Below are 72,089 nucleotides of genomic sequence, written 5' to 3' on the forward strand. Positions count from 1 at the left end.
TCTCCCTTGGCTGCGGCTCCACAAACCCATGTTGGATTGGCATACTGGCAACGTCTTGCGCTGGGGAGAGTCCTGTCGGGCTCGGTGTCTGCTGTCAGTGCGTCCCGTAGGTAATCCCTCTCCTTCCCCTGTTCCCGCCGGGTTGCCGTTGGCTTAGGCCGGTTTCACATTAGCGCATTTTATGCGCGCGCACGGCCGGGGGTAGCTCAGCCCCCGAGCCGGCTCTCTGCCCGGCGTGCCCGCCCCTTGCCTGTAGCGCCGCCTCCTAGCGGACAGCGGCGCCTGCGATCGGCGCACCCTATCTTTAGCATAGGGTGCGCCGATCGTGCGCAGGTCGTGCGCTAGTTGCGCTTTGACCTGCGCTGCGCACTTATGACGGTGCGCCGTGCGCGCCAAAATCCGAAAAGTTTGATTTTGGCGCGCACGGCGCACCGTCAAAAGTGCGCAGCGCAGGTCAAAGCGCAACTAGCGCACGGCCTGCGCACGATCGGCGCACCCTATGCTAAAGATAGGGTGCGCCGATCGCAGGCGCCGCTGTCCGCTAGGAGGCGGCGCTACAAGGAAGGGGCGGGCACGCCGGGCAGAGAGCCGGATCGGGGGCGGAGCTACCCCCGGCCGTGCGCGCGCTGAAAATGCGCTAGTGTGAAACCGGCCTTACACTGTTTTTTCGGATGACTTCGACAAGAGAGAAGCTGAGACTCTTCCTCCGCACCGTCCCTACGATTGTCCCATCGAGCTCGTTCCAGGAACTACTCCGCCTCATGGTAGAATTTATCCCCTCTCATCAGCAGAGATTCAAGCCATGTCTGAATACATTCAAGACAATTTAGCCAGAGGTTTTATTCGGAAGTCTTCGTCTCCTGCTGGAGCAGGCTTCTTTTTTGTGAAAAAGAAGGATGGGGCTCTACGTCCGTGCATCGACTACCGTGGCTTGAATCGCATCACGATCAAGAACAAATATCCCCTGCCGCTCATCTCTGAACTCTTTGATCACCTGAGGGGAGCACGAGTGTTCACCAAGCTCGATTTACGTGGAGCCTACAACCTCGTTCGCATACGCTCAGGGGAGGAGTGGAAAACCGCGTTCAATACGCGAGACGGGCACTATGAATATTTGGTTATGCCGTTTGGTCTCTGCAACGCCCCTTCAGTGTTCCAGGAACTTGTTAACGAAATCTTTCGAGATCTTCTCTGCTCTTGTTTTGTGGTCAACCTGGACGATATCTTGGTCTACTCCCCCGATCTTGCCACACATCGTCGAGATGTTCTCCAAGTTCTCCAACGTCTCAGAGAAAACCACCTTTTTGCTAAGTTGGAGAAGTGCATTTTTGAGCAGACTTCTTTGCCTTTTCTTGGATACATCGTCTCAAGCTCGGGGTTAGAGATGGACCCTGAGAAAGTCTCCGCAGTTCTCAATTGGCCACGTCCTCTTGGTGTAAAGGCCATTCAACGTTTTTTGGGGTTTGCCAATTATTATAGGCAATTTATTCCCCACTTCTCGTCTCTGACTAAACCTATTACCGCGCTTGTCCGCAAAGGAGTCAATCCCAACCTCTGGCCTCCTGATGCGCAAGATGCTTTTGAAGCTTTGAAGCAAGAATTTGCGAAGTCGCCAGTACTCCATCGCCCGGATACCAACAGGCCATTTATTCTCGAAGTCGACGCATCCTCAGTGGGAGCTGGAGCTGTTCTGATGCAAAAGTCTTCTTCCGGCCGAACTCTCACCTGCGGGTTCTTTTCGAAAGCTTTCTCCGCTCCCGAACGAAACTATGCTATTGGAGATAGAGAACTGTTGGCCATAAAGTTGGCTCTCGAGGAATGGTGTCATCTGCTCGAAGGAGCCATCTATCCGTTCACCATCTTTACGGATTACAAGAATTTGGCTTACCTTCAGTCCGCTCAAAGGCTTAATCCTCGGCAAGCCAGATGGTCACTGTTCTTCGAACGTTTTGACTTCGAACTCCACTTCCGGCCAGGGGACAAGAACATCAAGGCCGATGCCCTATCGCGCTCATTCTTATCAGTGGATAAGGAGGAGGGTCCTGCACATCTCATCGACCCTGCCAAAATCCTTACTGTGGCTCCACTGAACGTGGTGTCCCCACCGTCCGGTAAAACCCTTGTTCGAAGTAAAGACAGACTGACGGTTCTGCATTGGAGCCATTCGTCTAAATTCTCTGGGCATGCAGGAGTTAAAAAGACTCTCGTTTCCCGTCATTATTGGTGGCCTTCTCTTTGCAAGGACATCTTGGACTTCATCGCCTTTTGTCCTTCCTGCGCCCGAAATAAAGTCCCTCGACATCCTCCTTCGGGTCTCTTGCATCCATTACCGGTGCCTGCCAAACCTTGGACCCATGTTGCTATGGATTTTGTCACCGATTTGCCTCCATCTTCCAGATGTACGGTGATATTAGTGGTCGTGGATAGGTTTTCCAAGATGGCCCACTTTATAGCTCTGCCAAGCCTGCCCACTGCTCCCGAGTTGGCGAAGATCTTCGTACTCCACGTTTTCTGCCTCCATGGCTTTCCTCAGCATATCGTCTCGGATCGGGGAGTGCAATTTACCTCTCGTTTTTGGCGAGCACTCTGCGGATTGTTAAAGATAAATCTGGATTTTTCCTCCGCCTATCACCCCCAGTCTAATGGTCAAGTGGAGCGAGTCAACCAGGCTCTCACGGCATACCTTCAGCATTTCACCAATGCTCACCAAGACGACTGGGTCTCTCTGCTTCCTTGGGCTGAATTCGCCTATAACAACCATTCCGGCGAGGCCTGTTCCAAGTCTCCTTTTTTTGTGGTTTTTGGCCAACATCCCGGCATTCCTCTCCCTGTTTCCCCTACCTTGGGTGTGCCGGCAGCGGACTCCTTGTCCACAGACTTTTCCCAGATTTGGAGGGAGACTAAAGTTGCTCTCGAAAAAAACAGCCTCCGGATGAAGAGGTATGCCGACAAAAAACGGTTAGACGCTCCTCCGTATAAACCTGGAGATAGGGTCTGGTTATCCTCTCGGCATATCAGGTTAAAGATTCCTTCCTATAAGTTAGGTCCACGATACATTGGTCCCTTTGAGATCCTGAGTCGTATCAACGACGTAGCCTATAAGTTAAAATTGCCCCCCTCTCTGAAAATTCCCAATACCTTTCATGTATCCCTCCTCAAGCCGGCAATATTCAATCATTTTCACTCGGCGTCAGCTCAGACTTCCCAACCCTGTAGTTCAAATAACATTTTTGAGGTGCAGGACATTTTGGCCATGAAAACAGTCAAAGGAAAAACTTTGTTTTTGGTTGATTGGAAGGGTTTCGGCCCGGAGGAGAGATCTTGGGAACCCCGGGAGAATATTAATGCTCCTCTTATTATGAAACGATTTCTCTTCAACATTAGGAGGGAGGGGAGTAAGAGGGGGGATACTGTTATGGTCCCGGCTGCTGCGCACTCCTCTGTCATGGTCCCGGCTGCTGCGCGCTCCTCCCGGCGCATCCCCGCACCCCGGCTTCGGGCACATGCGCACTGTGGAGACCCCTGCGCTCTGCCTCCTGGGAGTGATGACGCGGTGGCGCCGCCCCCAACATGGCGGCGTCCACCAGCTATTTAGGCTTGGTGTATAGTCAGGTAAGGTGCCTGACTGTCGACTGCAGCGTTCACTGTGTCCCAGGCCTTACTTCTTGTCTGCGTCTCCAGCGCTCTTTCTGTGTCTGCCGCTGTCTCACCTGTCTGCTTTGTTGCTATTGTCTCCTGTGTCTGCCGCTATCGCTTCTGCCTTCCCTTTGTTGTCTCCGGTGTCCCCCTCTGATCGCTTGCCTTCCGCTGTGTCTCCCTGTCTGTGCCTTATCCATTGTCTCTCTCTATTGCAGCCTCCCTTCTGTGCCATCCTCTGAGTCTGCCTCGCAGCCCCTCCTCCACTGTTTCAGCTCCATCTCTGCATTTTCCCTGATTATCTGTGTATCCTCTCCAGGCTTACCCCAGTCGCCCCTTTGGTTCCGGCCGTTACGGTTCTACCCTCCGTGGGCCTGCCCCTAACTCTCCCTGTATAGGGGGTGGCCTCACCTGGGTCGCTCGTCCTCGGGGGCTCTGCAACCGTGACCCAGAGGGTCCACTTCCGGGTTTTTTCTCATTGCCCCTGTAACAGCAACCATAACAGACATGACTAATATTGTGCAATGTGCGCTTGTTCATTGGCAGATGCAGCTTCGTGTCCAGTGTGAGAGGAGACGGCGACTTGTCTGGCGTTAACGCCTCTGCTGCCATATTGGGCACAGCCTGTGACGAGGAGCGTCTCTTCCTATGTATCCGGCCACAAGCTGCACACCGGAGGCTGCTTCTTCTAACTGGGGAAGTTCATGAAGCAGAAGCCTCTGTGTTACTCATGTGAAGTAACTTGTCTGACAGGTCATGGGTCCAGGTCAGCAGGTGACTGCAGACTATTAGCTGGTTTCGACGTTAGGTACAGGTGAGTCAGGACTAGATGTTGGGTGGAAGCCTTCCAGTATTTGTAAGGCCTCGTGCCCATGCTGAGTATTTGGTGAGTTTTTACCTCAGTATTTGTAAGACCACATGGACACGCTGAGTATTTGGTGTTTTTTACCTCAGTATTTGTGAGGCCTCGTGCACACGTGTATTTTCTGAGTTTATTACCTCCGTATTTAGCCCGTTCCCTCTCCTTGACGCACAGTATGCGTCATGAAAACTAGTGACTTCCTGACCCCGTCACATGACCGGGGGCCCACAGAGTCTGAACAGCCTGGGGCCCTGGCTACCCTTATTCCACCCCTGCATGTAAGTGGTAAATTTAGGTCGATAATTTTTGCATTTATTTGTGAAAAAACAGAAATTTGGCGAAAATGTTTAAAATGTCGCAATTTTCAAATTTTTTATTCTGTTAAACCAGAGAGTTATGTGGCACAAAATAGTTAACAAATAACATTTCCTTCATGTCTACTTTAGGCCTGTTTCACACATCCGTTCTACTGCTCAGTCGAAATCCGCTAAAATGGCAGAAAACGGATCCGCAGGCGGATTGAAAAAAACGTGTGGCACCGGACCGTTGTTTTGACGGATCCGTGTAAGTGAGAATTTTCCTCCAAAAAATTCAGATACAAACCAGACAGGCCTAAATGCATCTGCACTAATACAGGGTGCAGCGGACCCAGTAAAATGGCAGCTGCACAGGTGCATAAATACCAATTGAAACAGCCAGCCTACAATCATCAGGGATTGGCCGTGTGGTACACCAGTGCAGAAGAAATAATCCGCATGTGGCAGTGTTCACACAGGGAATGCAGGGCTTCTGGTTCACAGCCTCTTAGTAACACCATGTAGGGGGGCTGCCCAGTGCCAACTAGAATGCATCCCGTGTGAACAGAGGCCACAAGTTTGCAGAACCATTTGGGCCCAACTGCACCCTGAAAGAAATATAAAAAGTGCACAAAAAACATATCAATATATGTAAGGTATTGGTTGATATTAAGGCCTTAATACGGAAGCTGGCAAACTGCGTCAAAGTTCCTTACACTTGCCAGTCCTACTCTAACATGAAAACCTCAAAAAGAGGAAAAAATCCTCCAAAAAATACACTGGTGTACCACATGGCCAATCTCTGATTGTAGGCTGGCTGTTTCATTTGGTATTTATGCACCTGTGCAGCTGCCATTTTACTTGGGTCCGCTGCACCCTGTATTAGTGCAGATGCATTTAGGCCTGTCTGGTTAGAATTTTAAAGGAACCGTGTCTGGAATAAGGGGAGAGAGAGAGAGAGAGAGAGAGAGATGGATGTGTGAAACAGGCCTTACATCAGCACAATTTTGTAAACAAATTTTTTTTGTTAGGAAGTTATAAGGGTTAAAAGTTGACCAGCGACTTCTCATTTTTACAACAAAATTTACAAAACCATTTTTTAGGGACCACCTCACATTTGAAGTCACTTTGAGGGGTCTATATAGCAGAAAATACCCAAAAGTGACATCATTTTAAAAACTGCTCCCCTCAAGCTACTCAAAACTACCTTCAAGAAGATTATTAACCCTTCAAGTGCTTCACAGGAACTAAAGCAACGTGGAAGGAAAGAATGGACATTTTAATCTTTCCAACAAAAATTTTCTTTAAGCATCAATTTTTTCATTTTCAAATGGGTAACAGGATAAAATGGATCCTAGACCCTCCAAGGAACTTATCTAGATGCATAGTGAGCACTTTGAACCCCCAGCTGCTCCACAAATTGATCCGTAAAAAAAAAAGTAATTTTTTTTCACAAAAATTTTCTTTTAGCCTCAGTTATTTCATTTTCACATGGGCAACAGGATAAAATGGATTTTAAAATTTGTTGGGCAATTTCTCCTGAGTGCACCAATACCTCATATGTGGTCATAAACTACTGTTTGGGTGCACGGCAGGGCCCGGAAGGTTAGAAGCGCCATTTGACTTTTTGAATGGAAAATTAGCTCCAATCATTAGCGGACACCATGTCGCGTTTGGAGAGCCCCTGTGTGCCTAAACATTGGAGCTCCCCCACAAGTGATGCCATTTTGGAAACTACACCCCCGAAGGAACTTATCTAGGTGTGTGGTGAGCACTTTGAACCTCAAAGTGCTTCACAGAAGTTTATAATGCAGAGCAGTGAAAATAAAAAATCATTTTATTTCCTCAAAAATGATTTTTTTAGCCCGCTATTTTTTATTTTCACAAGGTTAACTGGAGAAATTGGACCACAAAAGATGTTGTGCAATTTGTCCTGAGAACACCGATACCCTATATGTGGGGGGGACCACTGTTTGGGCGCATGGGAGAGCTCAGAAGGGAAGGAGTGCCATTTTGGAATGCAGACTTTGATGGAATGTTCTGCGGGTGTCATGTTGCGATTGCAGATCCCTGATGTGTCTAAACAGTAGAAACCCCCCACAAGTGACCCCATTTTGGAAACTACACCCCCGAAGGAACTTATCTAGATGTGTGGTGAGCACTTTGAACCCCCAAGTGCTTCACAGAAGTTTAGAACGCAGAGCCGCGAAAATAAAAAATCATTTTTTTTCCTCAAAAAATGATTTTTAGCCCACAATTTTTATTTTCACAAGGGTAACAGGATAAATTGGACCCTAAAAGTTGTTTTCCAGTTTGTCCCGAGTATGCTGGTACCCCATATGTGGGGGGGACCACTGTTTGGGCACACGTCAGGGCTTGGAAGGGAAGAAATGATGTTTTGAAATGCCGACTTGATGGAATGGTCTGCAGGCATCATGTTACATTTGCAGAGCCGCTGATGTGCCCAAACAGTGGAATTCTGCCACAACTGACCCCATTTTGGAAACTAGACTGCCCAAGGAGCTTATCTAGATGTGTGGTGAGCACTTTGAACCCCCAAGTGCTTCACAGAAGTTTATAACGCAGAGACACGAAAATAAAATTTTTTCAGCCCCCAATTTTTTATTTTCTCTAGGGTAACAGGGGAAAATTAGACCCCCAAAGTTGTTGTGCAATTTTTCCTGAGTACGCTGATACCCCATATGTGGGGGTAAACCACTGTTTGGGCACACGTCAGGGCTCGCAATGGAGGGAACACTGTTTGACTTTTTGAACGCAAAATTGGCTGCAATAAATGGTGGCGCCATATCACATTTGGAGACCCTGTGATGTGCCTAAACAGTGGAAACACCTCAATTCTAACTCCAACCCTAACCCCAACACACCCCTAACCCTAATCCCAACCCTAAGAATAACCCTAACCACAACCCTAACCCCAACACACCCCTATCCCCAACACACCCCTAACCCTAATCCCAATTCTAACCCTAATCCCAACCCACCCCTAACCCTAATTCCAACCCTAACCCTAATTCCAACCCCAATTCCAACCCTAACCCTAATTCCAACCCTAACCCTATTTCTAACCCTAGCCCTAATTCCAACCCTAACCCTAATTCTAACCCTGTGGGAAAAATAAAAATATTTTCTTTATTTTATTATTTGTCCCTACCTATGGGGGTGATAAACGGGGGGTTTATTTTTTTTTTATTTTGATCACTGTGAGAGTTTATCACAGTGATCAAAATAAATGAATGAATCTGCAGCCGGCAGATTCCAGTGGGCACACTGCACATGCGCCCGCCATTTTCCAAGATGGCGGCGCCCATGATCTGAGACGGCGGGACACCGGGACAGCCAGAGAGACATCGGAGGCACTGTGGAGGGTGAGGGGGGAGCGGAAGGCGGGGGGGAGCAGATTATGACGGCGGCTGCCGATCGGCGCTGTCAGTCGTGGGGGGGTCTGATTGGTGTCTCCAGCCATGTCCGATGCTATTGCAGCATCGGCCATGGCTGGATTGTAATATTTCACCAAATTTCATTGGTGAAATATTACAATCGCTTTGATTGGCTATTTCACTTTTAACAGCCAATCAGAGCAATCATAGGCATGTGGGGGCTAAGGGGGGGCGATCAATTCATGACGCCACATAGGCATCATGGGTCGTATTGGCACGACTTTTCATGACGCCTATGTGGCGTCAAAGGTCGGGAAGGGGTTAAAGTGTGTCGGCTACAGTGGACTGTTCTGAAATCAGCGACATTTAAGTGGTAAAAATATATTTTTTCATTCCGGTCATTCCACTTTGCATTCATCACTTAATATCACCTGAATGGTTAATAAACTACCTGACAGCAGTTTTCAATGTCGAGGGATGCTGTTTTTAAAATGGTATCACTTTTGGAGGTTTTCCAATATCTAGGACCTCAAAAATCACCTCAAACCTGAATAGGTCCTTCAAAAAATAAGTTTTGTAAATTTCATTGAAAACATGAAAAATTACTGCTACATTTTTAACCCCTTAATGACAGTCAATATATCTTTTAACTGACCTGAGATATAAGAGACTAGCATCCCCATACAAGTAACAATCCAGCAGCTGTCGGCTGTACACTATAGCTGACAACTTGCTGCATCAGCCACGATTAGTGTTGTCACCGTCCATATCTGTTTAACCCCTTAGATGCTGCTGCCAATACTGACTACTTCATATAAATGTTTAAAAGAGTGTGGCTTCTCCCTCTTTGTCCCTATTGGCACCCTGAGATCATGATTGTGTGATCCTGATGTTTGCCATGGCAATTCACTAGCAAATAGCGGCCTTAGAGTCTGACGGCTATAGTAACATGTTCAAAAGTCAGTGAAAGTCAACTTTTTCATTCCTAGCATGCCACTTTGCATTAATTCCTGAAAAGCATCTGAAGGGTTAATAAACTGTCTGATAGCAGTTTTCAGTATGTCACAAGGTGTTTTTAAAATGGTATAACTTTGGGGGGTTTCCCAATATATAGGACCCCTAAAGTCACTTCAAACCTGGATAGGTCCCTAAAAAAATAATTTTGTAAATTTCCTTGAAAAAATGAAAAATTGCGGCTACATTTTTAAACCTCCTAAAATGCTAACAAAATAAAGTACAATTTTACAAATGGTGCTGATGTACAGCAGACAAGTGGGAATTAATATTTATTAATTTTTTGCTGTGGTATGACAGTCTGAATTAAAGGGATAATCATTCAAACTTTGAAAATTGCTATCTTTTTACATTTTTGTCAAATTTCTGATATTTTTTATAAATAAACACAAAACTTATCAACCTAAATTTACCATTATCATAAAGTATAATGTGTTACGAAAAAACAATCTCAAAATCACTGGAATTTGTTGAAGCGTTCCAGAGTTATTACCACATAAATTGACAATGGTCAGATTTTTGGCTCTGTCACTAAGGGGTTAAACCTCCTAAAAGGCTAACAAAATAAAATAACATTTTACAAATGGCGTTGATGTAAAGCCGACATGTGGGAAATGTTATTTATGAATGTTTTGGATAGTATGATTATCTGGATTAAAGGGATAATCATTCAAAGTTTGAAAAAAGCATTTTTTTTACTTTTTTGTCAAATTTCTGATATTTTTTATAATTAAACAAAGCATATAGAAATAAATGTATCATTAACATAAAGTACAGCATGTCACGTAAAAACAGTCTCAAAATCATTGGCCTCTGTTGAAGCATTCCAGAGTTATTACCACATAAAGGGACACTGGTCAGATTTTAAAAATTTGGCCCTGTCACTAAGGGGTTAAAATCATTTTTCAAGCTGGCGTTATAAAGTAGTCTAATTTACTGAGATAATGACTTTTGGGTTTTCATTGGCACCAAATAATAAAATAATAGTAAGGTGCGTTCACAGCCCGGGGTCGACCGTGCAGAGGTGGTAAACTTCTGCTTAGTAATGGCGGATGTATATAGCGGTATACAATAGGTCACACGCGGGTTAACGTCACCCAGTGTGAACAGGAGCGGACTCTGTTACGTCACGTAGCCGCAGTACCGCGGAACATAAATGCCGGAGCCTGTTAAGACACACAGCACTTGCAAGAGAGCGCTCAGTTTATGGTCACAGAACTCAGCCCCAAGGACAAGAGGTCTGAGTCCCTCTAGACCTACTGAGCGTGCGGTGTCGCACCTGCGGACGCCTCTAATGAACACTAACCACCGAGGAGTGCAGGCTATGTGCACTGTGGCGTATAGACAAAGCCACCGGTGGATGCTGATGCCAGTCTCTGACTCTGCCTCTACCTGGACCTCAGCCTGGGCGCTAGCAGGCTAGGCTACATAACACATGCGTACCAAGGTTAGGTTTTCATAATGAGTCATTCACCAGAGACATTCATAATTGCATACAACACTCACTCCACATGGTCTATCTTCGTGGTTGTAGAGGAATGGGAGACCGCAGAGGACATGGATTGAGATTCCCCCTGTGCAGTGGGAGAACCTTAGCGCCTAACACCAACATTAACAGAAATAAACACTTGAAATAGATCACTCTGTTTGTAATGACTCCATATGAGTTTCACGTTATGCGTTTAAGAACTGAAATAAATTAATTTTTTGATGATATTCTAATTTTGTGAAAAGCACCTGTACTTTGCCGTCCACTCACAATCCTGGTAGCTCTTCTCTGAGCTTCAGGCAGGGATAGAAGGAGAACTCCAGTAAAAAAGTCTAATTCTTCAAAAGAACTCCCAGTACACTGGATTAGACATACTTTTTTTTAGAAACACAATATACAGTTGTGTCAAAAAATGTTTGCCCCTTCCTGATTTCCTATTCTTTTGCATGATTGTCACACTTGTTTCAGATCACCAAACAAATGTAAATATTAGACAGAGATAACACAAGTAATCACAAAATGCAGTTTTTAAATGAAGGATTTTATTATTAAGTGAGAAGGAAATCAAAACCTGCAGGGCCCTGTGTGAAAAAGTGATTGCCCCCTAAATATAATAACTGGTTGGGTCACCCTTAGCAGCAACAACTGCAATCAAGCGTTTGCGATAACTGGCAACTAGTCTTTTACAATGCTCTGGAGGAATTTTTGACTACTCATTTTTGCAGAATTGTTGTAATTCAGCCACATTGGAGGGTTTCCGAGCATGAGCTGTATTTTTAAGGTCATGCCACAGCATCTCAATCGGGTTAAGGTCAGGACTTTGACTAGGCCACTCCAAAATCTTAATTTTGAATTTCATAAGCCATTCAGAGGTGGACTTGCTGGTGGGTTTTGGATCATCGTGCTGCTGCATAATCCAAGTGTGCTTCAGCTTGAGGTCACGACCAGATGGCTGGACATTCTCCTTCAGGATTTTTTGGTAGACAGCAGAATTCATGGTTCAATTTACCACAGAAAGTCTTCCAGGTCCTGAAGCAGCAAAACATCCTCAGACCATCACATTACCACCATCATATTTTACTGTTGGTAAGATGATCCTTTACTTAAATGCTGTGTTACTTCTACGCCAGATGTAATGAGACATAGATTTTCACAAAAAGTTCAACTTTTGTCTCGTCAGTCCACAGAATATTCTCCCAAAAGTCTTGATGATCATCAAGATGATGTGTTTTGGTAAAACTGAGACAAGCCTTAATGTTCTTACTGCTCAGCAGTGGTTTTCATGTTGGAACTCTGCAATGCAGGCCATTTTTGCTCAGTCTGTTTATAAGGCTTCTTTTACACTTGCCGTGTTTTTTGAGGCCCATTTTTGTGGGCCTTTTTTGCGGGCTGTATTGCTGTAATTTTCACAATATTCCGCAAAAACGGGCCGCAAAAATCTTCTCGGATTGCTATTTTTCTGGTTTGGAATAGCTTTTGAAAAGTAGGGAAAAAAAGGAAGTTGTAAATAAAATTTAAAAAAACAACAGGAAATTGTCAAGGAATAGTGATGAGCGAACGTGCTCGCCATTACTCAGTACTCGCCCGAGTATCACTGTACTCGGCGAGCACCAAGCATTTCTGGGATTACTCGGCGGGACTAGAGTCACCACCCAGCATTTTTGGTGAACTTTAGAGACCCAATCACGCTGCAGGGATTGTCTGCCAGGCTATGAAATGCCGCAGCCATCTTAATTGTGGTCGTGCAGTGATTGGCTGGCCGCACAGCATCATCAGGGGTATAAGAGACTGGACACCGCCCTGCTCGTCATATTCAGAGAGTAGAGTAAAGCGAGGAGTACGGAATAAGGAAGTAACATGAAGATAAGGAATATTAAAGAAGTAATGTGAGGAATAAGGAATAAAAAGGTAGTAATGAGAGCGGCTGCCTTGATAGGGTCAGAATTCAAGGGAAACCTTCAAGAAAAACCTGAAGACTCACCTGTTCCGACAAGCCTACAGCCTGCAATGATCCTCAGTCTACTGAACCACAGCACGACCTGCTCTACCCTCTCCTACTGTATCCTCACCCATCACTGTAGACTGTGAGCCCTCGCGGGCAGTGTCCCCTCTCCTTATGTACTTGTGTGTCCCTTGTCTTACACATGTTTACTATACTTGTCTATATTTCCCCTTTTCACATGTAAAGCGCCATGGAATAAATGGCGCTATACAAATGCATAATAATAATTTTTTTGATTTGAGGTCATGATTGTCATAACAATTGATTTGATAGACCCTAGGTTATGGTAACTAGCAGATACCTGGCATTATACTGTATGGTTGGTCTTGGGACCCATAGCATTTAACTATTTATTAAAATGACCCATTGTCTTTGTTTTGTTATCAATGTCTGGTTGTTCAGACTTTTTAATTGTTTTTAACCACAAAGTGTCTGTTTGTTGTGTCCATTAATAAAATTGATACTTTTTTCATATCTTTGTGGTGATCCCTATTTGTGTGCATATACTTTTCCCTTTTTATGTGCACAAATGCATAATAATAATAATAATAATAATAATAATAATAATAATAATAATTGGGGATTTCTTAGTGTGGGTCTACCATCCTAAATACTCACATCCAGCTAAACCAACAGTCCTTCTGAGGATATAGGTATATAGGTTCCAGTGTTAGCAGGCATGGTAGTATACGTCGCTGTATGCACATAAGTGCAAGGCCTGCAGTTACTGTATGTGTGTATATAGAGCATTGCATACATCAAGAGGGTCCAATCCCTTCCTGTGTTCTGGTACTGCTGCTGCTACCTGTGGGATATATTAGCCATATATAGCTAGCCCCAGGTGTAATTGGAATACAGGCCACACTTTTTTTGATGTGGTATCTTCGTGCCAGCTCATATCTGTGCGTGCTCAAAGTTTTGGCCAGTTTGCGTTTTTTTTCTCTTTTTTGCCTGGCTGTCAGTTTTTATTAAATACAGCAGTATTTAGGCAAAAAAAACAAAACATACAGGCCACGCATTTTTTGGTGTGGTATCTCCGTGCTAGCTCATATCTGTGTATATTCTAAAAGTTTGGCCAGTTTATGTTTTTTTCTTATTTTGGCCTGGCTGTCAGTTTTGGTTACATACAGCAGTATTTCACCCCCCAAAAAAATACAGGCCACACATTTGTTGTTGTGTTTTCTCCATGGCAGCTCATATCATTATGTGCTCAAAGTTTTGCCAGTTTACGGCGATTTTCTTTTTTGGGCCTATCTGTGACTGTCGTTATATCCAGCAGTCTTTTGTATCCAAAAAATAAAAAAAATTAATACAGTCTGTTATCTCAGGCTGAGACCTGGTTTTTATGTAGTAAAAATCTTTGCTTCGCAGGCATACTTTGCATAGCTCTGTCTGCTAGCCTTGTTCTACTCATTATTTTGTTTTAAAAAATAACACAGAACCTTCTAAAAAATTAACACAGTCTGTTATCTCAGGCTGAGACAGGTGTATCTGTGGTGGAAAAATCTTCGCTTTGCAGGCATACTTAGCACATCTAACTTTTCTCCAAATAAATCCATTTGTATTGAGCTTTTGAAATATTTCAGTAGTCCATTTAAAATGGGCAAGGGACGGGAAAGTGGACATGATGATGATGGTGCATGCAGAGGACGAGGTCGTGGCCATGCTGAAAGTGGGTCACAGCAAAGATCCACATCTTTGCGCTCGACCTTCCTGTCCCAGTTTCTAGAGACCGCACCACACCACTATTGAAGCCAGAGCAGTGTGAGACGGTTGTTGGTTGGATAGCGGATAATGCTTCCAGTCACTTTGCCACCACTACCACCATGTCTTCCACACTGTCTGAGTAGCCGTGAATGTGGACCGGATATTACTCACCCTGCTCCTCCTTCCTCTCACCATGCCAAGTGCCCTGAGACAACTGATCCCACACTCGGACACTCCAAAGAGCTGTTCAGTTTCCCATTTGGAGATTCGTGCCTCTCGCCTGTTCCACTTGAAGTGGGGCAAGATGATATTCCATGTAGTGATGCACAAATCTTTGAGCAGCCACGTTCACAAGAGGTGGACGATGATGAGACACAATTGCCGGAAAGTCAGGAGGAGGAGTAGGGTGCATATGTGGAAGACGAGGTGGTGGATGACATAGTGACTGACCCAACCTGGCAGGAGGATATGCACAGCGAGGACAGCAGCACGCATGGGGAAGGAAGCATAACACCCCAACAGGCACGAAGAAGCAGTGTGGTGGCCGCAGACAGAAGGCATGCATCCGTTCCCTGTAACACCAACAGGACGGAAGTTGCCATTCCAACTGTTAGATCTTCCCGAGTCTGGTTATTTTTTAAAGACTCTGCCGATAACCCCAAACAGGCCATTTACAGCACTTGCCATGCCGGCATCAGCAAGGGTAGCAAAACTACCAGCCTGACCACCACCAGCATGATTAGGCACATAATAGCAAAGCACCTGACTTTGTGGGCCGAACTCCAGGCTCCATGAACACTGCAGGTGACAACACTGCTTCTTCCACTGTTTTGCGTCCAAGCCAATCCCCAGTTCACCGTGCCTGTGAAGATGCCTCTGGCCCTGCACCTGTTGTTGCCCAGTCAACCAGCACCATCATGAAGCCTGTCCACGTCCTTGTCTCAGCCCAGCCTTCAGTTGTCTATACCCCAGTCATTGGAACGTTAGCGGAAATACGCAGCTAATGCCCCACAGGCCACAGTACTTAATTCGCACATTTCTCGTGTGCTTGCGCTCGAAATGTTGCCTTTTAAGCTCGTTGAGACGGAAGCTGTCCACAACCTGATGGCGGCGTCCGTCCCAAGGTACTTGTTCCCCAATTCCCACTATTTCTCCCATTGTGCCGTACTGGCATTACACCAGCATGTGTCCTACAACAATACCTGTGCCTTCAGCAATGCTATTACTGGGAAAGTCCACCTAACCACAGAAACGTGGACAAGTGCCTGTGGGCAGGGATGGTACATCTCACTGATGGCACAGTAGGTTAATATAGTGGAAGCTGGGACCCTTTGGGACGTTGGGATGGAACACATCCTCCCCAACGCCGAGGATTGCGGGTTGCCCCCACAGTCTACAGCTCCTGCACCTCCTCTTCCTCCTCTTCTTCAGCCTCCATCTCTGAAATGAACACTTCAGTTAGAAGCTGGAAGCACAGCAGCACTGCCTCAGCCAAGCGGCAACAGGCTGTGCTGAAGCTTATCTGCATAGGTGACAAACACCACAATGCATAAGAGTTGTGGACAGCCCTGAAAGAGCAGTCAGATATTTGGCTGACACCACTGAACCTACAGCCAGGCATGGTCGTGTGTGACAATGGCTGAAACCTGGTGGCAGCTCTGAAGCAAGGTGAGCTCACACGCCTACCTTGCCTGGCCCATGTGCTTAACCTCGTGGTTCAATGTTTTCTCAAAAGCTACCAGGAGCTGCCGGATCTGCTAGTGAAAGTGCACCATCTGTCTGACCATTTTAGGAAGTCAGCTACAGCTTCAGCCGCCCTTGACGGGTTTCAGCAGCATTTGCAGCTTCCGGCTTACCGACTGGTGTGTTATGTCCCCACGCGTTGGAACTCTACACTGCATATGTAGGAAAGGATTTGTGATCAGAAGAGGGCCAGTATCAACAAGGCCATCAATATTCAGTTGCTACTCCACACAAGACCTCAGGAGAGGACATGGATGTCAGACATATGTACCAGTCTCCAGAACGTTGAGGACTGCACCAAAATGGTGAGCAGCGATGACGCCATAATTAGCGTCACCATCCCGCTTCTCAGCATTCTGAAAACCTCTCTGCTCACAATTAAAGATGATGCATTGCAGGGAGAGCACGAGGACATGGAGCAAGGAAACATACAGGGTGATTACACTCAGCCAAGCCTCATGTCGTCGCAATGTGGATTGGTAGACAATGAGGAGGAGGAAGAACAGGAGGTACTTTTATGCGCTATAGACGGTACTACAAGCACAGCTGTCATACCATCTGTTCAGCGGGGATGGCTTGAGGACAGGGAGGAGGAGGATAAGGAGGAGGGGGACAGCATGGTCAGTCGTCCTGTAGGTGAGGACACGGAAGTCTTGCCTGTTAGCAGTCTGGCACACATGGCTGACTTTATGTTGTGCTGCGTTTCCCGTGACCCTCACATCATAAAAATTTTCGGTGACACTCATTACTGGTTGGTGACACTTCTAAACCCATGCTACAAAGAGAACTTTCAATCTCTTCTTCCAGAGGCAGAGAGGTGTACAAAAATGTTGCTGTACCATAGGGCCCTTGTAGCGGAATTACTGAAAAAATTCCCATGTGAGAATGCTTGGCGGTTTGTTGTACAGCCAAGGAGTCCAAGCAAGAGAGACAGAAGTACAATCCAGCTCGGGCAGGGGAACAATGGCAAAGTTCTGGGACAGTTTTCTCAGACCCTCCCATCGTGCCGCCACAGAGCAAGGGGTGCTGTCACAAGAAGTGCAATGTTTGGGAAGATGGTGAGGGACTACCTTGCAGATCGTACAAACGTCCTCCAGGATTCCTCTGTGCCACTGTCTGGCATGCACAAATGTCCTGCGCTGCACCACCTTCAGTTCTTCAGATGGACGGAAACAATTTGAGATCCGCCATCGAATATCATGTAGCAGTACAAATGTAATCTATTATGCTACATGTGGCTGCTCAAAGATCTATATCGGCCTCACGTCCAGGGAACTCAGAATGCGGGTACGTGAGCATGTGTGGGACATTTGTGCATCAAAGTCAGTGGCCAATATTTCACTTCTTAAAACGATTCCACGCCATTTTCGGCAATACCACAATAGTGAACCTGCTACCCTCAAAATCAGAGGTATTGACCATATTCACTTAGTTATAAGAGTTGATAACTATAAAAAAAGATTTGCTCAAGTTGAAGCCAAATGGATTGTAACATTGGATACCATGACCTCTAGGGGCCTAAATTAGTCTTTGCCCTTTTCCTCTTTTTTGTAGGATTAATCCTACTCCATATGCTTAAAATTGACTGTATACTGAGAGTTAGGAAAGGCGGAACGCACTAAATAAAATAATAAAGTACGTTCGCCGCTCGGGGTCCACTGTGCAGTAGGTGGTATAACTGCTGCTAAGTGGTGGCAGACAAGCAATATGGCGGGATGATGCACACGGGTCAAACTTCACCCGGAGTGCGCAGAGCAGCCTCTGTTCACACACAGAGGTGCCGCAACAAAAAACATACAAAATGCTGAACCTGTTAGTGACACAGGCCTCAGGTAGATGCACACACGGTATCTGGTCACAGGAGCAGGACCCAAGACAGAGGAGCTGCGTCCCTCTAGACCTACCGTCTGTGCGGCGTCGCTTCTACAGACGCCAAGGAGGGCTGCAACTGCAGCGCGGCGTAGGACACTGCCGCTGTACGACAAAGCCAGAAAACAAGCGTGATGTCGGACGCTAGCGTAGCGGTGCGGTGAGCACAGTGGCTTAAGGCTTGCCACTGACTGGCGCTGACTACTTAACTAATTCCCTATCCACATGCGTATTATCAGAGGGAAGGGGTTTCAAATGAGTCAGTCACCAGAATCATGCATCCGTCACCATTCACACATAGCAAGTATAGTCTATACTAGCACATGGTGGAACGGCCATGCGTGCTTTTTATAGCCGTGCGGGACCTTCCAGATCTCCGAGATGGACCAATGAGAACTGGAACAGGACCTGGGCACATGACTCCCGATCTCCAATGGGAGATCGTCTCGCGAGCATGCCCAGAAGGAGCACCGAGGGACTTAGTTTCTGGAGCGGTCTGCTGCAAAGCAATCTCCTCTGCAGTAGAAAGACAGCAGGAGACTGCAGAATGTGAGGCTCTGGATTCCTGCAGAGCAGACGCAGAAACCTGACGCCTAACACTGAGTATTTGTTCCTGTTTCCCTGCCCCCTTTTTTCCCCCTGTTGGCCCCCTCTTCCGGGTTTCGGAGGATTTTTTTGGTTTTAAATTTCCTTTTTTATTATTTGTTCTTAATATGTAATATTTTTCTCTCATTTCAGTTTGCCAGTGGGACCTTTTATTCCTCTTTTGGATGCATTTCGTACATCCTCTTCAGCTCTTTTGTCGGACAAAGATCTGCATTTCATGTGCTCACAAGCTAGTATATGTATATTGCTGCTATTCTGTGCCCAAAAGACTTTCTATGTATACACAATGTTTTGATAGTATTTGGATCGCCCTCCCAGGGCTGTGGGGTACTCGGTACCGGGCAGGTCTCTCAGAGGGGATTGTCACAGCAGCGGTGACCCGGTCCGTGGCCCTGGGCACCCATGTAAAATGGGCTGAGTTGGGAATAAAGTTTATAAGTGATTCGTGACGCCACCTGTGGTGTTCGACAAGGGAGGTATTAAGCTGACGCTGCAAGCAGATCCTCTGGGACAGATGGTGTAGTGCAGCAATGATGTTGTAGCCCTCCACAGGTAGGGCTGTTGGTCCCAGGGCATTGTAGCGGAATGTTTAGGAAGAGGGTGCGGTGTTTGGCACAGAGATGTAGCAGTACTGAGGATGTTGCAGGAAGGCGGCAAGGACACAACAGTGTGCCGTTTCTTTACCTTTACTGGGCAAACGCAGTCCAGGGTCCTGGTTACAGATGGCACAGGAGCAGGCTAGCCTGGAAGCAACTCAGGGATCTTTCTATCAGATGGGTTGTGTAGTCTCCTTCCTAGCGCTGGCTTGAGGTACATGCAGTACAGTGTTACTGTGGCGCCCCTGAGGCTCAGTCGCCACAGAGGTACTGCACCTCCTCCTGAGGTGTGGTATCCCACCATCCAGGTAAGGTGGAGACTCCTGACCATGCTCCAACACCTGCACCCCACACCACAAAGTAGTGTAGCAAAGCACCTTCGGCGGCTCCCTGCTTGGAGTATAGCAAAGCATTCATTGGTGGCTCCCTGCTTGGAACACGAAACGTGCTGGGAGGTGGGTGGAGTTAGATTACATTACAAGGAGCGGGAAGAGTTTAGGACAGTCAGTCAGTTGTTTAGAGAGTTGGAGATAAGAAGATCCCTGGAGAGAGGGATAGATGGATGGAAATGCTGCAGCAGATCCCAGTGACCTGGGTCTGCTGGCATGGGAAAGGAAGAGAGAGAGCAACCTAGACTGAAAGCCTGATTCTCCATAGAAAGAAAGACTAGTACGGAACGTGAGGAGTAAAAGGGAACAGAGGACGTGGGTTAGAAGAGAACCCTTCCTAGAAGTTCCAAGCGCAAGGCTGGGGCCCGGTCCCCAAGGTTGTATGGATACTAATGGTCCTGCAGCAGACACCGGAGAAATAGAAGTAGTGACCACTTTATTCCCACACAAGACTTGGGGGCACAACAGCAACTGGATAGTGAGTCAGGACTTAGTAGCAAGAAGTCCCCGAAGCAGGCTACAGCTGTCTGCCATACAAATAGAGTTCATAAGAACATTGGACAGGAGGAACTCCAGTGTAACTCAGTACTAGGAGTACTTCATTTAAAGACGCTATAAGAGGAGGCGTTCAGAAAGGCACATGTTGGTGGAGTGTTGGAAAGGAGTATTCCATCTGGCCTGGAGGTTGACTGAGTCCCTGACCCGGAGGACACTGCACGGAGGCAGGCACCTGTTTGTACAACAGACTGTGAGTAAAGCTTTGGAACTACATGCCCTAGTGTCCTCCACTTATTCCTGCGCCAACCTGCCCAGCACTGCTACATCCCTTGCGCCTGACACTACACCATCTACGTGTCACTTCATCTACTCTGCCCTGGAACTACAGACCTGCCTGTGAAGGGCTATAACATAACTGCTGCACCACACCATCTGTCCCATAGGATCTGTCTGCAGCGTCGGCTTACATCTTCATTGCCGAACACCACTGGTGGCGTCACGACTTACACATTGACACTGAACATTTACAATGGGTGCCCAGGGCCACCGGCCGGGTTCCAGCTACCGTGATGGGATGCCGTGTGAGGGCGTCCCATTTTACTGAAGTTCCTCCTTATCTTCTCTTAGAACTACCTCGTATGGCAGACAGCTGTAGCCCTCTATCTCTCTTGGCTCACCCGTCACTGTTGTGCCTCCGAGTCTTAGGTGGGAATAGAGCATTTACAGCTTCCTATTCCTCTGGTTTCTGTTGCAGGACCTTCAGTATCCATACAACCATGGAGACCAGGCTCCAGATCATGCGCTATCACTGGGAGGGAGCTCTCTTTCCTCAATTCAACCTCCAGCTTCTCTCCACATGTCTACACTCTTTGCCCTCCTCACACTAACTCCTAATTTCCCTTCCTGGCCATCAGAGAGCACTCCTCCGGTTCAGAGCTCCCTCTGCTGGCCTGGAGTGGGAACTGTGTTGCATGACAAGGTTAACTGTTAGATTCACTAGTAGGATTTTTTATGGATTAAAACGTGCGCTGCCAGACCATCACTCCTCACAAGTTGTGTGCTTAATATATTTATTTCCCAACGCGTTTCGAGGTCATAAAAACCTCTTCCTCAGGGGATGACAGGTACATGTCATCCCCTGAGGAAGAGGTTTTTATGACCTCGAAACGCGTTGGGAAATAAATATATTAAGCACACAACTTGTGAGGAGTGATGGTCTGGCAGCGCACGTTTTAATCCATAAAAAATCCTACTAGTGAATCTGAAGATTTATGGCCACAGCGTGGTCATTTAGATGTGCAGCAAGCTGACCGTGTTTCTTTATGCCTGTTACTCTCCTATATACGGTGAGTATATTTTATTGTTCGAAATCTTGGTTTTCTCAGATAAGACCCTATTGCGCTTTTTTCCTTGCAGTTTCAATTAAGGTTAACTGTTAGAGAGACCCTTAACTGCCTCCAAGCCTGACATCACCCTCCCTGGAGGAAGGCAATGCCACTGTGGTGACCATACTCCTGGGGGCACCACATTGCCCCCTAGTGAAAGTCAGTACTCCTGGACTGATAAAAGAAAAACATATGAACATGTAAACAATATGAAGGTTACAAGATTTAAGAAAAATGAAAAATTTACAAAAACCACATGCTCCAAAAATAGCCCTAAGATGATAAGTCCAAGCATCAATGTCCATGGTCCATTCCTGGGCAAAAGGTGAGCTATTTACAAGGGTAGTGACCACACACAGTCCTGTGGTCCAATGTCCATCAAAATATGAAATGAGAACTTCAAAAAGGCTTCTTACAGATTATCTGTAGGCACAGAACTTGAGAACAGTTACATATATACACAATTTCCACATTCACATAAACTTATCTATACACGATATCTGATGGGCGGTATACCTTGTGTAGTACAGGTAGACCTGCGTAATTCTGATGTAGGTAAACTAGGTAGTATTCTCCTACCGATTCTTAGTCTCACCATGGGTATGACAGATTCACCACTGGCAGGGCGAGGGTTCTCTGGCTCCACTGGCTGGTATGTCATCTGCTACCTGAACTTCCTGATTTTCAGAGTTCTCATGAGTCACTTCTTCTTGTACTACCAGTTTGGGGAAATGTCAACACTGGCACCACTATGGCATCATTTACTTTAGTCCAATTGGCAGGGAATTCTCCAAGTATGGTGCTGACCTTTTCTTCTTCTATGGGTTGAATGTTATTTTGTTCTTCCATTCTTTCTCTTAACTGGTCAGGGCTAGTGTTGAGCATTCCGATACTGCAAATATCGGGTATCGGCCGATATTCGCTGTATCGGAATTCCGATACCGAGTACCGACATTTTTTCAATATCGGATATCGGAATCGGAAGTTCCCATAATGCAAAGAGCCACTGCTGTGGCTCTGATTGGCTGCCGAAATGACATCATCATGATGCGCGGTCTGTGCGCATCATGATGTGCCATCAGTTCGGGCCTTCCGGGGGGTCTGTGCCGACAGCCCGGGGGTCTGTACCGGCCTGCTGGGGGTCTGTGCCGACTGCCCGGGGGTCTGTGCCGACAGCCGGGGGTCTGTACCGGCCTGCTGGGGGGCTGTGCCGGTCTGCCGGGGGGCTGTGCCGGCCTGCCGGTGGTCTGTATCGACTGTCCGGGGGTCTGTGCAGGCTGCGGGGGTCTGTACCAGCCTGCCGGGGGGCTGTACCGACTGCCGGGAGTCTGAGCGGACTGCCGGGGGTCTGTACTGGCCTGCCGGTGGTCTGTGCCGACTGTCCTGGGGTCTGTGCAGGCTGCGGGGGTCTGTGCAGGCATCGTCCGATGGGACTACAAGTCCCATTGGGCGATGCCTGCTACCATGACGGTGATTGACACATTAGCCAATGATGGGACAGTAGTAGTCCCATCATCCAACCTATGTGTTGAATGTAAAAAAAAAGAAAAAAATAAAATACATACTACATACATACTACATGCTACATACATACTACATGCATGCAACATACATACATACTACATATATACCACATATATACTACATGCATGCAACATGCATACTACATATATACTACATGCATGCAACATACATATATACTACATGCAACATGCATACTACATATATACTACATACATGCATACTACATATATACCACATGCATGCAACATGTATACTACATATATACCACATATATACTACATGCATGCAACATACATATATACTACATGCAACATACATACTACATATATACTAAATGCATGCAACATACTACATATATACTACATGCATGCATACTACATATATACCACATACATACTACATGCATGCAACATACATACAACATACTGTATATACTACATGCATACTACATATATACTACATGCATGCAACATACATATATACTACATGCATGCAACATACATACTACATATATACCACATGCATGCAACATGCAAACTACATATGTACCACATATATACTACATGCATACTACATATATACCACATGCATGCAACATACATATATACAACATATATACTACATGCAACACACATACTACATATATACTACATGCATGCAACATACATATATACTACATATATACTACATACATACTACATATATATTACATGCATGCAACATACTACATATATACCACATGCATGCAACATACATACTACATATATACCACATATATACTACATGCATGCAACATACATATATACATATACTGCTTTGGCAAAACTAATGTGTATTTAGTCCTGCCAATAAAGCTTCTTTGAATCTTGACTCTTGAATCTTGAATCTTGAATCTATACAACATATATACTACATGCAACATACATACTACATATATACTACATGCATGCAACATACATATATACTAAATATATACTACATGCAACATACATACTACATATATACTATATGCATGCAACATACATATATACTACATATATACTACATGCAACATACATACTACATATATACTACATGCATGCAACATACATACTACATACATACTACATGCATACTACATGCATGCAACATACATGTATACTACATGCAACATACATACTACATATATACTACATGCATGCAACATACATACATACAACATATATACTACATGCATGCAACGTACATATATACTACATATATACTACATGCAACATACATACTACATATAAACTACATGCATACTACATATATACCACATGCATGCAACATGCATTCTACATATATACCACATATATACTACATGCATGCAACATACATATATACTACATATATATTACATGCATGCAACATTCTACATATATACCACATGCATGCAACATACATACTACATACATACTACATGCATACTACATATATACCACATGCATGCAACATACATGTATACCACATGCAACATACATACTACATATATACTACATGCATGCAACATACATACATACAACATATATACTACATGCATGCAACATACATATATACTACATATATACTACATGCAACATACATACTACATATATACTACATGCATACTACATATATACCACATGCATGCAACATGCATTCTACATATATACCACATATATACTACATGCATGCAACATACATATATACTACATATATATTACATGCGTGCAACATACTACATATATACCACATGCATGCAAGATACATACTACATATATACCACATATATACTACATGCATGCAACATACATACAACATATATACTACATGCATGCAACATGCATACAACATAAATACTACATGCATGCATCATGCATACTACATGCACGCAACATACATATATACTACATGCAACATGCATACTACATATATACCACATGCATGCAACATACATATATACAACATATATACTACATGCAACATATATACTACATGCATGCAACATACATACTACATATATACTACATGCATACTACATATATACCACATGCATGCAACATGCATATATACTACATGCAGCATACATACTACATATATACTCCATGCATGCAACATACAACATATATACTACATGCATGCAACATACATACTACATGCATGCAACATACATATATACTACATATATACTACATGCAAATACATACTACATATATTCCACATGCATGCAACATACATATATACAACATATATACTACATGCATGGAACATGCATACTACATATATACCACATATATACTACATGCATGCAACATACATACAACATATATACTACATGCATACTACATATATACCACATGCATGCAACATGCATATATACTACATGCAGCATACATACTACATATATACTCCATGCATGCAACATACATACAACATATATACTACATGCATGCAACATACATACTACATGCATGCAACATACATATATACTACATATATACTACATGCAACATACATACTACATATATACTACATGCATACTACATATATACCACATGCATGCAACATGCATTCTACATATATACCACATATATACTACATGCATGCAACATACATATATACTACATATATATTACATGCGTGCAACATACTACATATATACCACATGCATGCAAGATACATACTACATATATACCACATATATACTACATGCATGCAACATACATACAACATATATACTACATGCATGCAACATGCATACAACATAAATACTACATGCATGCATCATGCATACTACATGCACGCAACATACATATATACTACATGCAACATGCATACTACATATATACCACATGCATGCAACATACATATATACAACATATATACTACATGCAACATATATACTACATGCATGCAACATACATACTACATATATACTACATGCATACTACATATATACCACATGCATGCAACATGCATATATACTACATGCAGCATACATACTACATATATACTCCATGCATGCAACATACATACAACATATATACTACATGCATGCAACATACATACTACATGCATGCAACATACATATATACTACATATATACTACATGCAAATACATACTACATATATACCACATGCATGCAACATACATATATACAACATATATACTACATGCATGGAACATGCATACTACATATATACCACATATATACTACATGCATGCAACATACATACAACATATATACTACATGCATGCAACATAAAGCAAAAAACACACAAATATCCTGAACTTAGTTCAGGATATTTGTGTTTTTTTTGCTTTTTGTTTTCTCTGGTTAATGGTCATGTGTAAATATGCACTTACATTGTGCATACACATTAACTTACTTTTCTCAGTTCAGATTTGTTTTTTATTCATTTCATTGTGCATTCAGTGCATATATGGGTGTGACCGCCCTCTTTCTGAGCTGGGAAAGCCATCCAGTCTGGCCTAAGCTGTTACAAGTGGTTCAGCCGCTCGACCCTTATTCACATTCACGCCACTTGGCAAGTGAAAAGGTTTTAAATACTAGAGTAGGGACTGTCCCACAAGGGTTGCCGTGACGTGGCGGGATGGCTTGTACATTATTTTGATCAAAATTATGTTTACTAAATACCCTCATTATTATTATTATTACCTTTATGCATTATTTGCAGTATATTTTTTACTTTTAGTTCAGGATATTTGTGTGTTTTTTTGCTTTTAGTTTTCTCTGGTTAATGGTCATGTGTTAATATGCACTTACATTGTGCATACACATTAACTTACTTTTCTCAGTTCAGATTTGTTTTTTATTTTTTGTTTTTTATTTGTTTTTTATGCATGCAACATATATACTACATGCATGCAACATGCATACTACATATATACTACATGCATGCAACATACATATCTACTACATGCAACATTCAGTGCATATATGGGTGTGACCGCCCTCTTTCTGAGCTGGGAAAGCCATCCAGTCTGGCCTAAGCTGTTACAAGTGGTTCATCCGCTCGACCCTTATTCACATTCACGCCACTTGGCAAGTGAAAAGGTTTTAATTACTAGAGTAGGGACTGTCCCACAAGGGTTGCCGTGACGTGGCGGGATGGCTTGTACATTATTTTGATCAAAATTATGTTTACTAAATACCCTCATTATTATTATTACCTTTATGCATTATTTGCAGTATATTTTTTACTTTTACTTTTACTTTTTGTTTTTTATTTGTTTTTTATGCATGCAACATATATACTACATGCATGCAACATGCATACTACATATATACTACATGCATGCAACATGCATACTACATATATACTACATGCATACCACATATATACTACATGCATGCAACATGCATACTACATATATACTACATGCATGCAACATGCATACTACATATATACTACATGCATGCAACATACATACTACATGCATGTAACATACATACATATATATTACATACAACATACATACTACATACTGTATATACTACATGCATGCAACATACATATATACTACATATATACTACATGCAACATACATACTACATGCAACATGCATACTACATATATACTACATATATAACACATGCATGCAACATGCATATATACTACATGCAACATACATACTACATATATACTACATGCATGCAACATACATACATACAACATATATACTACATGCAACATACATACTACATATATACCACATGCATGCAACATACATATATACAACATATATACTACATGCATGGAACATGCATACTACATATATACTACATGCATGCAACATACATATATACTACATATATACTACATGCAACATACATACAACATATATACTACATGCATGCAACATACATACAACATATATACTACATGCATGCAACATACATACAACATATATACTACATGCATGCAACATACATATATACTACATATATACTACATGCAACATACATACTACATATATACTACATAAACAAAAAGCACAGAATGACAAATGTGCAAAAATACCTTGCAATAAGACATATAACAGTAGTCAGCAAGTTCTGATAAAAGGTAATAACAAACACAGGGTATTTAGTCAATACGTTTTTTTGCAAAAAAATGTATACCAAGCTGCCTCACCAACGTCAAGGTAACCCGTATTGAAGCAGTCCCTATCTAATGTATTTAATACCTGAACATATGAACAGTGTCTAAATGAGCAGGATTAAGACAGGCGCTTTCTGGTATGGGCACGTGATGCAAGACAGCTCCTTATGTGCATGTCACACAAGAGAGGGGTGGGGTCTCTCAAATCATGCATAAGCACGAAAAAAACTGGATTAAAAACACACATGTGACATGCACAATGTGAACAATTCTGTTGGACCATGTTCACACCACCCTGACTGAAACACAAACAAAAAGCACAGAATGACAAATGTGCAAAAATACCTTGCAATAAGACATATAACAGTAGTCAGCAAGTGCTGATAAAAGGTAATAACAAACACAGGGTATTTAGTCGATACGTTTTTTTTGCAAAAAAATGTATACCAAGCTGCCTCACCAACGTCAAGGTAACCCGTAGTATATATGTGGTATATATGTAGTTTATATGTATGTTGCATGCATGTAGTATATATGTGGTATATATGTAGTATGCATGTTGCATGCATGTGGTATATATGTTGTATATATGTATGTTGCATGCATGTGGTATATATGTAGTATGCATGTAGTATATATGTGGTATATATGTAGTATGTATGTATGTTGCATGCATGTAGTATATATGTAGTATGCATGTTGCATGCATGTAGTATATATGTAGTATGTATGTTGCATGTGGTATATATGTAGTATATATGTGTGTTGCATGCATGTAGTATATATGTGGTATATGTAGTATGCATGTTGCATGCATGTAGTATATATGTTGTATATATGTATGTTGCATGCATGTGGTATATATGTAGTATGCATGTAGTATATATGTAGTATGTATGTATGTTGCATGCATGTAGTATATATGTAGTATGTATGTTGCATGTAATATATATGTATGTTGCATGCATGTAGTATACATGTATGTATGTTGCATGTAGTATATATGTTGTATATATGTATGTTGCATGTGGTATATATGTTGTATATATGTATGTTGCATGCATGTAGTATATATGTGGTATATATGTAGTATGCATGTTGCATGCATGTGGTATATATGTAGTATGTATGTTGCATGCATGTGGTAAATATGTAGTATGCATGTAGTATATATGTAGTATGCATGTTACATGCATGTAGTATATATGTAGCATGCATGTAGTATATATCTGGTATATATGTAGTATGCATGTTGCATGCATGTAGTATATATGTAGTATACATGTTGCATGTGGTATATATGTAGTATATATGTGTGTTGCATGCATGTAGTATATATGTGGTATATGTAGTATGCATGTTGCATGCATGTAGTATATATGTTGTATATATGTATGTTGCATGCATGTGGTATATATGTAGTATGCATGTAGTATATATGTAGTATGTATGTATGTTGCATGCATGTAGTATATATGTAGTATGTATGTTGCATGTAATATATATGTAGTATATATGTATGTTGCATGCATGTAGTATAATAGTATGTATGTTGCATGTAGTATATATGTTGTATATATGTATGTTGCATGCATGTAGTATATATGTTGTATATATGTATGTTGCATGCATGTAGTATATATGTTGTATATATGTATGTTGCATGCATGTAGTATATATGTGGTATATGTAGTTTGTATGTTGCATGCATGTGGTATATATGTAGTATTCATGTAGTATATATGTTGTATATATGTAGTATGCATGTTACATGCATGTAGTATATATGTAGTATATATGTATGTTGCATGCATGTAGTATAATAGTATGTATGTTGCATGTAGTATATATGTTGTATATATGTATGTTGCATGCATGTAGTATATATGTATGTTGCATGCATGTAGTATATATGTTGTATATATGTATGTTGCATGCATGTAGTATATATGTGGTATATGTAGTTTGTATGTTGCATGCATGTGGTATATATGTAGTATTCATGTAGTATATATGTTGTATATATGTAGTATGCATGTTACATGCATGTAGTATATATGTAGTATATATGTATGTTGCATGCATGTAGTATATATGTAGTATGCATGTTGCATGCATGTGGTATATATGTAGTATGTATGTATGTTGCATGCATGTGGTATATATGTAGTATGCATGTAGTATATATCTGGTATATATGTAGTATGCATGTTGCATGCATGTAGTATATATGTAGTATACATGTTGCATGTAGTATATATAGTATATATGTATCTTGCATTCATGTGGTATATATGTAGTATGTATGTTGCATGCATGTAGTATATATGTAGTATGTATGTTGCATGTAGTATATATGTATGTTACATGCATGTAGTATATATGTAGTATGTATGTTGCATGTAGTATATATGTATGTTACATGCATGTAGTATGCATGTTGCATGTATGTGGTATATATGTAGTATGTATGTATGTTTCATGCATGTGGTATATATGTAGTATGCATGTAGTATATATCTGGTATATATGCAGTATGCATGTTGCATGCATGTAGTATATATGTAGTATACATGTTGCATGTAGTATATATGTAGTACATATGTATGTTGCATGCATGTAGTATATATGTGGTATATATGTAGTATGCATGTTGCATGCATGTAGTATATATGTATGTTGCATGCATGTGGTATATATGTAGTATGTATGTTGCATGCATGTAGTATGTATGTTGCATGTAGTATATATGTATGTTACATGCATGTAGTATGTATGTTGCATGTAGTATATATGTTGTATATATGCATGTTGCATGCATGTAGTATATATGTTGTTTATATGCATATTGCATGCATGTAGTATATATGTTGTATGTACGTTGCATGCATGTGGTATATATGTAGTATGTATGTATGTTGTATATATGTAGTATGTATGTAGCATGTATGTAGTATGTATGTTTCATGTATGTAGCATGTATGTAGTATGTATTTTTTTTTTCTTTTTTATACATTCAACACATTAGCCGGATGATGGGACTACTACTGTCCCATCATTGGCTAATGTGTCAATCACCGTCATGGTAGCAGGCATCGCCCGATGGGATTTGAAGTCCCATCGGACGATCCTGCACAGACCCCCGCAGCCTGCACAGACCCCCGGACAGTCGGTATAGACCACCGGCAGGCCGGCACAGCCCCCCGGCAGGCCGGTACAGACCCCCGCAGCCTGCACAGACCCCCGGACAGTCGGTACAGACCACCGGGAGGCCGGCACAGCCCTCCGGCAGGCCGGTACAGACCCCCACAGCCTGCACAGACCCCCGGACAGTCGGTACAGACCACCGCCAGGCCGGCACAGCCCCCCAGCAGGCCGGTACAGACTCCCATTAGTCCACACAGACCCCCGGGCAGTCGGCACAGATCCCCGGAAGGTCCGTACACCCCCCCGAGAGGCTGTACAAGCACAGAAAAGGGTTTTTCTTATTCCGATACTGGAAGTCCCATAGACTTAAATGGGACTTCCGGTATCGGAATCGGCGATACCCGATACTTTTTTCGTATCGGGCCAATACCATCCGATCCGATATTTTAGGGTATCGGATGGTATCGATCAACACTAGTCAGGGCATAATTTCAAATGATCTCTTGATATTGCTGTTGAGGTTTCTCCTCCATCTTTACTAATAAGGCACACCTTTGTATTGTCAAAATTTGAGGGTAGAATGGTGTAGAGTTCAGCTTCCCATTGGTCATCCAATTTATGCAGTCTTCTTTTCCTCTTGAGGACTTGTTCTCCTGGTGAAAAGGGAACTGCAGGTGCATGCTGATTATGGGTCGCCCCTCACACCAAGGGCAGAGGGGTACTCGGTACCGGGCCGGTGTCAGGGGGAATGTGTGTCACAGCAGCGGTGACCCGGTCCGTGGCCCTGGGCGCCCAATATCAATGGCAGTGATGTTAATGGTGTAATAGTTTATTTCGATAGTTCGTGACGCCACCCGTGGTGTTTGGCAAGTGAGATGTTGAGCCAACGCTGCATGCAGATCCACTGGGACTGATGGTGTGGTGCAGCAAAGATGGTGTAGCTCCCCACAGGTGGAGCTGTAGTCCCAGGGCAGTGTAGGTGCAATGGACGAGGAAAGGCGCAGATATTGGTATAGATGTTGTTACCCAGATGTAGCGGTGCTGGAATAATTGGAGGACACCAGAGTATGCGGTTCCAAAGCTTTACTCACTGTTTGCAGTTCACACAACTGCCTGCCTCCGCACTCCGTTCTTCAGGTCAGGGCCCCAGCCAACCTCCAGGCAGGGTAGGTTTCTCCCCTCCACACTCCGCCAATATGTACCTTACTGAACGACTCCTCCAATGCGCCTTTAGGTGCGAAGCACTCCAGTACTTAGTTACCCTGGAATGCCTCTCTCTAGGTGTTCCTAGTCTCTACTTGTATGACAGACAGCTGTAGCCTGCTTCGGGGACTCCTCTCTGCGTCCCGGCTCTCTATTCAGTTGCTGTTGTGTCCCAAGTCTATGATGGGAGTAAGGCGTTAGTGGCTCACTACTCCTCCGGTGTCTGTTGCCGGACATAAAGATCCAATCAACCTCGGGGACTGGGCCCCGGCCTTTGCGCTCTGGACTGGAAGGGTTCTCTCTCTTTCTCAACCTGCTTCCCACCGTCCTTCTATTCTCCTTCATTCCGATCTGTTCTATCTCTCTTATGGAATCTGTAGTCTCCAGTCTACGTCTCCTTTCTTCTGTTCCTTTCCCGTGCCAGCTGGCTCAGGTCACTGAGGCAGCTGCAGCACTCTGTTGTGAGTTCATTTTCCCCTTCACTGCTGAGGCCCGAGGAACTCCCTCTTCTGGTGAAGAAAGATAGTGAGCCGATTGTCAAACACCTGGGGCTGATGATGATGACTGGCTGAGTGGAGTTAATGACTGGCTATAAGGCTGCCGACGCCCTTCTGGCCTGCGGGTGATTTCTCTGTGGACTTCTAGGAAACCAGTCTGATTCCTGCTCATCTAAAGCTAAGATTTCTGCTTTGCCTTTTTGCATTAGTGTTTTGTTTTCCTTGCTTTTCTGGATTCTGCCATTCCCTGCTGGGGTGAGCTGAATCTCCTTTTGCCTGTTGCTCTGTCTTCAGAATATTCCTGAGTACTGACATAGCTTTTTTGAAGCCTAGCGTCTTCAGGGCCTTTTTTACTGTCAGTTGTTGGCTCTTATTTTCATAGGGTTTTTCACGGATTGCAGACAGCAGCCTTCCTGTCCTTTCCTGTCTAAGCTGGCGTGGGCCCCATCTTTGCTCAGTCTTTCTTCTTGCTTCACCGTCATTATATGTTGGGGGCTGCCTTTTGCTTTGGGGTCTGCTCTGGGGCAGTTTAGATTTCCCTTTCTGTCTTTAGGCTATGTAGTCCTCCGGCTGTGATCGAGGGGCCTAGGGCATCGTAGGAGCCCCCCACGGCTACTGCTAGTTGTGTTGATAGGTTCAGGGGTCTGCAATCCGATAGCTGCCAACTTCTCTGGTTTTCTGGACATAGCTAGCATTTCTATTTTTGCCTCCTACGGTGACTCAATCATAACAGAATCACCCGCCATACCGCAGATCCTAGGGTACTCAATTGCAGGAAAGAATAGTATAAAAAAAAAAAGTGTGTATATTTTTTCCTCTATCTCTGAGGCTGTAGGGGGAATTTTTTTTTCTCTCAATGGAGATAAAGCAATTGTCTGATTGTGTGGAGCAGCTCGCTGCGGAAGTGTGGGGAATTTCCGCCTACCTTGCTCATTCACATGCTGCTGAACCAAAGATTCCTACACCTGATGTATTTTTTGGGGATCGGTCTAAATTTTTGAATTTCAAAAATAATTGTAAATTATTTTTTGCCTTGAAGCCTAACTCGTCAGGGAGCTCCACGCAGCAGGTTAAAATTGTCATCTCTTTGCTGCGTGGCGATCCCCAGGATTGGGCGTTTTCTTTGAAACCAGATGATCCTATTCTGACTAATGTGAACGCATTTTTTCAGGCCTTGGGGTTGTTGTATGACGAACCTAATGCCATTGATCAGGCTGAAAAGACCCTGCTGGCATTGAACCAGGGTCATGATTCTGCAGAATTGTACTGTCAAAAATTCCGAAAGTGGGCAGTACTTACTACCTGGAATGATAATGCCTTGGCTGCTCTCTTTCGGAAGGGGTTGTCAGAAGCCGTAAAAGATACTATGGTGGGATTTCCTGTTCCCTCTGGTCTTGACGATTCTATGTCTTTAGCCATTCAGGTTGATCGGCGTTTGCGCGAACGCAGAGCTGCACGAGAGGTGTTGCCACCTGTTGAACAGATGTCTGAACCTATGCAATGTGATAGAGTTTTTTCCAGAGAGCAGCGTCAGGAGTTCAGAAGGCGTAATAAGTTGTGTTTTTTCTGTGGAGATGCCTCGCATATTATTTCTGTCTGTCCTAAACGCGAGAAACGCCTTGCACACACGTTTTCTGTTGGTGGTGTTCAACCTAAGTTTCTTCTGGCTATTACTCTGATCTGCTCCCTGTCCACATTTTCCGCCAAGGCTTTTGTGAATTCGGGAGCAGCTCTAAACCTAATGGACTTGGATTTTGCTAAACGCTGTGGATTTCCGATGACACCTCTGCAGACGCCTATCCCTTTGAGGGGGATTGATGCTACTCCTTTGGCTAAAAATAAACCTCAGTTTTGGACCCAGGTGGTAATGCGGGTCGCCCCAGACCATCAAGAAAATTGCAGATTTTTGGTGTTGCATAATCTGCATGATACTATTGTTCTGGGGTTTCCCTGGTTACAAATTCATAATCCAGTTTTGGATTGGAAATCTGTGTCTGTGGTGAGTTGGGGTTGTCGGTGTGCCTTTAGTGAGGCTCCGGTGTTTTCCACCTCTCCTCAGTCGCATGATGTTCCTGATTATTTGGCGGACTTTTATGATGTATTTAGTGAGAATGAGTCTGCGTCTCTGCCTCCTCATAGGAGTTATGACTGTGCAATTGAACTGAGCCCGGGGTGTAAATTTCCCAAGGGTCGGCTCTTCAATTTATCTGTACCCGAGCACGAGGCTATGCGATCCTATATTAAGGAGGCTTTGGAGAAGGGTCATATTAGACCATCCTCGTCACCCTTAGGTGCCGTTTTTTTTTTTTTTTTGTAGCCAAAAAGGATGGATCATTTAGACCTTGTATTGATTATCGTGCTCTCAACAAAATTACTGTTAAATATCAGTATCTGTTACCCCTGATTTCTGATCTATTCTCCAGAGTTAAAGGTGCTTGCTGGTTTACCAAGCTTGACCTCAGGGGGCGTATAATCTTATTCGCATTAAGCATGGGGATGAATGGAAGACGGCGTTTAATACTCCGGAGGGACATTTTGAGTACCTGGTGATGCCTTTTGGGCTCACTAATGCCCCTTCTGTCTTCCAGTGCTTCATGAACAATATTTTCCGAGATTTTGTCGATAAATTTTTGATTATCTATCTGGATGATATTTTGATCTTCTCCAAGGATTGGGATTCTCATGTGGAACATATTCGGACTGTGTTCCGGATCTTGAGGGAGAATTCCCTGTATGTCAAAGGATCTAAATGCCTTTTTGGAGTACAGAGGATTTCTTTTTTGGGATTTATTTTGTCTCCGTCAACTATTGAAATGGACCCGGCCAAGGTACAGGCCATTTACGATTGGGTTCAGCCCACTTCTTTGAAGGCCCTCCAGAAGTTTTTGGGTTTTGCTAATTTTTATCGGAAATTTATAGCAAAATTTTCTAGTATTGCCAAGCCATTGACTGATTTGACTAAGAAGGGTGCTGATGTGTTAAATTGGTCCCTGGAGGCTGTTTCTTCCTTTCAGGAGCTGAAGCGAAGATTCACCTCCGCCCCGGTTTTGCGGCAACCTGATGTCTCACTTCCGTTCCAGGTAGAGGTGGATGCTTCTGAGATTGGTGCAGGAGCTGTTTTGTCCCAAAAGGATCCTGTAACATCTAAAATGAATCCCTGTGCTTTCTTTTCCCGAAAGTTCTCTCCATCTGAACGTAACTATGATGTGGGGAATCAGGATCTGTTAGCCATGAAATGGGCATTTGAGGAGTGGAGACATTGGTTGGAGGGAGCTAAGCATCAAGTCGTGGTCCTCACTGACCACAAGAATTTGATTTACCTAGAGTCGGCTAAGCGCTTGAACCCTAGACAGGCTAGGTGGGCCTTGTTTTTTACACGGTTTGATTTTGTGGTTTCTTTTCTTCCTGGAACTAAGAATGTCAAGGCTGACGCCCTCTCTAGGAGCTTCTTTGCTGATTCTCCTGTGGTGACCAAGCCTGCTACCATCTTAGGCGAAGGGGTAGTTCTTTCTGCCATCTCGCCCGATTTGAGACGTGCTCTGGAAGAGTTCCAGGAGGACAAACCTGAGTGTTGTCCCAGTGGAAAGTTGTATGTTCCTGACCAGTGGAAGAAGAGAGTGATGTCTGAAGTTCATTGCTCTGCTTTGGCTGGTCATCCAGGTATTTTTGGTACTAGAGATCTGGTGAGTCGTTCTTTTTGGTGGCCCTCCTTGTCTCGTGATGTCAGGAATTTTGTGCAGTCCTGTGGGACGTGCTCCCGGTCTAAATCGTGTTCTCGCTCTAGTGGGTTGTTGATGCCTTTGCCTGTCCCCAAGAGGCCATGGACCCATATTTCAGTGGATTTCATCTCTGATATGCCTGTCTCTCAAAGGATGACTGTTATTTGGGTGATTTGTGATAGGTTCTCTAAGATGGTTCATCTTGTACCACTCCCTAAGTTGCCGTCTTCCTCTGAATTGGTGCCCCTGTTTTTACAACAGGTGGTTCGCTTGCACGGGATTCCTGAGAACATTGTATCTGACAGAGGAGTCCAGTTTGTGTCTAGATTTTGGAGAACTTTCTGTTCCAAGCTGGGAATTCAGTTGTCCTTCTCCTCTGCTTTTCACCCTCAGACCAATGGGCAGACAGAGAGAACAAACCAGACCTTGGAGTCATATTTGAGATGTTTTATTTCTGCTGATCAGGATGATTGGGTTTCATTTTTGCCCTTGGCCGAATTTGCTTTAAATAATAGAGCTAGTTCTGCCACTTTGATGTCACCTTTTTTTTGTAACTTTGGGTTTCATCCTCGATTTTCTTCAGGGCAGGTGGAGCCCTCTGCCTGCCCAGGTGTTGACACTGTGGTGGAGAGAATGCACCAGATCTGGGACCAAGTGGTAGATAAGTTATCTCTCTCCCAGGAAAAGGCCCAGCGGTTTTCCAACCGACATAGGACCATTGGTCCCCAGTTTAAGGTTGGTGATATGGTGTGGTTATCATCAAAAAATATTGCTATGAAGGTGGCTTCTCCTAAGTTTAAGGCTAGATTTATTGGACCTTACAAGATTTTGGAGATTATTAATCCGGTCTCTTTTCGTTTGGCTCTTCCTGTCACATTTAAAATCCATAATGTGTTCCATAAATCCTTGTTGAAGAGGTTTGTTGAACCTGTTGTTCCGGGGGTTGCACCTCCAGACCCTGTATTGGTTGAAGTTAACATGGAATATGAGGTAGAGAAAGTACTGGATTCCCGTCTGGCTAGACGGTGACTCCAGTATTTGGTTAAGTGGAAGGGTTATGGTCAGGAGGATAATTCCTGGGTCTCTGCCTCTGATATTCATGCCAAAAGATTGGTGCGTGCCTTTCATCGGGCTCACCCTGATCGCCCTGGTGGTGTGGTTGAGGGTTCAGTGACCCCTCCTCAAGGGGGAGGTACTGTTGAGTTCATTTTCCCCTTCACTACTGAGGCCCGAGGAACTCCCTCTTCTGGTGAAGAAAGGTAGTGAGCCGATTGTCAAACACCTGGGGCTGATGATGATGACTGGCTGAGTGGAGTTAATGACTGGATATAAGGCTGCCGACACCCTTCTGGCCTGCGGGTGATTTCTCTGTGGACTTCTAGGAAACCAGTCTGATTCCTGCTCATCTAAAGCTAAGATTTCTGCTTTGCCTTTTTGCATTAGTGTTTTGTTTTCCTTGCTTTTCTGGATTCTGCCATTCCCTGCTGGGGTGAGCTGAATCTCCTTTTGCCTGTTGCTCTGTCTTCAGAATATTCCTGAGTACTGACATAGCTTTTTTGAAGCCTAGCGCCTTCAGGGCCTTTTTTACTGTCAGTTGTTGGCTCTTATTTTCATAGGGTTTTTCGCGGATTGCAGACAGCAGCCTTCCTGTCCTTTCCTGTCTAAGCTGGCGTGGGCCCCATCTTTGCTCAGTCTATCTTTCTGTCTGTGTTTTGTTCTTTCTTCTTGCTTCACCGTCATTATATGTTGGGGGCTGCCTTTTGCTTTGGGGTCTGCTCTGGGGCAGTTTAGATTTCCCTTTCTGTCTTTAGGCTATGTAGTCCTCCGGCTGTGATCGAGGGGCCTAGGGCATCGTAGGAGCCCCCCACGGCTACTGCTAGTTGTGTTGATAGGTTCAGGGGTCTGCAATCCGATAGCTGCCAACTTCTCTGGTTTTCTGGACATAGCTAGCATTTCTATTTTTGCCTCCTATGGTGACTCAATCATAACAGCACTCCTTCCTCCATCCCTCTTCCAGGGATCCTCACTCCTGTCTGAGTGACTTCCTACTCCACTGACCTTCTGTCAGACTGACCTCAAATCCTACACCTTCCCTCTCTTTTATAGCTAACTCCACCCGCCTCCCCAGATGGGTCCCTGCTGAACTATCCTGTGGGTGGGGTGCAGGTGTTGGAATGCGAAAGGGAGTTCCCAGCCTACCTGGATGGTGGGGCACCACACCTTAGGAGAAGGTGCAGTACCTCTGTGGCGACCTAAGCCTCAGGGGCGCCACAATTATAGTTCCTCTCTTGTTTTTGTCTTGCCTGAGTTAGACTCTTTTCCACACACTCTTGTATTCTTCTGTACTGTTGCTGCCTCTCTGTATCCCAGTCAGCATCTGGTGATGTTACTTCAGGTGTCAAGACTCCCATGTACACGTCAATAGGCAGTTTACCAGGCCTCACTCTCATTAGGTAGGCTGGAGTGCAATTGGTGGAATTCACAGGAATGTGGTTGTAGAGGTCTACAAGATCTGGCAACTTTTCTGGCCACAGATTCCTCTCTTCCAAAGGCAAGGTCTTCAGTAGGTTGATCACCACCTGGTTCATCTTTTCACACATGCCATTGGTCTGTGGATGGTACGGGGTTGTCCTGATCTTCTTGCAACCGTACAAGTTACAGAATTCCTGGAACACTTCTGCCTCAAAAGCTGGACCTTGATCTGTAAGCACTCGCTCTGGGTATCCATGTGGCCTACAGAAGTGCTGTTGGAATGCTCTGGCTGCTGTCCTGGCTGTTTGATCTTTGACAGGCACAACTACCAGGAATCTTGAGTAGTGGTCCACGATGGTAAGAGCATAGATGTAGCCTGAGCGGCTTGGGACCAGCTTCACATGGTCTAGGGCGACCAACTCAAGTGGCTGTTTGGTTATTATTGGCTGTAGAGAAGCTCTCTAGCTGTTTCAATCCTTTCTTCGCAGGTTACATTGTCCACACTCCCGGCACCACTTTTCAATAACTTTCCTCATACCAGCCCAGTAGAACCTCTCCCGGAGCAATGCTTCCAACTTCTTCCATCCGAAGTGGCCAGCTCCATTGTGGTATGCTTCCAGGACCATTGATGCCTCTCTCTTTGGGACTACCACCTGCCAGACCAACTCATGAGTGCGGGCATTGATACTCCTCCGACACAGCTTTCCTTCATAGATGAACAGCCGGCCTCTCTCCTTCCACAACTGCTGGGTTTCTTCTGGAGCATCCGACTCTGGGCGTGAGTCAGCTTGTGACAGTAGCTCCTTCACCTGGCGGACTGCGGGGTCGCTATCCTGCGTTTCTGCCCAGTCATGATGGGGCAATGGATTTAGGGTGACCTCTTTCAAGCCGGACTGCCTGTTTCTCACTCCTTGAGCACGTTGGGCCGCAATTGGCTGGTGGAAGGGAGGTAACTCTATTTGATAAGAAAAGAAATACACCGCGCTATACTGGGAACTGAAAAAATAATATAACTGAGTACTTACTTGCTGGTGTGTGAAAAAATCACGTGGTGGTGGATGTATAGCAGTATTCTGAGACTATTCACCTTGTCATAGATGTATATTGCCTTGCATTTGGATGCCAAAACTGCTGAGTAGATAATATAGGGTTAAATGGGGGTGAGCCCGTTAGTGTGTTTCAGAGGGAAAAAAATAAATAAATAAAATAAAATATGAACTAATCTTGATTTACTCACTTAAGGAAATCAGAACCATATAAAATACATGGCGTGCCAAGTCCCTGTTGAGAAGTATGAATATGGAAACTTGGCACACACAGTATATGAGATTTCCAGTGAAAAAGTGATTTTTAATATACAGTACATACAGTATAGACATTTCGGTCACATTGATCTTCATCACAGTACTGCAAAAAATAATAATTGAAATAATCAAAATAACAGAAGTATATACAATAATCAGAGTATCTGGGACACAAAGAAGGTTGCAGATGATGTCCGTAACATATCAGACATTAGTAGCACATACATGATTATATTTCAAAAAGAGCATTTTTGCCCCAAAAAAAAGATAATACCAATAGGATGAATCATTCATTAAATTCAGAGTAAACATATCTATGTATTGTACTGCTGTCATTTGCATAATGCTCAAAAGAGGGAGAGCCAAAAGGTAAGTGGTCCTGTGTGGTGAGAGATAAAAATCTCCTATTGTATGCCATTAACTATAGTACATTGTGAGAGGTGACAGGAGGAGTTAAAGAGTACATACCCCCCAGGAGTAGGGACAAAAGGCAAAGCTTTGCAGAGTCTGTAGAATCAAAATGGAGAATGCTCCTTGTTAGCAGACAGAACAATGAGGCAGAGTGTCCTAAAGCGGTGGGGGAGGGGTAGGACACTTTATAGCTGTGCTAAACGGTTTTGTGTTATAGAGTCCCTGGAGAGGACTGATGCCTGACTCAACCTCTGTCCTACCTACACCTAAGCCTGGGCGCTAGCAGGCTAGGCTGCAAAACACATGCGTACCAAAGGTAGGGGTTTCTTAATGAGTCATTCACCAGAGACATTCATACGTGCATACATCACTCACTCCACATAGTCTGTAAATACAGTCTATCCTAGCGCATGGGCGAGTGGCCATGCAAACCTTTTATAGCCACGGGCGTCCGGGACCTTCCTGGCTTCTCGGATGGGCCAATCCGAACACGAGCAGGACCTGAGCACGTGACCCTCGATCTCCAATGGGAGATCACTCCACGGGCATGCTCAGTGGTCCGACATGAGGACTTAGTCCCTGGAGAATCTCGCTGCTGAGCAGCATGCATTGTCATAGCTGTGACAGAGGTGGCAGCAGCAAGCAAACCCACGGAGTTGGCCTGGGCAGAGCGCCAAGACTGATGAATCTGCTGAGCAGGCTCCACTGTGGCCGAAGAAGAATGGGAGACCGCTGGGTGCAAGGCTCTGGATTCCTGCTGTGCAGTGGCAGGAACCCGACGCCTAACAATAGTGGTCACCTGGGAGCCAGTGTCCAGCAAAGTGTTCATGGGGATGTTGTCAATCACCACTGGAAGCAAGCTGGATCTTCTCCTTGAAGGACACCTGCAGGGACTGCACAGTTTTAGTAAGTGCAGCCATAACTTTGGCCAACTCCTGGACCTGAAGATGCAGTTCTTCTGTAGGATCTTTATCCAGAGTCTGTGCATCAGCCTCCACAGGGATGGAAGGGAAATATGTTGCTTCCTGGTGGTAGGTGATCGCTTGGCGCCTAGGGGGCGCTGGACGGCTGACAGTTGGTTCATGCAGCACCCGGATAACCCTGTCCTTGAAGTCTGCAAAATCCAGGTCAGGGTTCTGCAGGGCTATAATGCGCAGCTGTGCTCTGTGGGTACTGGATAGGAGTCCTTCAATAAACTGCTCCTTTAACAGTCTGTCTCCGTCCTGCACACTGTCTGGATCCATCTGCTTTATGGCTCGCAGTGCCTCCTGCAGGTTAAGAGCATGGTCCCGTATACTGTCCTGTGCTCTCTGCTTACATCCAAAGAATCGCATCTTTATTTCAGCTGCAGCGCGGGTGTCAAAGGTGCTTCTGAGCTTAGCCAGGAACTTTTTAACAGTCTCTTTATCAGTGTCCTGCCAGGCTTTTACTTCTCTCTGTGCTGCACCTGTTAGCTGCCCAATCAGGATGTTCACTTTCTGACTTTCAGACAGGGGATACACCTCAAACAAGCTGCACAGTCTCTCTTTAAATTCACTCAGGGTATGTGACTCACCCGAGTACTGCAGTAGCCATGCTGCTCCCGGTATGTAGGGCATGGACAGTGGCATTATGGGGACCGCTGCGGTGGGTGCTGTTTCTTGTGGTGCCCTGGAAGCAACACTGGCTGCCGGATTCAGTGGCGCTATTGGAGCCGCAGCTACGCTGGACCCTGCATCTGGCAGCGCTGGGAGGTTAGCAGGAGCGTCCGCCGCTACATTGGCATTGTCCTCAGACATTTTCTCTCCCCCCTATTTAACGTTAGCCAGGCCCCGGTTTGAGTAGGCTTACCGGCTGCAGGCCTCAGCTCCTCCTACTTCTCGCACGCTGTCCTCTCGTGCGGCACTTCACTTCTTCGCGCTCTTCGTCAGGCTCCGCCCATGACGGCCCGCCTCTTTGGTTTCCCGCGTGCGCCAAGCAGCGGGATAATGGCGGCAATGGCACCAACAGTCCACAGTACACAAAACAGTCTCTAGCACACAGGACCCGGGGATACCAGGCTCTGTGATCCTGTTCGTGACGCCAAAATGGGTCGCCCTCCCAGGGCTGTGGGGTACTCGGTATCGGGCTACCCGATCCGTGGCCCTGGGCGCCCATGTAAAAGGGGTTGAGTTGGGAATAAAGTTTATAAGTGATTCGTGACGCCACTTGTGGTGTTCGGCAAGGGAGGTGTTAAGCCGACGCTGCAAGCAGATCCTCTGGGACAGATGGTGTAGTGCAGCAATGATGTTGTAGCCCTCCACAGGTAGGGCTGTTGGTCCCAGGGCAGTGTAGCGGAATGTTTAGGAAGAGGGTGCGGTGTTTGGCACAGAGATGTAGCAGTGCTGAGGATGTTGCAGGAAGTAGGCAAGGACACAACAGGGTGCAGTTTCTTTACCTTTACTGGGCAAACGCAGTCCAGGGTCTGGGTTACAGATGGCACAGGAGCAGGCTAGCCTGGAAGCAACTCAGGGATCTCTCTATCAGATGGGTTGTGTAGTCTCCTTCCTAGCGCTGGCTTGAGGTACATGCAGTACGGTGTTACACTCAAGTTCCTCCTTCTTATCTTCTCTTAGAACTACCTCGTATGGCAGACAGCTGTAGCCCTCTATCTCTCTTGGCTCACCCGTCGCTGTTGTGTCTCCGAGTCTTAGGTGGGAATAGAGCATTTACAGCGTCCTATTCCTCTGGTTTCTGTTGCAGGACCTTCAGTATCCATACAACCGTGGAGACCAGGCTCCAGATCATGCGCTATCACTGGGAGGGAGCTCTCTTTCCTCAGCTCAACCTCCAGCTTCTCTCCACACGTCTACACTCTTTGCCCTCCTCACACTAACTCCTAATTTCCCTTCCTGGCCCTCAGAGAGCACTCCTCCTCAAATTCCGGTTCAGAGCTCCCTCTGCTGGCCTGGAGTGGGAACTGTGTTGCGTGACATGGTTAACTGTTAGAGAGACCCTTCATTGCCTCCAAGCCTGACATCACCCTCCCTGGATCAAGGCAATGCCACTGTGGCGACCATACTCCTGGGGCGCCACATATTCTTTTGTATATCTCGTTGGTGACACAGTGGTTGCGCGCATGCGCTCTGCACTCCCTTGTTGTCGGCAATCAGGGGGGCATCTCTTAACCTTCCTCCGGCCGCTCGGGGGCTATCCTTTCTCCCCACGTGCGCGCAGCAATGTGTGACGCTTTCCCTATATTTGCTGTCACTCGGGATGTGCAGCGCGCATGCGCCGCCGAGAATCACTGTGATTGGCTTATCGGCTACCACGTGACTCGTCACATGGGTCTTAAAAAGGTCCTGCTCATACCCTGCTTGTACTTCCCTTGAGAAAACGTGGTTGTTGACACGCGAAACGCGCATCGGGTCCTCCTATACCTGGCCCAGGGTTCCCCTTGCCCATGCCTCTGGTAAGCTTTCATCCCCTCGCATGGTCTGATTACCCTTATTATATCGCCTAACTTATCCTATACACAAGCGCTCTGGGGTGTCCTTACCGTGGTGTATGACTTTGTATTTGCACTGGCTAGTTATATTTATACTTATATCACTCTGTACCTCATGCACCTGTGTGCAGATTGGCATTTTGGTTACTCTGAGGCTCTCTGCTCTCATTCTGCAGTGGTGTCATATTTATTAATTTATCTGTTACTCTGTTCATGCTTTTGTTGTAAAGATGAATTTTTTTACCTCATTCACCTGTATACTCCTGTTTCTCCTGCCATATATATATATTGGAGTGGGTGCTTTCTTTTTCTCTCTAGGGGGGCTCAGTCTAGCCTCATCCTCTTTTTTGACACGTTGAGATGTCACTGAGGTATTTGCATATACCACAGGGCCCTTGTAGCGGAATTACTGAAAAAATTCCCATGTGAGAATGCTGGCAGCAGACGTCAGAGTTTGTTGTACAACCAAGGAGTCCAAGGAGAGAGACAGAAGTACAATCCAGCTCAGGCAGGGGAACAATATCAAAGTTCTGGGACAGTTTTCTCAGTCCCTCCCATCGTGCCACCACAGAGGCAAGGGGTGCTGTCGCAAGAAGTGCAATGTTTGGGAAGATGGTGAGGAGTACCTTGCAGATCGTATAAACATCCTCTGGGATTCCTCTGTGCCTTTTAATCATTAGATATCAAAGGTGGACACGTGGCATGAACTCTCTCTACGCCTTGGAGGTCCTGGCCTGCCCTGCTGCTAGCGTTCTGTCAGAGCGGGTTTTTAGTGCCGCTGATGGAATCATAACAGCGCATCCACCTGTCAACTAACAATGCTTATTCTTATAAAAATAAACAAGGGCTGGATTGGGCAAGACTTCTGTACACCACCAAATGAAAACAGCTAAACATAACCTCAAATAATTTTTTTTTTTTTTTTTGGGGGGGTGTGTATTCTCATGTACCTCTTCACAATCACACATGGGTATCCGCTTCCTGATTTTGTCTGTTTGGTGTTATCCTCCTCCTTATCCTCATCATCCACAACCAGTAGAAAACCAGGTATTCCGTGATGCAAAAGTCACTCAATTTTTGACAAGGCTGTTTTTATGATGCCTGTTACTAATTTGAAGCCAAAACAAATGTTACTCCCCCAGGGGGAAATCTCAGAGATATGAGATGTACCTATATTCTTCACATTTATTCTTATATTTTCTATTTGTCCCTATCTGTGGAACATCCTTTTATGACCTAGTGTATACCTCTCCAATATAAAAATATTGAAATCCTATTATATTATATTTTTATTTAAATCCCTGTCTCTGAGCTGTTGCTAGGGACAAACATATCTTGTTGAACATATTCTGGCTTCATATCTATGAACCTGTGTTCACCCCTCCCTTTTGTTATTTTCTTTCATAGGTGGATTCACCTTTTGTATTTATTTGTTTGATTTCAGTATGATTTATCATTATGTTTCCTCATTCTCCACCACTAGATCACCAGTGTTAATGTGTTCTGTACTGCTACAGGCAGTCCAATTTATATTATATTTTTAAAAAATGTACCCCCCATGGGGAAATGTTTGTCAGCTCATGCACTTCGTGTATGTGCATTACAAGTCTAGGAGACCCGCTCATTAACATTGGGACTAGTTTTTACTGAGGCCTTCATCAATGTCTCCTCATTCTCCGCCATTAGATCACCAGGGTTAATGTGTTCTGTGCTGCTTTTTGGCAAGGGTGTCTATGATGCCCATAGTATATTTTTTTAAAATTGTACCCCCCATGGGGAAATGTTTGTCAGCCCAAGCACTGCGTGCATGGGCATTACAAGTCTAGGAGACTCGCTCCTTTACACTGGGCCTAGTTTTTAATGAGGCCTTTATCAATGTATCCTCATTTTCCACCACAATATCACCAGGGTTAACGTGTTCAGTGCTGCTACAGGCAGTCCAATTTTTGGGAAGGGTGTCTATAATGCCCATAGTATATTTTTGAAAATGTACCGCCCATGGGGAAATGTTTGTTAGCTCATGCACTTTGTGTATGTGCGTTACAAGTCTAGGAGACCGGCTCCTTAACATTGGGCCTAGTTTTTATTGAGGCCTTCATCAATGTCTCCTCATTCTCCGCCATTAGATGACCAAGGTTAACGTGTTCTGTGCTGCTAGAGGCAGTCCAATTTTTGGCAAGGGTGTCTATAATACCCATAGTATATTTTTTAAAAATGTACCCCCCATGGGGAAATGTTTGTTAGCCCATGCACTGCGTGTATGGGCATTACAAGTCTAGGAGACCCGCTCCTTAACATTGGGTCTAGTTTTTAATGAGGCCTTCATCAATGTCTCCTCATTCTCCACCACTAGATCACCAGGGTTAAGGTGTTCTGTGCTGCTACAGCCAATCCAATTTTTGGCAAGGGTGTCTATGATGCCCATAGTATATTTTGCCAAAATGTACCCCTCATGGGGAAATGTTTGTCAGCCCATGTGTCATGTCCGCCATGTCTGTCATGTCTGCCATGTCTGTTTTGTCTCAAGAACTCCTGGAGCGATGTGCATGCGCATAGTTTGTCTGCTATCCTGCTTGTTCCCTAGAGCAGTGTGCACACTCACCTCATGTCTGCTGAGCTGCAAGATGCCTGCGTTTCTGCTTTGCCTTCTGTGATCTTCTTGTCATGTCTGAAACCTTGATCATGTGACGTTTCCTAAGATCCTGCACTGTCTGGTTCTGCAATCATCTCCATGTCTAGAATCCTTGATCATATGTCCTTCCTAGGATCCTGCACTGCCTGGTTCGGTGATCATCTCGTCATGTCTGAAACCCTGATCATGTGACTGCGCTCTGTGATCTGGAGCATCTGAACTAGGAAGTTCTCCCCTGGTCCTGACCCGGAAGAGGAGGTGCTGTGCCCTATATCAGACCTCCCCTTCCTATGCTCAGGGCCTGAGTATTGTGTTGTGTCCCTGCATGGCTGCTTGGTCTGTGGGGCGCTCCCTCTATTCTGCGCCCTTGCACCTAGCTCTGTTGTGCGTCTCTGCACACGCTCCGTGCTCGTATTCCGTCTCTTGTCTCGTGCCTTGTCTAGTGTTTGTCCTTTGTGCCATGTTTTGTCTTTGCCTTGTAGTCCTTGTTTGCTCTGATTCTGTTCCGTGTTTCTTTCCATGTTTCCTGCCTCACTTTGCTTTGTGGCTTCAGGTACCCTGCCTCTGTACCCTGTCCCTGACGTGTTTCCTTACACGTGCAGGCCCCCGTCTCTGTGCCCTGTCCCTGACGTGTCTCCTTAAACGTGCAGGCCCCCGTCTCTGTGCCCTGTCCCTGACGTGTCTCCTTACACGTGCAGGCCCCCGTCTCTGTACCCTGTCCCTGACGTGTCTCTCTACACGTGCAGGCTTCCATCTCTGTACCCTGTCTAGTCCCAAGGTTCTCCCTTTGCCCGGCTCTGGGCTTCGGACTACGCTCCGCTGCTAGACTGTCCCTGGCATGCTCTCTGCATGCGCAGATCTCTGCTTCGTTTTTTGTCTTTTCCTTGATGTTTCGTGCACTCTTGCACTTTTCATACTAGGCTTTGCTGTGCGGTATTGCACACGTCTCTGTCCTGTACCTTTGCCTAGCCCTGCCTTGTGGCTCCGTGCCTCCGTGCACGTGCCTGGTCGCCTGTGCCTGCCTGGTGTGCCTCAGCCGTGCTGCCTCTAGCCGTGCCCCCGTCCAGTGCTAAAGTGGTTCCTGGCTGTGTGGCCCCGCAGCGGTATCGCCTCTAGTCGTGCCCGCCTGCAACTGCCATCGTCCGTACCACCTGTCAGTCCCCCCGCTGTGGTCTCCGTGCTCTCTTGCACGCACTCTGGTTCTCGCACTGTGCCTTTTCATGCTACTCTTGCACAAAGCCTTTTGCCTCTTTTGCTCTGCTCTTAACCCTAGTTTGCCTGCCGGATTCCATAACCTGCCGACCGCTGCCAGAGGTCCGGACCTAGATGACTGCGGCCTGATGTCCGGAGCTGATGTCCGTAGCCAGAAATCTGGACCCTGTCGGTCGATGCCAGTACCTCGGTTTCCGATGACATTGTACCTGTCCCTGGTGTGCCCTCGCACGTGCAGGCCACCGTCCTTGTGTCTCTCCCTGGTGTGCCCTCTCGCGCGCAGGCCACCGTCCTTGTGTCTCTCCCTGGCATGCCCCTTGGCATGCGCAGGTCTTGTCCTGTGAACCCGAACCTGGCGTGTCCATTGACACGCATCATGTCGTTAACCCTGTCTTGTTTTCTTGCATGGAACCCTGGCTGACTTTCGGATGTCCGGATCCTGATGATTGCCTACAGAGCTTCAGAACCTGATGTCCCGGTTGATCTTCGCTTGCTGTCCGGAGTCTGATGTCATCGTGCCTCCGCCTACCATCTGCACGTACCATGCTTGGACCTTGGCGTGCCCTTGCACGCACCTTGCTATGTTGTCCCTGTTCTGGTTATGTTTGTACCTGATGTTATCCCTGAAGCCTTCCTTAAATGAAGTTTCTTTGAACTAACGTCTCGTCTCGCCTTGTCTTGTTTCCCTGAGCGGGCCGTCTGGTCCAGCTGCCGTGGTGGCTCACCCCATTGGTCTTGCCCCTGACACTCCCTGTATAGGGGGTGGTTCTCACTAGGTTAGCTCGCCCTAGGTGGGTGGGTGCCACGGCCCAGAGGGTCCACTCATTCAAAGAAGAAACGACTCAGCGTAAGCTGACGCTCGTCACACCATGCACTACGTGTATGGGCATTACAAGTCTAGGAGACCTGCTCCTTAACATTGGGCCTAGTTTTTAATGAGGCCTTCATCAATGTCTCCTCATGTTATGCCACAAGATCACCAGGGTTAACGTGTTCTCTGCTACTACAGCCAGTCCAATTTTTGGCAAGGGTGTTTTTATGATGCCCGTTACTAATTTGAAACCAAAACAAATGTTACTCCCCCAGGGGGAAATCTCAGAGATATGAGATGTATGTATATTCTTCCCATTTATTCTTATATTTTCCATTTTTCCTATCTCTTATGACCTAGTGTATACCTTTCCAATATAAAAATTTTGAAATCCTATTATGTTATATTTGTATTTATATCCCTGTCTCTGAGCTGTTGCTAGGGACAAACATATCTCGTTGAACACATTCTGGCTATATATCTATGAACCTGTATTCGCCCATCCCTTTTATTTTCTTTCATCGGTGGATTCACATTTTTAATTTATTTGTTTGATTTCAGTATGATTTATCATTATGTCTCATCATTCTACACTGCTAGATCACCAGGGTTAACGGGTTCAGTGCTGCTACAGCCAGTCCAACTTTTGGCAAGGGTGTCTATGATGCCCATAAAATATTTTAAACAATTTTACTCCCCCAGGGGGAAATGTTTGTCAGCCCATGCACGTAGTGTATGGGCATTACAAGTCTATAAGACCCACTCCTTTTTAATGGGACATTTTTTGTTAAGAGGTCCTCCTACATGTTTCTTCTAAGATTGGATTGGGGTTATTGGAGTGCATATGACTTGGTAGCAGGGCAGGCCTTGCAGTCAGTCCATAAGAAGACAGAATGTGAGTACAAAATGAATAATGTGAAGTGGATTTTCCAGGGCCCATCCAATATGTGGGTTTAAATGCTTATTGCGGTACATATGACTTGGTAGCAGGGCAGGCCTTGCTGTCAATGCAACATTTTTTGGGAAGCCCTCCTGCACATCTCATGAAAGGGGTATTGGAGTGCGTTATAATTCTTGGCAGCCCATCCACTCACTGCATAGGCTACAACAGTTTAGGAGACCCACTGTTTAATAATGGCCCTTTAAACAGATTAATGCTGCCTGATGCTCCTGTAAAAATAAGCTCGGTGACTTCAAGAGTCCCTCCTTCATAAATGAAACAAGACTTTTCTGCTTATGTGTCAAACACCACATGGCTAGCTAGGGTTGGTAAATGTTATAATGACATTTCCCAGTGAATGCATTTTGTTAGCGTGGGTAGTCTGGAGCCAGAAACTCCAGGAGTGGACCCTCTGAACCGTGGCACCGAGGGGCCACGGGCGAGCTGCCAGGTGGAACCGACTTCTATAGAGGGACCGTTAGGAGCAGGCCCAGGGGTTCGAGTACCATGGTAGCCGGTACCGAGAGGGGCAGCTCAGGATGGTCCGGAGTAGGACTGTGGGACTGAAGTATAGATGACAGAACAGAAACACTGGAGGCAGGACTGGAGTAGGACAGCAGGACTGGAGCAGGATGGAACAGGAACACTGGAGGCAGGACTGGAGTAGGACGGCAGGACTGGAGCAGGAACACTGGAGGCAGGACTGGAGTAGGACGGCAGGACTGGAGCAGGATGGAACAGGAACACTGGAGGCAGGACTGGAGTAGGACGGCAGGACTGGAGCAGGAACACTGGAGGCAGGACTGGAGTAGGATGGCAGGAACACCGGAGACAGGACTGAGGAGGAGAGCAAGGAACCCGGGTAGCAGGACTGAGAGGCTGCTGCGGAGAGCAGGCAAGAACAGAACTGCAGGAGCCGAGAGCACACGATGCAGCGAGGCCAGTGTGCTAGGAAACTCAACAATCAGGCACCTCCCTCAGGGGGAAGAGGCCTGATATGCTCCTGTCTGTCTGCCATTGGTCAGGGAGGTGCTTCCGGGTTAGGGCATAGCTGGAGCACAAGAAGCAGGAGGGAGGCGCGGCATGTAGGGATGCCACCGGCCGCGCCCCTGCCAGAGGCGACCTCCGTGGATGTCGGGTGTTGGGAGGCTGCGGTGTGGGAGCGATGGCCGGGTGAGTATGCAGGGACAGCGTAACAGTACCCCCTCCCCTAAGCCGCCCTCCCCGGACATTAGCAAGAAATCTCTTGAGGATACGGAGAGCATTGATATTCTCCCGAGGCTCCCAGGATCTCTCCTCAGGACCAAAGCCCTTCCAGTCAACAAGGAAAAATGTCCTACCTCTAACCTTCTTCATGGCGGTAATGTCCTCCACTTCAAAGACATCATCGGCACCCACCGGCTGAGGACCGGAATCAGGCAAGGAATGGAAGCGATTCAGCACCACAGGTGCATGGAAGGTGTTCGGGACCCGGAGCGAAGCAGGCAACCTCAATTTGTAGGCGACTTCATTGATACGTCCAAGAATTTCAAATGGACCAATGTAGCGTGGCCCCAATTTGTAAGAGGGCAGTTTCAACCGGATTAATTTGGATGAGAGCGCAGACCTTGTCCCCAACACGATAGGGTGGAGGATCCAATCTCTTCTTGTCGGCAAAATTCTTCATCCGATCAGCGGACTTCTTGAGTGACGTGTTGGTCTCGGCCCAGATCTTGGAAAACTCGGAGGACAAAGCGTTGGCCGCGAGTACCTCAGAGGCAGGAGTTATCGGAAGAGGAAGAGGTAAGTTGCGGACTGGACCAAGGGAATGCAGTGGACGTGGTGTACATGGACTTTTCAAAAGCTTTTGATAGGGTGCGACACAAAAGGTTGATACATAAAATGAGAACAATGGGGATAGGGGAAAATATGTGTAGATGGGTTAAGACTAAGAGCTGGCTCAGGGATAGGAAACAAAGGGTGGTTATTAATGGAGCACACTCGGACTGGGTCACGGTTAGCAGTGGGGTACCACAGGGGTCAGTTTTGGGCCCGCTTCTTTTTAACATATTAATGACCTTGTAGGGGGCATAGAGAGTAGAATTTCAATATTTGCAGATGACACTAAACTCTGCAGGGTAATCAATACAGAGGAGGACAATTTTATATTACAGGAGGATTTATGTAAACTAGAAGCTTGGGCTGATAAATGGCAAATGAGCTTTAATGGGGATAAATGTAAGGTCATGCACTTGGGTAGAACAAACAAGATGTATAATTATGTGCTTAATTGTAAAACACTGGGCAAAACAGTCACTGAAAAAGACCTGGGTGTATGGGTGGACGACAAACTCACATTTAGCGGCCAGTGTCAGGCAGCAGCTGCAAAGGCAAATAAAATAATGGGATGCATTAAAAGAGGCATAGATGCTCATGAGGAGAACATAATTTTACCTCTATATAAGTCACTAGTGCGACCACACTTAGAATACTGTGTACAGTTCTGGTCTCCGGTGTATAAGAAAGACATAGCTGAACTGGAGCGGGTGCAGAGAAGAGCGACCAAGGTTATTAGGGAACTAGGGGGTCTGCAATACCAAGACAGGTTATTACACTTGGGGTTATTTAGTTTGGAGAATCGAAGGCTTAGGGGTGATCTTATTACAATGTATAAATATATGTGGGGACAATATCAAGACCTTTCTAATGATCTTTTTACTCTTAGACCTGTGACGGGGACAAGGGGGCATCCTCTACGTCTGGAGTAAAGAAGGTTTAAGCATAATCACAGACGCGGATTCTTTACTGTAAGAGCAGTGAGACTATGGAACTCTCTGCCATATGATGTTGTAATGAGTGATTCTCTACTAAAATTTAAGAAGGGACTGGATGCCTTTCTTGAAATATATAATATGACAGGGTATATACACTAGTTTCCTTAATATTGCGTTGATCCAGGGAGCTAGTCTGATTGTCATATGTGGAGTCGGGAAGGAATTTTTTTCCCCAATGTGAAGCTTACTGTTTGCCACATGGGGATTTTTTGCCTTCCTCTGGATCAACATGTTAGGGCAAGTTAGGATAGGATATGGGTTGAACTAGATGGACTTAGTCTCCCTTCAACCTTAATAACTATGTTACTATGTTACTAGGAACACCAGGATGTCTGCCGAACACAATGAAAAATGGAGACTTGGCCGAGGACTCACCAGCATGGTTGTTGTAAGCGAACTCTGCCCAGGGAAGTAAGTCAAACCAATCGTTCTGGTGGGCGTTGGAGAAATGACGTAGGTACCCAGTCAACGTCTGGTTGGTGCGCTCCACCTGCCCATTGGACTGTGGATGGTAGGCTGAGGAGAAGTCAAGGGAAATGTTCATGAGCTTACAAAGCGATCGCCAGAACTTGGAGGCACCTGCCCATTGGACTGTGGATGGTAGGCTGAGGAGAAGTCAAGGGAAATGTTCATGAGCTTACAAAGCGATCGCCAGAACTTGGAGGTAAACTGAACCCCTCGGTCCGACACAATGTGTGGAGGTAGTCCATGGAATCTGAAGATTTGGTGGACGAAGACTTTGGCCAGCTCCAGAGCCGAGGGGAGACCGGGCAGAGGGACGAAGTAGGCCATCTTGGAAAAGCGATCCACTACCACCAAGATGACTGTGCAGCCAGAAGAACAGGGCAGGTCGGTGATGAAATCCATGGCAATGTTTTCCCAAGGGACAGCAGGAACGGGCAACGGCAGCAACAAGCCGGACAGAGGTCTTCGTGGCACTTTGTTTTTTGCACAGGATGGACAAGAGGCCACAAAATCGAGTACATCTTTGCGAAGCGTGGGCCACCAATAGTAACGCAAGATAAGATCCAGGGTCTTCTTGATCCCGGCATGGCCAGCCAGTTTGGAGGAGTGCCCCCATAGGAGGACTATTCGCTTGAGGTTCTCGGGCACAAGCGTTTTGCCAGGAGGAAGAGCAAGCCAGTTCACTGGGGCCACTGTGATGATCCTAGTGGGATCAATGATATGCGAGGGCTCCTCCGTGGTTTCGTGTGGCTGAAAGATCCTGGACAGAGCGTCGGCTTTGGTATTTTTGTTGCCAGGACGGAAACGGAGCTCGAAGTCAAATCGGGTGAAAAACAAGGACCATCTGGCCTGACGAGGGTTAAGTCTCTGGGCAGACTGGAGATAGGCCAGATTCTTGTGATCCGAGAAGATGACAAAGGGATGGACAGCTCCTTCCAGGCGGTGACGACACTCCTCCAAGGCCAACTTGATGGCCAGGAGTTCCCGGTCGTCAATCGAGTAGTTACACTCGGATGGAGAAAAGGCCTCCGAGAAAAAGCCACAAGGGTGCAGATGACCAGAGGTGGATCTCTGGGACAATACTGCGCCGGAACCTGTAGAGGAAGCGTCCACCTCGAGTACAAAAGGTTGGTTGCTCTCGGGGCGATGCAGAACCAGAGCTGTGGAGAAGGCCCGTTTTAGGGTCAGAAAGGCCTCTTCAGCCTCTGGAGGCCAATCCTTGGGAGTAGCCCCTTTACGGGTGAGAGCAGAAATAGGTCTTGTGATGGTGGAAAAGTGAGAGATGAATTGCCGGTAATAATTGGCGAATCCGAGAAATCGTTGAATCGCCCTTACTCCAACGGGGCGAGGCCATTTGAGAATGGCAGACAGCTTCTCGGGATCCATTCTTAGTCAGGCGTCGGAGATAATGTATCCCAGAAATGGCAGGGAGGTCTGTTCGAAGAGACATTTCTCAATCTTCGCATACAGGCGGTTCTCCCGAAGACGCTGTAACACCAAGCGGACACTCTTTCTGTGGGGCGAGATATCCGGCGAGAAGACGAGGATGTCGTCCAAGTATACGACCACACAGGAGTACAAGAGGTCCTGGAAGATCTCGTTGACGAACTCTTGAAACACCGCAGGAGCATTGCAGAGGCCAAAGGGCATGACCAGGTACTCGTAATGGCCGTCTCGAGTGTTGAAGGCCGTCTTCCATTCGGCTCCAGCCCGGATGCGGACCAGCTTATAGGCTCCTCTGAGGTCTAGTTTGGAGAAGACCCGGGCTCCTCTAAGACGATCAAACAGCCCCGGAATCATTGGAAGAGGGTACCTGTTCATAATGGTAATTTCATTCAGACCCCTATAGTCAATGCATGGCCGTAGAGTTCCGGCCTTCTTTTTGACGAAAAAAAAACCCAGCTCCCGCGGGTGATGAGGATTTCCATATAAAACCTTTGGCGAGGTTCTCTCGAACGTATTCGGACATAGCTGTGGTCTCAGCGGGAGACAGGGGGTAGATTCTGCCCCTTGGGGGAGTTGAACCAGGAACAAGTTCAATTGGGCAGTCAAAAGGCCGGTGTGGAGGAAGGACCTCCGCTTCCTTCTTATCAAAGACATCGGCGTAGGAACTGTAGGCTGGAGGAAGACCCGGAAGGTCTGGGAGCGGCCGAGGAGCGGCCACCAGGCGGACAGGAATCAGACAGCGAGCTTGGCACGGGTGCCCCCAGAGGAGTATCTCCCCAGAAGACCAATTGAGGACAGGCTGATGAGTCCTTAACCATGGGAGACTGAGTAGAATGGCGTGGGAGAGCTTAGGCAAAACGTAAAAGGCCATCTTCTCTCGATGTAAGGCACCAACTTGCAACTCCACTTCCTCAGTGACCAAGGTGACGGTCACCTGTAGCGGTTTGCCATCCACCGCGGCAATCTGGAGAGGGTTACATAGGGCAACCACGGGAATTTGGTATTTGTCCACCTCTTCTGGCCGAATGAAGTTACCTGCCGAACCCGAATCCACGTAGGCCACCTCAGACCCACGTCTCTCCCCTGAAATCAGAAGCACAGAAATAGTAAGAGGTTGAGAGGAATCATCGTCGCCTAGGGAGGCCTCTCTTACCTGACCTAGGCGGAGGAGTTTCCCTGTCTCTTAGGACAGGTGCGGATATAGTGCGATGAAGCTCCACAATAGAGGCACAGACCTTGTTCCCGCCTCTCTTGCTGACGTAACTTGGTCAAGTTGAGATGGTCAATCTGCATGGGCTTGACCGACCGAGGACTGGCAGAACGGATGAAAAAGGGGGCTGGCCTGGTGGGTCTCCTCTCGCTGACTCCCGAGCGCGCTCCTGGAAGCGTAGGTCAATGCGGGTAGCCAGCGAAATAAGGTCCTCTAAGGAGTTCGGGGTCTCTCGACCTGTGAGTTCATCTTTTTTTCTGCCTGAAAGACCGCACCAGAACTCCCCTACCAAAACCGTGTTATTCCAGCCAAGCTCGGAGGAGATAGTGCGAAAGCGAATAGCGTACTGACCGACCGTGAGAGAACCCTGATGTAGATTAAAGAGTGATTCAGCGAGGGCAGCTAACCGACCCGGCTCATCGAAGACCCTGCGAAAAGTATCCAAGAAAACCGGAAGACTCGAGACAACGGGATCGTCACGTTCCCAGAGGGGATTCAACCAGGACAGGGCCTCTCCCTCCAGACGGGACATAATAAAGGCTACTTTGGCCCGGTCAGAGGGATATTGCTGCGGCAACCATTCAAAGTGGAGACTACACTGATTTAAGAACCCCCTGCAGCGCTTAGGATCCCCAGTGAAGCGAGGCGGTTTGGCGAGGCGGGGCGTCGGGAGAGCTGTAGGAGCGGGGGGGAGGAGTCAGAGCTGCGCCTGCAGAACGTAGGGCCGACAGGCGGCTATTAAAGGAGGCCATGTAAGACAAAATATGGGCTTGGGTATCTAGTTGCTGGACCAGCTCCTGTTGAAGACTGGTCAGTAACGTGGCAGTTCCAGGATCGGTCACCTGCAGGGCCGACAAACAGGTGTCCATGGACTTCATGACGGACATAATGCATCCCTGATTCTCCCGCAGGAAGAGTAACTCTTTCTGGGTGGCAGCTGTGGTGCCGGCGGGATCCACGGCCTGATTGTACTGTTAGCGTGGGTAGTCTGGAGCCGGAAACTCCAGGAGTGGACCCTCTGGACCGTGGCACCAAGGGGCCCCGGGCGAGCTGCCAGGTGGAACCGACCGCTATACAGGGACCGTTAGGAGCAGGCCCAGGGGTTCGAGTACCACGGTAGCCAGTACCGAGAGGGGCGGCTCAGGATGGACCGGAGTAGGACTGTGGGACTGAAGTATAGATGACAGAACAGAAACATTGGAGGCAGGACTGGAGTAGGATGGAACAGGAACACTGGAGGCAGGACTGGAGTAGGACTGCAGGACTGGAGCAGGATGGAACAGGAACACTGGAGGCAGGACTGGAGTAGGACTGCAGGACTGGAGCAGGATGGAACAGGAACACTGGAGGCAGGACTGGAGCAGGATGGAACAGGAACACTGGAGGCAGGACTGGAGTAGGATGGCAGGAACACCAGAGACAGGACTGTGGAGGAGAGCAAGGAACCCGGGTAGCAGGACTGAGAGGCTGCTGCGGAGAGCAGGCAAGAACGGAACTGCAGGAGCCAAGAGCACACGATGCAGCGAGGCCAGTGTGCTAGGAAACACAACAATCAGGCACCTCCCTCAGGAGGAAGCGGCCTGATATGCTCCTGTCTGATCTGCCATTGGTCAGCGAGGTGCTTCCGGGTCAGGGCATAGCCAGAGCACAAGAAGCAGGAGGGAGGCGCGGCCTATGGCGCATGCGCATTGCATGCAGGGATGCCGCCGGCCACGCACCTGCCAGAGGCGACCTCCATGGATATCGGGCGGCGGGAGGCTGCGGCGTGGGAGCGATGGCTGGGTGAGTACGCAGGGACGGCGTAACACATTTGTTTTGGTTGAAAGCTATGTTAAAGTGGAAAATGCTTCAAAAACACGGCGTCTGAACATATCCCAAGTGGGGGAGGAACATTTTGGTCTGGGGTTATTTATTTTGCCTTATATACAAGTCATTAACCTGGAAAGGATGTATGGGATGCCCTCACACCCAGCGGTGTGGGGTACTCGGTACCAGGCCCGATGAGCTTCAATGGGAGATGTCACGGCAGCTGGGACCCAGCCCGTGGCACTGGGCGCCCATTGTAAAAGGGGAATGTTCAGTGTGCCTATGGTAGTGAAAGTTTATAAGTGATTCGTGACGCCACCTGTGGTATTCGGCTATAGACATGTAAGCCAACGCTGCAGACAGATCCTCTGGGACAGATGGTGTGGTGCAGCAGTGAAGTTATAGCCATTCACAGGCAGGGCTGTAATCCCAGGGCAGTGTAGGTGAAGTGACACTTAGATGGTGTAGTGTCAGGCGCGAGGGAGGTAGCAGTGCTGGGCAGGTTAGCACAGGAATAAGTGGAGGACACCAGGGCATGTAGTTCCAAAGCTTTACTCACAGTCTGTTGTGCAGGTGCCCGCTTCCGTGCCGTGTCCTCTAGGTCAGGGACTCAGTCAACCTCCAGGCCAGATGGAATACTCCTTTCCAACACTCCGCCAACATCTGTGCCTTTTCTGAACGTCTCCTCTTATAGCGCCTTTGAGTGAAGTACTCCTAGTACTGAGTTACACTGGAGTTCCTCCTGTCAGATGCTCCTATGAACTCTTCTTGTACGGCAGACAGCTGTAGCCTGCTTCGGGGACTCCTTGCTATTAAGTCCCGGCTCTCTAATATGTTGCTGTTGCTGTTGGGGAAGTCTTGTGTGGGAATAAAGTGGTCACTACTTCTATTCCTCCGGTGTCTGTTGCAGGATCATTAGTACAACCTCGGGGACCGGACCCCGGCCTTGCGCTTAGAACTTGAAAAGGGTTCTCTTCTAACCCTAAGCCTTGTTCTCATATTCTCCTCACGTTCCATGCTAATCTTTCTTCCCAATGGAGAATCAAGCTTCCTTTCTCTGTCTCTTTCCTGTGCCAGCAGACCCAGAACACTGTGGCCTGCTGCAGCACTTCCTTCTTCCATCCCTCTCCCGGGGATCTTCTCTGTCTCACACTCTGTCCTTCTACATCTTCACTCACTGACTGAAATGAAAGACTGACTGACTGACTCAACTCTTCCCGCTCTTTTGGTGTGAACTAAACACCCACCTCCCAGCACGTTTCATGTTTCAAGCAGGGAGCCACCAAGGGGTGCTTTGCTATACTCCAAGCAGGGAGCCGCCGGAGGTGCTTTGCTACACTACTTTGTGGTGTGGGGTGCAGGTGTTGGAGCGTGGTCAGGTGTCTCCACCTTACCTGGATGGTGGGGCACCACACCTAAGGAGGAGGTGCAGTACCTCTGTGGCGACCGAGCCTCAGGGGCGCCACATGTACCTTAACATATTTCCCAGCAAAATCCATTTTGGTATGGTTTTTGGTGCACCAGTAAAAATGGCATGAAACTCTGAAAACATTGTTTAATACTGTGAACTAGGAGTCAGGAATGCTTCCATGGGCGATCCCCATGATGTGCCCGTGTCATTTGAGCAGTGTTTCCATCATTTTTAGACATTTTAGACCTTAAAAGGACCCTTGGGGGGGATTCGTGGTAAAAATACTCGGGTCTCCCATAGACTTACATTGGGCTTGTTTTTCTGTCCGAGTACCTGAGTACGCCAATTTGCTCGACCCGAATGAGCACCCGAGCATTTTAGTGCTCACCCATCACTATCAAGAAACAAAAAAAAAAAAAACACCTCAAAGAAAGGATCCTTTCTCCAGTGCCATTTTCTTCGGGTCTTCACAGTGTGCAGAGCTATGTGTCTTTTGTCGCAAACTTTGGATTTCAGTTTTCTGAACATGTCGAGGCATTTTGAAGATGATGAGATTCTGAGTTGGTTGCTTAACCAGCATTAAGAGCATCAGCGGAGAGCAGCAGCAGCAGCACTTGCACCAAGGAGGCTGTGGGTGCACCCAATTCTATTGCTGCATTCGTGGAAGGGTCATTTCCATACGCTGTACAGTGACCTGCAACAGCACCCAGAGAAATTCTTCAATACTGTCATATGTCCGTGGCAAATTTTGATTTGCTCTTGTCAGAGGTGTGGCCCTGGATTACATTCAAGGACACCAGAATGCGTGGCTGCATTTCTCTGTAACAGTGGCTTATTGTGACATTGAGGTAATGACTATCTTTTTTAAATAGCTAATTTAGGCTTTTAATGTTTCATAATAGATTACTAATGTCTACCTCCCCCTTTTTAAAATTACAGATTCCTTGCAACAGGCAACTCTTTTTTGGCACTTTATTTTGAGTTCCTGTTAGGGATTACTACAGTGTCCAAGATAGTTGGACATACCTGTTTGGTATTGTGCGAGCGGCTAAAGGAAATTGTTTTAGCTCCACCAAAGCAGGAAGACTGGCTAGCAGCGGACTTCCAAAAAAACCCACACTTTCCACACTATATCAGTGCGCTGGATGGGAAGTATATGCGAGTAAAAAAAAACGGCCTTCTCTGGCTCCAAATGTTTCAATTATAAACATTATTTTTCAATTGTACTAATGACTATTGCTGACAGCAATTACAATTTTGCTTTTTGTCAGCATTGGGGCTTATGGGAGCACATCTGATGCAAGGATCTGGGGTAGCTCTCAAATTGAATACCATTTGAAGAACAACCAATTAAATGTCCCGGAACCCGCTGCATTACCGGACTACACCAACCACCAATTTCCATATGTCCTGTTTGCTGATGAGGGTTTTCGACTCTCCCCAAATGTACTGCGGCCTTTTCCTCGACAATCTTTAGATTCACGGAAGAGGATCTTTATGTATATGGTTGAGTCATGAACACTGACCTTAACTGAGGCCTGCAGTTCTTTGAATGTTGTTTTGGTCTTTTGCGACCTCTTGGATGAGTCAGCACTGCGCTCTTGAGGTAATTTTGGTCGTCCCGCCACTCATGGAAAGGTTCACCACTGTTCCATATTTTCACCATTTGTGGATAATGGCTCTCACTGTGGTTCATTGACATCCCAAAGCTCGAGAAATGGCTTTATAAGGTTTTCCAAACTAATAGGTCTCGACTACTTTGTTTCTCATTTGTTTCAGAATTTCTTTGGATCACGGCATGATGTCTACCTTTTGGAGGATCTTTTGGTTTTCTTCACTTTGTCAGGCAGGTCCTATTTAAGTGATTTCTTGATTGAGAACAGGTGTGGCAGTAATCAGGCCTGTGTGTGGCTAGGGAATTTGAACTCAGCTTCCCAAAGATGTGATAAACCACAGTTAATTGAGGGCAATCACTTTTTCACACAGGGCCCGGTAGATTTGGATGTCTTTTTCCCCTAATAATAAAGACCTTAATTTAACAACTGCATTTTGTATTTACTTGTGTTATCTTTGTGTTATATTTACATTTGTTTGGTGATTAAAAAATAGGAAATCAGGAAGGGGCAAACACTTTTTCACAAAAATGCACGTTAACCCCTTCCTGACATCTGACGTTCTATCCCATCCACGGGACCCGGGCCCCTATGACCGGGGACGGGATAGTACATAATCGCAATCAGCGGCGCTCCTGGGGGGGGGGTCGCTGATCGCGGCCGGATGTTAGCTGATTATCACATTGTCACGGACCGCCCCCCGGCACATTAACCCCTGGCACACTGCGATCAAACATGATCGCAGTGTACCGGGGGATTAGGGAAGCATCGGCAGGGAGGGGTGCTGTGAATTCCCTGGCTCAGACTTCTGAGCCAAAGCTCCCCCCGCTCCCTCCGGTGGTTACTGGAAGTAGTGGAGCTGGCCAGATTGACAGAGGTCTGCCACCTGATGATGATGACGATTGGAGATTTGGGGTTACTGATTGGAGTATTTAAGTCTGCAGACTTCCTGCAATCCCTGCTGGTGATTGCTTTCCTGTGCACTCAGAGGTCTGATGTCTCCTGCCCTGTTCCTGCATTGTTCAGCTAAGTGGTTCATTTGTTAATCCTTTGCATCTGATCTGGGCGGGTTCAGCTTGCTCCTCTGGGGGCTGTGCTGGACCACCGCTCCATATGTTACAGCCTGTGTCAGTTTGTTCAGTCCCGTTATATTGGTCTCTTTTGCTTTGCTCCCAGTTCATACCAGAATGCTGATATAGTGGGGGCGAAGTCGTGTGACGGCAGTATTTTTTTTGTACATCAGACGTGTTGGATTTTTCAGGGTTTTTGTGTGATTGCAGACAGTGTCTTTCCTTTCCTGTCTAGTCAGTTTGGGCCCCATAGTTTGCTCAGTCTATTTTTCTGCCTGTGTTTGTGTTTCATCTTGTCTCAGCGACAATATATGTTTGGGGGCTATCTATTCCTTTTGGGGTCTGCTCCGGGGCAGTTCAGATTTCACCTTTCTTGCTTTAGGCTGTTAGCTCTCCGGCTGTGCCGAGGCGTCTAGGGCATCATAGGTACGCTCCATGGCTACTGCTAGTTGTGTGGATAGGATCAGGGGTCTGCAATCTGCTTAGTTACCAACCTCTCTGGTTTTCTGGTGGCTTAGCCTGTTCCTGCCATTGTCCTCGGTGATCCATTCATAACAGAATCACCAGCCCTACTGTAGACTCTAGGGTAACCAAAAAATTGTAAAAAAAAAAAAAAAGAAAGAAAAGTGTCAGAATTCTTTTTTGTATATTTTTTCCTCTTTTTCTCTGGGGCCATAGGAGGACTTTTTGTCTAAATGGAGACTAAGCAATTGTCCGATCGTGTTGAGCAGCTCACTGCTGAAGTGTGGGGAATTTCTGCCTATCTCGCTCAAACATCTGCTGTTGAACCAAAAATCCCTACTCCTGATGTGTTTTCGGGGGAGTGGTCTAAATTTTTTAATTTTAAGATTAATTGTAAACTATTTTTTGCTTTGAAACCTAACTCATCGGGGAGCTCTGTGCAGCAGGTTAAAATTGTTATCTCCCTGCTGAGCGGTGATCCCCAGGATTGGGCTTTTTCTTTGACACCCGGAGATCCTATTCTGGCTAATGTGGATGCGTTTTTTCAAGCCCTGGGGTTGTTGTATGATGAACCTAATGCTATTGATCAAGCTGAGAAGACCTTATTGGCATTAAAATAGGGTCAGCATTCTACAGTTATATTGTCAAAAATTCCGAAAGTGGGCAGTCCTTACTAAATGGAATGATGATGCCCTAGCAGCTCTCTTTCGGAAGGTTTGACAGAAACCGTAAAAGATGTTGTGGTGGGATTTCCTGTCCCCTCTGGTCTTGACGACTCTATGTCATTGGCCATTCAAATTGATCGGTGCTTACGTGTACGTAAAACTACACTAGAGGCGGTGCCACCTTTCGAACGAACTTCTGAGCCCATGCAATGCGATAGGGTTTTGTCTAGCGCACAACGTCGGGAGTTTAGAAGGCATAATAAGTTGTGTTTTTTTTGTGGGGACGCCTCTCATACTATTTCGGTCTGCCCTAAACGAGAAAAGCGTTTTGCTCACGCATTTATGGTGGGCAGTGTACAGCCTAAGTTCCTTTTGGCGATTACCTTGATCTGCTCCTTGTCTACATTTTCCGCTAAGGCTTTTGTTGATTCAGGAGCAGCTTTGAATCTGATGGATTTTGACTTTGCCAAACGTTCTGGTCTTCCCATGATACCCCTGCGGACACCTATCCCTTTGAGGGGTATTGATGCTACTCCTTTGGTGGAGAATAAACCCCAGTTTTGGATCCAGGTGATTTTGCGGGTCGCCCCGGACCACCAAGAGAATTTTTGGTGTTGCACAATTTGCACGATACTATTGTTCTGGGTTTTTCTTGGTTGCAAACCCATAATCCTGTTTTGGATTGGAAATTATATATATACCGTCTTTCCCCGAATATAAGACACCCCCGAATGTAAGACGTACTAGGGGAATAATGAGGGATGCCTAATGTAAGACATCCCCCGTTTATAAGACATAGCGGATCAGCGGTGCCCCGAAAGTAAGACGCTGTGCGGTACCGGTATAATGCATTAGGTTTAACATACCGGTACCGGTGCCTGTGTCCCCCTGTGTCCCCCGGGCAGAAGTCAGGGCCTCTCTGATTGGCCCAGCGGCTTCTGTGAGCCCGCCCGCCGGCCGCCGCCCTGACGTCACCGCTCATTGGCCAGTGTCCCCCTGCACGAGGAAGAAGAAGCCTGCCCTGCCCTGTCCCGCACCGCAGAGGAATCGCCATCCGGTAAGCAATGGCTGTGGGATACTGTACCATACCGTAATGGCAGGCTGTGGGATACTGTACAATGGCAGGCTGTGGGATACTGTACAATGGCAGGCTGTGGGATACTGTACAATGGCAGGCTGTGTTTACGATGATGTTCCTGAAGATGATGACATGGTTGTCATCGAATAAATCTTGTTTTATCTTCCAGTATAACTTATTCAGACTGTTCATTGTTACCGTTTTTCATTGTTTTAAATGTTTTACATGTTATACATGGAAATACTGTCATGATACGGTTGTAACAAGACATTCTTGGCACTTTCTTGGGCACTTGGTTTAATAAAACTGTTTTGTGGTGAACACCACACTGTTCAGCATGTTAATAAATGTTATTTTTTGGTTAAAACAAAAATCGTCATTTTTTTTTTTCTAATATAAGACATACCCCGAAAGTAAGACATAGTGGGACTTTTGGGGGTCAAAAGAATGTAAGACACTGTCTTATATTCGGGGAAACACGGTATGTATATATTTACATAAGATTGTGAGCCCCATCGGGGACAGTGATGAAAATGTGTGCAAACTGTAAAGCGCTGCGGAATATGTTAGCGCTATATAAAGATAAAGATTATTTATTAAATCTGTGTCTGTGGTGAGTTGGGGTTGTCAATGTGTTCTTAGTGACACTCCTGTTTTCTCGTTTTCTCCACCTCTCCCCAATCTCATGATATTCCTGACTATTTGGCTGATTTTTCTGATGTATTTAGTGAGAATAAGTCTGCATCTTTGCCTCCTCATAGGAGTTATGACTGTGCAATTGAGTTAATTCCCGGGTGTAAATTTCCCAAGGGTCGGCTTTTCAACTTATTGGTACCTGAACATGATGCTATGCGATCTTATAACAAGGAGTCGTTGGAGAAGGGTCATATCAGACCATCCTCTTCACCTTTAGGTGCTGTTCTTTTTTGTGGCCATGAAGATGGTTCATTGAGGCCATGTATTGACTATCGTTCCCTTAACAAAATCACTATTAAATATCAGTACCCGTTACCCCTGATTTCTGATTTATTTTCCAGAGTTAAAAGTGCCTGTTGGTTTACCAAACTTGAACTCAGGGGGGCGTATAATCTTATTCGCATCAAGGACGGGGAATAATGGAAGACTGCGTTTAATACCCCAGAGGGACATTTTGAGTACCTGGTGATGCCTTTTGGGCTCACTAATGCCCCTTCCGTCTTCCAATCTTTTATGAACAATATTTTCCAGGACTGTGTAGGTAAGTTTTTGATAATTTATCTGGAAGATATTTTGATCTTTTCTAGTGATTGTGATTCTCATGTGGGACATGTCCGGACTGTGTTCCGGATTTTGAGGGAAAATACTCTGTATGTTAAGGGATTGAAGTGTCTCTTTGGTGTACAGAGGATTTCGTTTTTGGGATTTATTTTGTCCCCGTCTGCTATTGAAATGGACCTGGCCAAGGTACAGGCCATTTATGATTGAGTTCAGCCCACTTCTTTGAAGGCTCTCCAAAAGTTTTTGGGTTTTGCTAATTTCTACCGTAAATTTATACGTAATTTTTCTGGTATTGTTAAACCACTGACTGATCTGACCAAAAAGGGCGCCGATGTAGTGAATTGGTCTCCAGAGGCAGTCTCGGCATTTCAAGAGCTAAGCCCCGGAACACAGCAAAATACTTCCGGGGATTAGTTAACCGGCGCATGCACATTCAGGCATTTTGGCTTTGCCCGCAGTTGGGCAAAGCATACTGCACGTGCGCGAGCCAAAAATGCTTAGCGCATGCGTGAAAGATGGCGGACACCTACTCCTATTCATGAAAAAACTGTGGACGGCGGCCAAGGATGGGGAGGCGGCAAAGATCGGAAACACCGCCCATCGGACCAGACAGACCTCATTTAAATAGCCCGCCAAAAGTAGGTGACAGATTCCCTTTAAGCGGAGACTCACTTCTGCTCTGGTTCTATGGCAACCTGATGTCTCACTCCCATTTCAGGTGGAGATAGATGCTTCTGAGATTGGTGCAGGAGCCGTTTTGTCCAAAAGAGATCCGGTAACTTATAAGATGAATCCCTGTGCCTTCTTTTCTCTAAAATTTTCCCCATATGAAGGTAACTGACGTGGGGAAGAATTGGGAGTTGTTGGCCGTGAAATGGGCGTTTGAAGAGTGGAGACATTGGTTAGAGGGAGCTAGACATCAAGTTGTGGTCCTCACCGACCACAAGAATTTGATTTATCTTGAATCAGCCAAACGCTTGAATCCTAGACACGCTAAGTGGGCCTTGTTTTTCACGCGTTTTAATTTTGTGGTCTCTTTTCTTCCGGGCACTAAGAATGTTAAGATGGACGCCCTTTCTAGGAGTTTCTTTACGGATTCTCTTGATGTGACCGAGCCTACTACCATTTTAAATGAGGGTGTAGTTCTTTCCGCCATCTCTCCTGATTTGAGACGTGCCCTGGAGGAATTTCAGGAGGATAAACCTGAAGGATGCCCTATGGGAAAATTGTATGTCCCTGACCAGTGGAGGAAAAGAGTAATGTCTGAAATTCATTGCTCCACGTTGGCTGGTCATCCACTTATCTTTGGTACCAGAGATTTGGTGAGTCGGTCTTTTCGGTGACCAGCCTTATCTCGTGATGTCAGGAATTTTGTGCAGTCCTATGGGACTTGTTCTCGGTCCAAGCCCTGTTCTCGTGCTAGTGGTTTGTTGATGCCCCTGCCGCTGCCCAGGAGGCCATGGACCCATATCTCAATGGATTTTATTTCTGATCTCCCTGTCTCTGAGAATGACTGTTATCTGGGTGATCTGTGATAGATTTTCTAAGATGGTCCATCTTGTACCACTCCCAATGTTGCCATCTTCTTCTGAGTTGGTGCCCTTGTTTGTACAACAGGTGTTTCGGTTGCACGGGATTCCTGAGAACATTGTGTCGGACAGAGGAGTCCAGTTTGTTTCCAGATTTTGGAGAGCTTTTTGTCCCAAACTGGGAATTCAGTTGTCTTTCTCCTCTGCATTTCATCCTCAGACCAATGGGCCGACTAAGAGAACAAACCAGACTTTGGAGTCCTATTTGAGATGTTTCATATCTGCTGATCAGGATGATTGGGTCTCATTTTTGCCATTGGTCGAATTCGCACTAAACAATAGGGCTAGTTCTGCCACTTTGATGTCTCCTTTCTTTTGTAACTTTGGGTTTCATCCTCGATTTTCTTCGGGGCAGGTGGAAGCTTCTGCCTGCCCAGGTGTGGATTCTGTGGTAGAGAGAATGCAGCAGATTTGGTACCAAGTAGTGGATAAGTTGTCCCACTCTCAGGAAAAGGCCCAACGGTTTTCCAACCAGCATAGGACCATCAGTCCCCGGTTTAAAGTGGGTGATATGGTTTGGTTGTCCTCAAAAAATATTCCCATGAAGGCTGCATCTCCAAAATTCAAGCCAAGGTTTATTGGACCTTATAAGATTTTGGAAATCCTTAACCCCGTTTCTTTCCATTTGGCTCTTACAGTTACGTTTAAGATTCATAACGTTTTTCATAAATCTTTGTTGAAAAGGTTTGTGGAGCCAGTGGTTCCCATGGCGGCGCCCCCTGACCCTGTACTCCTTGAGGGTAATTTAGAGTATGAGGTAGAGAAGATATTGGATTCTCGTCTGACTAGACAGAGACATCAGTTCTTGGTCAAGTTGAAGGGCTATGGCCAGGAGGATAATTCTTGGGTCTCTGCTGCTGACATCCATGCCAAGAGATTGATTCGTGTCTTTCACCAGGCCCATCCTGTTCGGCGACCCCTCCTCAAGGGGGGGTACTGTTGTGAATTCCCTGACTCAGACTTCTAAGTCGAAGCTCCCCCTGCTCCCTCTGGTGGTGGTTACTGGAGGTAGTGGAGCTGGCCAGATTGACAGAGGTCTGCCACCGGATGATGACGATTGGAGATCTGTTAATGATTGGAGTATTTAAGTCTGCAGACTTCCTGCAATCCCTGCTGGTGATTGCTTTTCTGTGCATTCAGAGGTCTGATGTCTCCTGCCCTGTTCCTGCATTGTTCAGCTAAGTGGTTAATTTGTTAATCCTTTGCTTCTGATCTGGTTTTGTCTCTCTCTGCTTGTTATGTGGTTTCAGCTTGCTCCTCTGCTACTCCATGGGTACTGCTAGTTGTGTGGATAGGATCAGGGGTGTACAATTCGCTTAGCTACCAACCTCTCTGGTTTTCTCGTGGCTTAGCCTGTTCCTGCCATCCTCCTCGGTGACCCATTAATAACAGAGTGGGCACCCTCTGTGCTTCCCTGACACCCCCAGCGCAGCGCGATGTGCTGCACTGCTCTGGGGGCCTCCTTCCCTGCAGGACCTCGAATCCAATATGGCCACGGGGGCCTGCAGGGAGGCGGCTTCCTCAGTGCCTGCAGAGAGCAGGCGCGAGGAAGTCTTGTGCAGCGCCTGTCAGAGCGCTGATCTGACACAGCGCTGTATGACGTGTCAGATCAGTGATCTGACACATGACAGTGATGTCCCCCGGGACAATCTAATAAAGTAAAAATAAATAAATAAAATAATCGCTAAATTAAAAAAATTCCCTAATTCATTTTTTGGAAATAAAAAAAAAACAATAAAAGTACACATTTTTAGTATCGCCGTGTCAGTAACGATCCGCCCTATAAAACTGTCCCATTAGTTAACCCCTTTAGCGAACCCCTTAAAAAATAAAAAGCAAAGCAGAAAACAATGCTTTATTATCATACCGCCGAACAAAAAGTGCAATAACGCGCGATCAAAAAGACGGATATAAATAACCATGGTACCGCTGAAAACATCATCTTGTCCCGCAAAAAACGAGCTGCCATATAGAGTCATCTGTGAAAAAATAAAGTTATAGTGCGCAGAATAAAGCGATGCAAAAATAATTATTTTTATATAAAATTGTTTTCATTGCATAAAAGTGCCAAAACATAAAAAAAAGAAATAAATGAGGTATCCGCTGTAATCGTACTGACCTGAAGAATAAAACCGTTTTATCAATTTTACCACACGTGGAACGGTGTAAACACACCCCCCCAAAAAAATTCATGAAATGCTGGTTTTTGTTCATTCTGCGTCACAAAAATCGGAATAAAAAGCGATCAAAAAATGTCATGTGCCCGAAAATGGTACCAATTAAAATGTCAACTCGTCCCACAAAAAATAAGACCTCACATGACTTGGTGGGTCAAAAATTATAGCTCTCAAAATGTGGTGATGCAAAAACTATTTTTAAAATAAAAAGCGTCTTTTAGCATGCGACAGCTGCCAAACATAAAAACCCGCCATAAATAGTAAATTAAACCCCCCTTTAACATCACCTTAGTTAGGGAAAAATAATAAATTTAAAAAAATTGTATTTATTTCCATTGTCCCGTTAGGGTTAGGGCTAGGGTTAGGGCTGAGATTAGGGTTAGGGGTGTATTGGGGTTAGGGTTGGAGTTAGAATTGGGGGGTTTCCACTGTTTGGGCACATCAGGTGCTCTCCAAACGCAACATGGCGTCTGATCTCAATTCCAGCCAATTCTGCGTTGAAAAAGTCAAACGGTGCTCCTTTTCATCCAAGCTCTGACATGCGCCTAAACAGAGGTTTAACCCCACATATGGGGTATCAGCCTACTCAGGACAAATTGCACAACCACTTTTGGGGTCCAATTTCTCCTGTTACCCTTAGGAAAATAAAAAATTGGGGGTAAAAATATCATTTTTGTGGAAAAATGATTTTTTTATTTTCACGACCGGGCGTTATAAACTTCTGTGGAGCATTTGGGGGTTCAAAGTGCTCACCACTTATCTAGATAAGTTCCTTTGGGGGTCTAGTTTCCAAAATGGGGTCACTTGTGGGGAGTTTCAACAGTTTAGGCACATCAGAGGCTCTCCAAACGCGACATGACACCTGCAGACCATTCCATCAAAATCTGCATTCCAAAATGTCACTACTTCCCTTCCAAGCCCCGACGTGTGCCCATACAGTAGTTTTCTCCCACATATGGGGTATCAGTGTACTTAGGACAAATTGGACAACAACTTTTGGGGTCCAATTTCTCCTGTTACCCTTGGGAAAATACAAAAATTGGGGACTAAAAGATCAGGTTTGTGGAAAAAATATGATTGCTCTTTTACGCCCGTGTGTTATAAACTTCTGTGAAGCCCTTGGGGGTTCAAAGTGCTCACCACACATCTAGATAAGTTCCTTGGGGGGTCTAGTTTCCAAAATGGTGTCATTTGTGGGGGGTTTCCACTGTTTTGGCACATCAGGGGCTTTCCAAACGCGACATGCCGTCCGATCTCAATTCCAGCCAAAAAAGTCAAATGGCGCTGCCATGCGCCCAAATAGTCCTTTACCCCCACAAATGGGGTATCAGCGTACTAAGGAGAAATTGCAAAATAACTTTTGAGGTCCTGTTACCCTTGGGGAAAATAAAAATTGGGGGTGAAAAGATCATTTTTGTGGAAAAAATATAATTTTTTAATTGTATGGCTGTACGTTATAAACTTCTGTGAAGTCCTTGGGGGTTCAAAGTTCTCACCACATATCTAGATAAGTTCCTTCCTTGGGGGGTCTAGTTTCCAAAATGGGGTCACTTGTGGGGGGGTTCCATTGTTTAGGCACATCAGGGGGTCTCAAAACGTGATATGGCGTCTGATCTGAATTCCAGCCAATTTTGCATTGAAAGAGTCACACAGCGCTCCTTCCCTTCTGAGCTCTGCCATGCGCCGAAAGTTTTTCCTCCCCACATATCAAATATCAGCGTACTCAGGACAAATTGCACAATAACTTTTGCATCCAATTTCTCCCGTTACCCTTGGTAAAATAAAAAAATTGGACCTGAAGTAATTTTTTTGTGAAAAAAGATAAATGTTCATTTTTTTTTTAAACATTCAAAAACTTCCTGTGACGCACCTGAAGGGTTAATAAACTTCTTGAATGTGGTTTTGAGCACCTTGAGGGGTGCAGTTTTTAGAATGATATCGCTTTTGGGTATTTTCTGTCATATAGACCCCTCAAAGTGACTTCAAATGTGATGTGGTCCGTAATAATAAAATGGTGTTGCAAAAATGAGAAATCGCTGGTCAACTTTTAACCCTTATAACTTCCTAACAAAAAAAAATGTTGGTTCCAAAATTGTGCTGATGTAAAGTAAACATATGGGAAATGTTATTTATTAAGTTTTTTTGTGTGCTATATCTCTGTGATTTAAGGGCCTAAAAATTCAAAGTTGGAAAATTGCGAAATGTTCAAAATTTTTGCCAAATTTCCATTTTTTTCACAAATAAACAAGTTATATCAATGAAATTTTACCATTAACATGAAGTACAATATGTCACGAAAAAACATTGTCAGAATCATCGGGATCCATGGAAGCGTTTCAGAGTTATTACCTCAAAAGGACAGTGTTCAGAATTGTAAAAATTGGCCCGGTCATGAATGTGCAAACCACCCTTGGGGGTAAAGGGGTTAAGGGATCAACTGGTGAGGTTGATTATCTAAAGTTGGGTGAGTAACACTTACCGGAGGCGACATTGCAGCAGAGCAGGTCTTGAGGGATGATATATGGATCAGGATGGCAGACAAAGAAGTAAAACAAAGCTAGGTGTGTGGAAACACACAGGAACAGTTGCAAAATAGGAAATTGATAGCAGGGACCAAGTTAATCAAATGAATAACGTCTGGTATGGCAAGGTAAAGGTTGAACATTGACGATGATCAGATCGCCTATATGTGGAAGAATTGCTGAGAGCGCCGACCACCCGGCGGCGCTCATAGCAATCCGGCAGTGACAACCATAGAGGTCTGCTAGAGACCTTTGGTTGTCATGCCAACCCATCGGTGACCCGCGATCACATTTAACGGGTTAATAGCCGCGGGTGGATCGCGATTCCACCTACGGCTCTTCCGGGCACATGTCAGCTGTTCAAAATAGCTGACATGTGCCAGGAAAAATGTGGGAACTTACAAGGTACCTTATATAACAATGATAATATACAGATAAAAATTTACTTTTATTATACTTATTAAAACCACAAGGCATTACCAAACATCATACAAACAACCGTGCTGGCTACCATCACCCTATATAGACAATTCCTATTATCACAAGAAAA

This window comes from Dendrobates tinctorius, unplaced genomic scaffold, assembly GCF_039654945.1.
Source record: "Dendrobates tinctorius isolate UK_male_01 unplaced genomic scaffold, ASM3965494v1 ptg000092l, whole genome shotgun sequence".
Lineage (NCBI taxonomy): Eukaryota > Metazoa > Chordata > Amphibia > Anura > Dendrobatidae > Dendrobates > Dendrobates tinctorius.